The sequence below is a fragment of the Vicia villosa genome, unplaced genomic scaffold (assembly GCF_029867415.1).
Source record: "Vicia villosa cultivar HV-30 ecotype Madison, WI unplaced genomic scaffold, Vvil1.0 ctg.000364F_1_1, whole genome shotgun sequence".
Taxonomy (NCBI): Eukaryota; Viridiplantae; Streptophyta; class Magnoliopsida; order Fabales; family Fabaceae; genus Vicia; species Vicia villosa.
The window spans coordinates 368,892-440,980 of NW_026705165.1; the positions used below are offsets into that span (position 1 = coordinate 368,892).

At 36.0% G+C, this 72,089-nt stretch overlaps 4 protein-coding genes, 1 non-coding gene and 2 pseudogenes across 6 annotated transcripts in view; 1 reads left to right on the forward strand and 6 right to left on the reverse strand.

The window, feature by feature from the left end:
• The window catches only part of LOC131627465 (calmodulin-binding receptor-like cytoplasmic kinase 2), a 2,758-nt gene extending 1,733 nt beyond the window's left edge, over positions 1-1,025 (reverse strand). Inside the window, exons 1-2 of the mRNA XM_058898319.1 lie at positions 543-1,025; positions 1-214 (exon numbers count right to left, since the gene is read on the reverse strand). The exon at positions 1-214 is cut by the window's left edge and continues 22 nt beyond it. Coding sequence (XP_058754302.1) covers positions 1-214; positions 543-792 — 464 coding nt within the window. The 5' untranslated portion in view covers positions 793-1,025. The remainder of the gene's footprint in view (positions 215-542) is intronic.
• An 8,441-nt stretch (positions 1,026-9,466) lies between these two features.
• LOC131627466 (uncharacterized) lies at positions 9,467-15,055 on the reverse strand. Of its 2 annotated transcripts, XM_058898320.1 has the most exons (14): positions 14,812-15,055; positions 14,497-14,555; positions 14,110-14,227; positions 13,882-13,955; positions 13,403-13,471; positions 12,720-13,325; positions 12,120-12,649; positions 11,876-11,940; positions 11,710-11,789; positions 11,481-11,585; positions 11,236-11,375; positions 10,950-11,078; positions 10,695-10,847; positions 9,473-10,613 (listed from the first exon to the last, which is right to left on the reverse strand). In XM_058898320.1, exons 1-14 carry the CDS (start codon positions 14,972-14,974, stop codon positions 10,472-10,474), a joined length of 2,433 nt encoding a protein of 810 aa, XP_058754303.1. In that variant the 5' UTR covers positions 14,975-15,055; the 3' UTR covers positions 9,473-10,471. The 2 variants fall into 2 exon arrangements, with proteins under 2 accessions (XP_058754305.1, XP_058754303.1); XM_058898322.1 differs by lacking the exon at positions 14,497-14,555 and having other exon boundaries at positions 9,467-10,613; positions 14,812-15,038.
• A 6,658-nt stretch (positions 15,056-21,713) lies between these two features.
• On the reverse strand, positions 21,714-22,917 carry LOC131627443 (uncharacterized). Its single transcript, XM_058898302.1, has 3 exons — positions 22,746-22,917; positions 22,496-22,551; positions 21,714-22,353 (listed from the first exon to the last, which is right to left on the reverse strand). The coding sequence occupies exons 1-3, from the start codon at positions 22,908-22,910 to the stop codon at positions 21,861-21,863; spliced, it is 714 nt and encodes a 237-aa protein (XP_058754285.1). The 5' UTR covers positions 22,911-22,917; the 3' UTR covers positions 21,714-21,860.
• Positions 22,918-24,166: 1,249 nt separating this feature from the next.
• On the reverse strand, positions 24,167-25,467 carry LOC131627497 (uncharacterized; annotated as a pseudogene).
• A 301-nt stretch (positions 25,468-25,768) lies between these two features.
• Positions 25,769-27,012, reverse strand: LOC131627495 (uncharacterized; annotated as a pseudogene).
• A 19,311-nt stretch (positions 27,013-46,323) lies between these two features.
• LOC131627499 (small nucleolar RNA R71) lies at positions 46,324-46,430 on the forward strand. Its single transcript, XR_009291485.1, has one exon. It is a non-coding gene; the product is annotated as a small nucleolar RNA R71 (small nucleolar RNA).
• Positions 46,431-51,767: 5,337 nt separating this feature from the next.
• On the reverse strand, positions 51,768-52,852 carry LOC131627444 (brassinosteroid-responsive RING protein 1-like). Its single transcript, XM_058898303.1, has one exon. It carries the CDS (start codon positions 52,672-52,674, stop codon positions 52,156-52,158), a length of 519 nt encoding a protein of 172 aa, XP_058754286.1. The 5' UTR covers positions 52,675-52,852; the 3' UTR covers positions 51,768-52,155.
• Positions 52,853-72,089: the final 19,237 nt, after the last annotated feature.

Consider the following 72,089-nt stretch of genomic DNA (forward strand, 5'->3'; position numbering starts at 1 on the left):
ACAATAGTTCCATCCAGAAGTTTCGTCTTGTAGACTGCCCCAAAACCACCTTGACCAATCTTGAAAGAAGGCGAGAAGTTTTTGGTGACTTGGATGATTTCCTCCAATGTATACTTCACAATGCCAGACTCATTCCCCTGGATTGTGGTGTTGTATAAACTGTTGTTTGTACCTCGCCCTCTCTGACTACCTCCTCTTGAAGCATTTGATGCAACTAAAAAACAAAACAAAACAGCTCATTCCAATTCACTCCACACCATTCCAATTCAAAACCTATAAGCCACTATTTTCATGATTTAGATTCAAATTCCCAATTCATATTCAAATATTGACCTAATAATACTTGATCAAAAAATATTCACCACTACATCCTAAAAAGGAAACTTTTCTATATGAATCGGAAACACGACAGTGACACTGACACATCGATAATAATTTGAATAAATAAATAAATAAAACATAATCACAAGAGTCAGCATCGGCACGACACGTTTTTTCAGAGATGTCGGTGCTACAGTGCAAGCCGGTATTGTAAGAATTACCAGAACCAGAAGAAGATTTGAACTCCTCAGAATCCACCACAAGACTCTTGGAATTATTAGCCTCCGGCGGCGTGAAGCAAGCAGCGAACAATCCGGCAACCGACAAAGCGGCAGCAACAACTGGATTCCGTCCGGAAGAAGACGAGGTCGATTGATTCGAAGTGCTGAAGTCCGACGAACGGGACATGTTATCCGGCGTTGCGCGGTGGCTGGAGTGCTGGCTCCGGTTGTGGACGAATGTGGTGGTCATAATTTTAGAGAGAGAAAATGGCGGGTGGATGGATTTTAGAGAGAGAAAGAAAGGGTGTGTTGGTCAAGTGAGGTGTTTTGAAGAAGTCATTAATTAGTTTCAACGACTTTTTGGGTAATGATGAAGTGGGTGACGCTATAATGCGCCGTGGAAGCTAAGATTTGCAAGTTGCGGATTTAGTTTCGGGGTTGTTGCCGCAAAAGGTACGATTTGGGATTTGATTGACTAATCATTCTATTGCAAATTTTTTGGGTCAATATGTGTATCTAGAAGAAACACACATGTGTGAATGTACTTCTCTGTCCCACAAAAATATTACTGGTCCTTGAAAATATTTAGTCAAAATTAGACGGTAAGATTGATTTTTTTTAATTAATCAATCTCAAAATTAAATATCAATTTTTTTAAAAATAAAATAATATGAATTAAAAATAATATATTTATTTAATTTTTTTTTTGACAAAGGCAAACTTAACTTTCATTAATCAAATAAGAGGAGATACAAAGAGGAATTACATCAAACAACATGCGTCGAGTCCAGGAATTGGCCGCCTTAGCTAAGGAGTGGGCAACCAAATTCGCTTGACGCTTAACAAACTTAACCTCAAAGTTGGGAAAAGCTAACAGTAACAACTTAATAGAGTTAATAATAACATTAAACTCAGAATTACCACAAGAATTAGACTTAAGACCATGAACAAGCACCTGAGAATCACTCTCAAAGATAACATGAGAATAATGCAAATTTATCACCTCTCGAATAGCTTCCTTGAGGGCCAAGGCCTCTGCTTCAAGGACAGAAAAAGTTCCACCATCCCAAGCCGTGCCGGCAACTACAAATTCCCCATGATCATCACGGAGACACCAACCACGATTCGTTGTCCCTAAAGTCCGGTTAAAACCCGCATCCACATTACACTTGAAAGTTCCACTAGGTGGTAGGCTCCAATTTAACGAGTTCTCAGGAGTAACGGTAGTCTGACGAACTTGTTGGGCTGAGAACCAATCTTGCCATTTGTGATAGGCGAGCCAACCAAGCTTAGAAGCATCTTCTTTCTCCTTGTTCCATAACCAATCATTCCTGTTCTTCCACAATCCTTCTATCATAACCGCAACTCTACCTGCAGTATTTCTATCTTCCTTACAGCAAACATCAAAGATAATAGATTTAGCATCCAGAAAAGAGTGAAGACGGGGGGATATGACATTAAACAAACCTGCTGCCCGCCAAGAGAAAATCACATCCGGGCACCCAAAAAGAACATGCCAATCATCTTCGTAAGCACTATCACAAGTCGGACAATTAGGAACAAAGGAACACGATGCAACCGAAGACGCACTCTCGTCGGAAGACAATCCCTACAAATTCTCCAAAGAAGATGTTTAACTCTAGCCGGAGCCACAATCCCCCATAAGTTGTTCCAAATACCAGAATCGGTCCCCCTGTTATTACTATTCCTCGCCTTCATCCAGATACGATACCCCGATCTGACACTATAAACCCCGTGATGTTCTTCCTTCCAAACCAATCGATCCATCGTAACATCTTCCAATAGAGGGACTTGCAAAATATCTTTAATTACCAGAGGATCAAAAACCTCCCGAAGCACTCTCATGTTCCACTGTTTAACATTAGGCAACAATAAGTCTCTAACCGAAAAAGTATAGGCAGCATGCCTTTGAGGTCCATTCAAACAACCCTCTCGAGCACCACGGAGCCACGGTTCATTCATGACTTTTATGTTGTTACCATCACCAATACTCCACCTGCAACCTAAAGATAGGACCTCTCGAGCCTTCCAAACACTTCTCCAAACAAAGCTGGGATTGAAACCAAGGTTAGCATCAAAAAAAGACGATCTCGGGAAGTACCTTGCTTTGAAAATTTTGGACACAAGAGCTGCAGGGTTAGACATGAGAAACCAGCCCTGTTTGGCAACCATAGCCATATTAAAAGCTTTAAAGTCCCGGAACCCCAAACCACCTTCTGCCTTAGGACATGTCAACTTGTCCCACGCCATCCACCTGATCCCCTTACCATTCGAACCACCTCCCCACCAGAAGGAATTAATCATTCTCTCAATATCGTTGATCACACCATCTGGAATAAGAAAGATACTCATAATATAGGCTGGAATTGCCTGGAGAACTGACTTTATCATAGTCTCTTTACCAGCTCTAGACAAAGACCTACCTCTCCATGAATTAATACGTTTCCAGATGCGATCCTTAATGAAGGAGAACGTTGCCTTTTTGCTCCTACCTATCAAAGAAGGCAGCCCCAGATAGTTACCGGTACCTAACACGTGACGAACACCCATAACCTTAGCAAGATCCTCTTGCGCAGGAATGCTCAAGTTACGACTAAAGAACACTTCCGACTTTGTCAGATTAATCTCCTGACCAGCCGCTTTAGCATATAAATCAAGAATATTCATGATATGATGAACTTCAGATAGATTGGCCCTGCAAAATAAAAAACAATCGTCAGCAAAAAGCAGATGGGACACACTGGGTGCCCCTCTGCAAACTTGGATGCCATGGATATCTGGTTTTAAGTATATAATTCTCAAGTTTTTTATCTTTTTCTTTTTTATACTACTCTATTTAAAATGATATTTAATAATTAAATTCACATATGATAAGTGTCAAATATCAAATTCAAACTCAAATATTTATATATGTTGTTGCAATTATTAATTAAGTTGTACTTATAATTATTATGTTTCTATGTTTACAAGTCTTATTTATGATTTTTTTTAGTTTGATTAGCGTTCTAGATTGTTCGCAAGATCCACGATGATCAAATATTAAAGGAAATTTCTTTACTCACCTCCTAACCTTCTTGGTCACCTCTGGTGAATTTACAAAAGTATCTCTTGTTTCGGAAGTTCATTTCCGAAAACGTACTTTTATTGAAAAAAATGTGTTTTCGGAAATGCATCTCCGAAAAGGTGAATATTTTAATGAAAAATATTGATTTCGGAGATGCTTCTCCGAAATAAAGTTGTTTTTTAGAAAATTGGTGTATTCGGAAGTGCATCTCCGAATTCACCCCCTTGGAGGAATTCGGAAATGCACTTCTAAAATAAGGTCTGGACAGAAGAAAAATAACAAACAAGAACGATTCGCTTTATTTAATCGGATGAAGATTACATCGATCACATTACATAAGATTAAAGTTACATATTGTTAAACACGGGTAGGTGAGGATGAGTCAACATTTTGATAACGTCGGCCCCCGATCTTTGAACTCAACATCACTGAACCAAACCCAACCCTTGTTCACCTACCTCCTCCTTTTCATATTCCCGGTAATTACACTTTCTTTACTTTTACTGTTTTTTTTCTTACATTCCACTCACATTACTCTCATGATCATGAAATCCTATCATGAAACCCTCACATTACTCTCATGATCATGAAACCCCAATGGGAAAATACACCTAATTTAGGGTTTGTTTTGATTATTCATCCAATGTTTTTACCAAGAGGTGTAGAAATTGTTGCCCTTTTGTTAACACAGCTGTTATCATTTAAACATGTTGTAAAATATCTTGTAGGATACTGTATGAGTACAGTTAATGAGTACTAGTACATTCATATATATGAAGCGTACTTTAGTCAAGTTTAACCCGATTGACTCTCATATGAGTGGGAATTTGAAAAGTCCCGATCCTGATGATAAAAGAATGAGGTTAGAAAGACGATGGAGGAGACGCTGCAACAGGTTAGAAAGTCTGGATCCTCTAGAATTCCATACCACATTGTAACTTACCAACATAATAAACAACAACAAAAACTATACACTTAAAGTTCAAAAAACTTATGAGCAAACTATACTTACATCATAGTGGTGTAGATCCTTACCAGCCACTCGCAACTCATTATGATTAGCACAAACTTGAATTTTCCTTCCCAATTGACTGTAACCAGGTCGGTTAGGGAACCTAACCGCCTTCTGAGACGACGGAGCCGACTCTAGAGTAGCCTTCTGTTTAACTTCGGCAGTCAGGCTCTCAATGGAAATTGGAGCCAAACTCGAGGAAGCATCCGGCGCAGCAACAGATGGAGTAACAAATGGCGCTGCAATAGATGGAACAAATGGCGCTGCAACAGGTGGACGAAGAACCAGAGATGCAACATATGTAGGAGTAGGAGTAGGGGTGACCGATGGCGAAGCATATGACGGAGGAGGAGGATGTCCGGAGGAGGAAGAACCGGCGGTACGTCCACCGCGAGAGCCACAACCACCACTACCACGACCTGATCCTGCAGCATTGACGGATGATTGTTGAGAATGTGCAGGAGATGGTTGACTCCGGTAATTTTCGGGATGGTTTCCTCGACCGCGGCGAGACATTGTGATGAAAGCGGTTACAAGAGAGAGAAAATGTTTGAGTAGAGGAAAAGAGTAAAGATCGAAAATGATTTTGGATGTGATTGGAAGAAAAATGGTGAGAGAGCAGGCTTTTAAGTAGGAAAGTGTTACCACATTTCTTAGAAGATAACCGTTTGAGAGTGGTGGGGGAGAAAGAAAAGGCACTTCGAAATTTCAAATCAGGTTGATTACAACTCGTTCTACATTTACTATCATTTAAGAGACTTCCCAATTTACTATCAATGCGATTACAATTTTTGTCCTGTAATGGTGAATAATTAAGAGACTTCCCAATTTACTATCAATGCGATTACAATTTTTGTCCTGTAATGGTTTTCTTACCTAATTGTAAAAAATAACTGAATTTTCATGCATTTCGGAAATGCATCTCCGAAAACACCAATTTTTTGGTGTTTTCGGAAATTCATTTACGAAGTCTAAAAAAATCCAAAAAAAAAAAAATTACTTCGGAGATGAATCTCCGAAGCAGGGGTAAGTTGGGGATTTCGCTGGGGGTGACCCCCATAGGGAGGTGGGTAAAGAAAAAACCATATTAAATATCACATGAAAAGACGCAAAGAATAGGTGAGACCTCGCCCTGATTAAGGATACGGAATTTTGGCCTCCAACATATTTCTCATTGTTAGATTTGATAGGACGACATCTCACGAGGCGTGCCCATACTGTATAAAACCCAACACATGTTGTTTTAGGTAATATGTCATTTATACACTCATATTACTTTATCACTTATTCACTGATTTCAGTGTTAGAGTATTAATCTTGCATGTCAATCTCAATTTCAATGTATCAGAAACTCACTCCACCGCACCAAAACTCTATTTAATTCGATCTTTATCTATTTCTAGTTTCAGTTCAGAACAATGATGTCGTCTGTGAGAATACGACTTTTACTTCTTGCGAATTTATGTGAAGAACCACCATCTTTTCACCACTATTCCAATTCGTCGATATTTTCTCTTTCAAAGCGCAAATTCCTTCCTCCTATAAATTGTTGATCTTGTTCCCACCATCATGGCACCAGCAAAATCCACTTGTTCTGCCACCACACGCAACACTAATGATGCAACAATGACATAAATCATTCTAATTTGATAGGTACAAAGGATGGCTCTGAATAAGGAGGAAACCAGACATGATGTGCCACGACAACACACCCAAAGACCAATAAGTAGCGACATATATAGTGGCCTGGTGAAGTTTTTTTGTCATATACATAAAACATACTTATTTCACAATGCAATGTCTTTTTCAATAAAAGTGAATAAAATTTCAAAATTTTGCATAAAGTTATCCAAGCATAAATTACTTTACATTCAAATCACTTTTAACCAGAATCAATAATACAAAATCAATTCATTCAAAAGCAATCTTCACTACGGTAGAATCAAACATACGCTAGTCAATGTTTGAAACAAAAAGACATTAGTTTGGGAACTATGACAGTAAAATTCCCAGCATGAATAAACTTCCATTCCAAAGTGCAATAAATCAAATTAATAATCATTAGCCTCTATTTTCCATGATTTAGATTCAAATTCTTAATTCACATTCAAATATTGACCTAATAATTGATAAAAAAATGTTCACCACTACAATCGTAAAAAGGAAACTTTTTTATGTTTTGAAGATTTGTTGATATGTAACCAGAAAATGTTTTTTCTTAAGTTACAAGCCGAATAGGAAGGATGGACAACATAAACACGACACTGAAGCAACGAATCGTTAATATTTTTTTAAAAATGAATAAATGAAATGTAATCATAAGTGTCGACCTCGGTTTTGGATGCTGACACGTTTTTTAGAGATGTAGGTGCTACAGAGCAAGCCGGTTTTGTAAGAATTTCTAACCTAAATTTCAAAATAAATTTCTAATCAAAACAACTACCAAAAGAAGATTTAAACGCCTCAGAATCAACAACGAGACTCTTAGAATTGTTAACCTCGTGCGACGTGAAGCAAACTACAAATAATATGACAATCGAAATAGCAGTAACAACAACATAATTTTAACCGCTAGAAGAAGATGAGTTGGTTGAGTGATGAGAAATGGTGAAGTCTAATGATCAAGACATACCATCCAATCAATCAAATGCTCCATATTGTTCCACATGTATTTTCTTTTTCTTTTATAAAATTAATTAATTATGTTTTAGACTAAATAAAAAATCAATTTTTTCATGAATGAAAAATCCACCACCATTGCAACCCACACCAGCATGTTTCTTTGTCGCAGTAGTGCAGGTCGCCTCTAGTTTGAACCGTTGTAGTACAATTCGTCACCACCGGACCGTCACCACTCCTCCACCAAACTTCATCCTTCTAATAATGAAAATCTCACTCTCACATTTTCCACTAATTACTCTCAACCTCTTCAAACATAATTAAAACGTTTAACATATAATATGTGAGGAAGCTTTATCCAATAGAATATTTGAAGAAGCTTCGTCTAGTAGAACCTTTGGGAAAAGAAATGATGAAGAGGTTTCATTAAGAAGAATCTTTGAAAGGTCAACATTAGAAAGAACGTTTGAGGATTCATCATTACATGAATAAGATATAACCTCAAGAGACTCGTGCAAATATGTCTTCAATGACATACTTGATAGCACATCCGAAGATTCTCATGAAGTATCTTCTAAAAGAAAGGAATCTGACGAAGACAAACATGTTTACTTCAAAATCACGAAAGAATATGACAACATTGAGGTAAGAACTCTAACCTATAACCAAATGTTTAGGTTAAGTGTCAAGCAATTAAGAGAATGAGAAATTAGAAAGAAACATCGTATAGTTTAAAGACTATATTGATTTTCTTGAAAATAAAAATAAAATTGACAAAAATCCATATCTAAGATAACCTTTAAATTGATAGAAGATACAAATATATCAAAAATCATAATGGAGATTTGGAGGAAATCATGTATTATGTAAACGAAAGTAAACAAAGTCAAATCTACATAGATAAAATAACAACACGGGTGATCAATTTGATTTGTGGAACTTCAAATTTATTTGACTTTTGTTTCTTGATCAATTTGATTTGTATCTTTATTTTTTTTTCTTTTATTTTATCTGCGTTAGGTTTAGTCCCAATTTTTACAAAATTTAATCTATATAATAATTAATTAAAAAAAGAGGTATACAAAAGTTAAACTTTATACTAATTTAATTAAAAGAGAGGTATACAAAAGTTAAACTATGTATAATAATTTAATTAAAAAGAGAGGTATTTTGAAATACCTCATTTGATTTGTATACAAAAGTTAAACTTTATACTAATTTAATTAAAAGAGAGGTATACAAAAGTTAAACTATGTATAATAATTTAATTAAAAAGAGAGGTATTTTGAAATACCTCATTTGATTTGTATACTCCCTCCGTCACCTTAAGCCGGTTTCGATCAGAGAACAGAAGGATCAAAGGGCGTGGGTTCAAACCAACCATCCACTTGATGAAACTGGCACAAATAAGTTTCTTAAAGTGCTTATATTTAATTGGTATATTTCTTGTACACGTATACTTAGAAGCAAATGAATAAGGCCATGTGCCTATGTAAGGACCACGTTTATGACATGAAGTCATTACATCATTTTTAACTTAAAAATAATAACGTATATCATTTGATATATAATAAGAAAATAATTTAAATAAAGAATCGGCAAAGATTGAAAATAACAGACGATTAAACGGTCCAATAAAATTAGCCAAATTTGAAAGTAAAATCTAGAGGTTTGTCTGTCTAAATATCACAAAAGATAAACCCTCCTTAAGAATGTGCACATCAAAACTCAATGTTGTGATCGTCGCAGTTGTTAAAATTAATTCAATGGTCTACCGCACTTCACACCGTATTCATCGGGAGCAGTTTTAATTGTCGTTTGTGTATTAACACAGTCATACACCATAAATAGATATATATTTTTACTCATTCTTATAAGTTACATCTCCCTGACCTCATAGACTTGTGCGCTGGAATATTAACTTTGCAAGTACACACCTTTCTCGATTCGACAAAAATTCATTCCTTTGTACCAAAGAGCTTCTATCAGCACCTCACCAGAATATTCTTGGAAGAAGCTGTGTGATGAACTCACAATGCAATCCATAGCCCGCAAACAACAACTCATTAGAAGAAAAAGGAAACTCTTCGAAAGTATATCGAGCGGCTCAAGAGAGTGGCAGTGGAGGTAGGCGAATGTAATGACAAAATGATTTGTTGGAACTTCAAGAGAGGACTGAGAGACAAACTGTGTGTTACATGAAAAAACTCTTGCATGAAAAAACTAGAGTTGGATGGTGTCAGGAGCACGATCTACTCACAAGAGGTTAACCATATAATAATTGTGAAGAAAAGTTGTTGGGCTGAATAAATAGAAAGAAAGAAAGGGTTGATGAACCCAGCGAGTAGCCAAACTGAGAATAATCGACACCGAGATGACAAGGCAAAGGAGTAGAAGGCAAAGGTAAAAATGGAGGGTCTATTACTATAGTTTTATGTGTATATTACACGTATTTTTAAAACATGTGACATACATTTATTATTTATTTAACTTTATGCACCCAAAATTATAGTAATGAACCTCCATTTCTTTTTAGGAAATGGAGTGAATCTCTACTCAGGGCAAAAGACGCACACCATGTGCCACAAGCAGACCATTAACTTACCTAAATCTAAATCTATGTGCTTGTAGGTACAATATCTCTCTCAAACATATTCTTTATTAAATAAAACAGCATTTTTGATAGAGATGTATACTTGAGAGGGAGAGGGATATAATGTATAGAGGTCAACCAAACTAAATAACAAGACCATCATTCAAATGAATAAATAAATAAATAACAAGAATAATCAAGTTATGTTGATTTGCTTTGACTAATATATCTCTTCATATAATACAGTTCACGGGCTATTAATATTCTAAATTATAATTACATAATAAATATTCAAAGCAAACCTAATCAGCTCTTCATTTTATACTATGATGACTAAATTTATGCCTTCTTTTTTATTCATTCACTCTCCTACCTTATCCCATAGAGACTTAAGAAGAAAAAAAATGTAATATTATATCCTAAGGATTAAAAAATTTTACACCATTAACAAATCATAATCAAATCATATGTATGACTTCAGAAATAATTAGGTCTGAAGTCCAACATTCTTAATGATACGACAGTTATGATTACCTGACAGTATAAATAAACCTTTACACCAACGTCTGTCGGTCGGTGTGTATGAACTAAATCAGTCAAACTATATAATGTTGTACTAATTACTCTCTTGAAAATGAATCCTGACGAGCTAGTTCATAGTTTTCACTTCTAGGTGGCAGTGGCTGATTCTCAGCATCACCAATATTTGCTTTTGAACAGAGGAAAAAGAAAGAAGAGGTGTATATTGCAACATGCCAAAAGCTGTAACAATTTCAAAAGAGTCACAAAAATAGAAGAGAAACAAAAGAGATAGAAGAAGAGAAAGTAGTATTATTGTAATACCTATGCCAGATCCAATAGGTCTCACTTGTTTCAAGTATCCAGCCTATTCCTGCCATGATTAATGCGGCGAGTCCGGCCAATATAAAACCCCAACGGAACCGTCTAATAAGTGCCTTCACGAGATTATATAACCATAGCTTTATAGTTAACAAACTGCAAGAAAATTCACCATTATTACTATTTTTCGAGTATAGTTAAGCGCGCTGTTAAACTTGAGATCTTGCTTAAGGAAATTTACAAGATACAAGAATTTACCTTTGATGGAAATTTGAAGAGACTTCGAATGAAAAGGAAGAAGATCTATATTTTGATGACATTTCTATCAACCATCCAATAAGAAGACCAAGAACCCCGATCACAATCACATAGACAACATTAGAAGACCTGCGCGTGAACAAAACTTAAAGATCTTTAGACTGATATACAAATATCATAGACATGTCATAAGTTGCTTCCGTAAACTCTCAATCTATCACACAAGTGTTTATGCCAGTAAATAATCTCAAATAAGTCAATTCAAACGGATCCTAGTTCAACTTACCTGGTTGCGTTAGTTACGGCTATGAGAGCAGTAAAGATAGAAACCGCGGTGTGGATCGCCCGCTTATGTACGTCGTCGATGGTAGCTAGGTATACGAAAGTGCTAATCACCGCCATGAAAGAGAGCCAGAAGTCCATAAACTGAAATGCCGATATTGTAAAGTAAATATGAATGTTCAAAATATGTAAAAATCTGTATTTAAAGATAGAGTGAGAAAGAAAGACGGGGTTGTAAAGATGTGTAACCTGTAGAACGCCGAAGTTCAATGCACACCAGGTGCCTACGTCGCATGCATGATATATTCCACTTGCAATTCCGCTGGATGTGAATAAAATCCATTCTGCAAATGCCTGCATATCGGTTCCATTGGAAATTCAGATACAATGCTTTTTAAGTGGGCGTAGAAGTACTTCTAGGGAATCCGAGACAAAATTATTCAAGAGGAAAAATAGATAACTAAAAGAAAAGAGCTACCTTCTGACGAAGCGACCGATATGCAGGAAGTAGGGCTGCAGCATTTGATCCAATCAGAAAAATTGATTGAAGTATGTGCCCTACATAAAATTTTAATAACTAGATTAAACAATAACAAAAAACTGATCTAAATAAAGCTCATCAAATTCTAAAAATCAATAATCACCTTTATGTGATACAATTTCGATGCTACAGTCAAAGCCACCATGGTTTCGATCACATTCACAGAAGCTGAATCCAAAACGTAAATATTAAAAATGGTAAATATTCTGAGGATGTTGCAAAACAATCAAAAATTGTGCAGCTGAGAACGAAACTCTGAAACATACTTTGTGATTATTTTACGCAATTCTCTTAATTTGAAGAACACAAAAGAAATGTAAACAGAATCAAAAGGGCTCAACATAAACCTGTATGACGTCAATCCGGTAGCATCGAACGCAGGTTTACAGTCTCCATGAGAGGAGCATTGGTTTGGACATCCTTCAAGTGAAATAGACATGACAGTTTTCTGCTTCAAAGAATCACCGCTAGTAGTAACATGTCTTAGACCAAAACTCCAAGTTCCTTCTCTAGCATAAATTAAGTAAAAATCAATATTTTTGTCGCTTGAATCATATAGCATGAAAAACACGGATTGATCGCTTTTCGTTGTTTTGTTAACATAATAATAGTCCCGGATATCAACAGATGGCAATCCGCCTAGTCTTGCATAAACTTCGTAACTGATCTTTGTATTTGAGGATAGATGTACGTGAATATTTCGGCCAGCTGCACCATGAGGAATGTCGAGAGTAAAGTAAATCCAAGTTTCGTCAGTTTCTCCGAATTTTGATGAGTTGTTTAAAAGTGGCTCAAGAGGAAATTTTGCAGAAGACGCTCCTTCACCAATAGGCAAATAATATGATTCAAACGGGGTTGGACCTCTTGTTAGAACTGTCTGCAGAAAAACATTCTCGTCAATAAATTATTCCAACGAATACCGAGAGATGTCTAACAATCAATACTACCTGAAGTGTGTAGCTACTCATTGTACAATTCGGTCCAGCTTTTCCAAATGGGCACTGAAGCATTTGTGATTCAAGGGAATAACAAACTTTTACATCACCGTCATGATGAGTATCTCCAACTTTTTTTGTAAGATTTACCGGTAAAAGACTAATGTACCAACGACCGATCAGTGGAGAATGAATAACCAGAGCGGATTTATTTAAATCACTGGAATAATCGTACAAACTATTTGTAGGCACTGCGCCGTGGCGAGCAAAACACAATAACTTAACATCACTCACACCAGAAGCGTTACTTGAAGATGTAATATTGAGTTTGATATTTCCGGCCATAATGGTCAATTCTTCTACCGCGCTTGTTATATCCAAGTAGTATAAGTTTGGTACACCTTCCTCGGCACACAAAGTTTCGAAGTTACTTTTGCAGGTCATCGCATTTTCAATCGATGGTTTCTTTACTGTAGATTTCAAAGAATTATAGACGTCGGATGCTGTGCATGAAAGTGGATTGACAGTAATGTTACAGAACTCCCCACTCATCAACGAATTTGTGCAAGCTTCCACACTTATATTGGCACTAAAGGAGTACGACGGACCTCGAATAATCTGCAGAAGTAGAGAAATTTACTAAGAGATTGAATAAGCAAAATCGTAATAAGTGATACTTAGATAATTAACCATACCATCCTTGATTGTGTTCTCGCATCTCCAAAGCCATTAAAAACACCAATGTACCAAGCACCTGGAGATACCTGAACAGAAATTCTTATGCTTATTGGTTAGGATATTGTGAAAGAACTCTAAGAAAAAAAATAATCGGACACATTACTAATGAAAAACTTTGATTTTATACAAAGGCATTTCATACACAACATTGATGTATGTCTATGCAATACCGTAAATCACTGTTAAACGTTGTTGCTGCTCAATAATTATACACATAAATTGTAAATTATTAGCAACATAAGTTCTTTCGACGATTTTCTCTCGCGTGTTGCATGGTTTCTCAATACTAGTTTTGATACAATGTCAGGTATAACGCCTATAACTATTTCATTATGAACATCGAAGGAAAAGAGACATTGAACTTAAGGTACAATAACATCGCAAACAAATAAAGATACTACGAAAAGTAAAAAGGACTTATAAGTTATAACATTACCAACTCATTAGTTAACTTCATAGTGATATTTTTCTCCATAGGAAAACACTGTTCCATATCAATACCATTGATTCCTAAAGCAAAACAGGAACAAAAGAGTATTTATAAATTGGCATTACATAAGGCAGTTCGAAAATAAGTAATTTTTCTGAATCAAAAGAAGAAGCTATTCTAGAAATCGCGACAGAAATTTAATAAAGAAAAAGAATTCTCAGGTCTGGCTTCTACCTGAGACAGTTGATAATTTCAGAGATGTGTTTAAAGCATCAGGTAGAGGAGGACTTCCATCTCTAAAGCAAATTATCGGCAGCGAACGTTTTGGAACCCTTTCAATTCTTGCAACATCCTGAAAACATTACATCAATGTCTCAATGCGAGAGGCAAACATGTTGATACATCAAAGCCAATTAAACAAAAGAATTACGGACTTGTTTGGATTTTACTTATTTGAGCTTATCGTTAGCATAATCACTAGTGAGACTATTTGACAGAGCTTATGAAACCCCATAAGATATTTTCAGCTTATTTCCATAAGCTCGTCTGAATAGCTTATGAAAACAACTTAAGGCTTATATAAAAAAACATGTTAAGAATTACAGAAACTAACATACTTACAAGGTCTACATCAGAAGTCAATATTATGGAGACTGCAGAAAACCATGGCGGTATATCAACTGGTTCACAACAAAACATCAAGAGAACAAAGTAAGATCAAAATCTAAAACACCTGATTATTACTATCCATTTGAATGAAACTCTTCAAACCAAAAAAAAAAAAGTACTATTACACACAAGTAAAAATTCAGCTAAAAACTATCGAAATTGAACCTCGACCCATTAAAATTCACGCTACAAAAACCTTGATGAACACTAAAAAGAGAAAATTTGAAACATATAAAGAAAAGGGTGAGTGAGAATTCGATAACTCACCTCTGATATAGCTGGAACCGTAGGGTCCAAGAGTGGTTTGAGGGTAGGAGAAGGTGGAAACAGTGAAGGAGGAAGAATCAGAAGCATATGAAGAAGTGAAAAGTAAGAAAACAGTGACAAGAATCAGCGTGAAATGAGACAAGAGAATCGAATAGAAAAGCATGTTTGTGTTTTTTGGTTGTTGTTGTTGTTGTTGTTGTGAGAATATGAATATACTGTAGAATACAAAAAGGGTGGTGGGAAATGGGAAGTTGGGAATGAATAAATGTTTGTTACTCAATCTGTCTAAAATAAATTAAAGTAAAAATCTATTCAAAATATAAGAAAATTCAACCAGGACTTATATTTTTCTTAAAATGATTTTTTTTTTAAATCAGGTACTCTCTGCGCGAACTAAAAATGTCAATTTATATTTGTTAATGAAGATCTTTGAAAAGATTATCAGTTAGGGGCTCTGAAGTTGAAGAATTTTTTCTTCACAAAAAACGGAGATGGAGGAAAAAGTTTTTTCAATTATACTTTGAGATGGTGGATCAGGAAAGTATCTTCTACTCTGAGAATTCTCTGATATCGACCATATTATTTATAATTATAATTTTACATGTTTTTTTAAAAAATAAATATATTATAAAAAGACTAGTCATCATTTTATTTTTAAAAATTAATATATCAAAAAATAAAAAATTATAAGTTAATCATTTTATTTTTTAAAAATTAATATATTAGAAAATGAAAAGTCATTAGTGAATCATATATTTTATTTTATTATAATATATTATTTCATTACTCAAGTGCTCAATCTTAAAAAAAAAAGTAAAATATGTATTTTCTTTTTAAAAAATAACAAAATACTAATGTCATAGTTTTGATCGAATAATATAGAAATTTTTTTAAGATTCAATTTTTGTGGATTTATGTGAGGATATGTAGGGATAAAGATGGGAGAAATTATTCTTCCATGACAGGGATAGGGGACGGGGTGTTAGAATAATAATGCAAGTGTGAGTAAATGTAGAAATAGTTCCACATTTGATAGCAATGTAGTGACTTGAATATTTATAAGCGGAAAAACTCACTCACCTATCATCTTAAGATTTTAGGTGAATAAGTGGTGTGTCTCTTACAATTATGTCTAGTCCTATACTGTATGTCAATATTCCCTAGTTAAAAAACTCCCCTCAACAAAGAAAACGGTATGCAACTGCATACACTAATTCCTCAAAACAAATATCCAAGATTGAATTCAAACTCCTATTATCTCATCCAAGTAGTCTCGCGTAAAATGAATTTTTTTTAAAAATAATTACATAGTTTTATATATATTTTAAAAAATAAGAGCCAATAGTAAGATTATTTCATTTTTGTTTTATTGTATAATATATTATTTGAGTACCAGAGTATTCAATCTTAAAAAAAAAACAAAAATATGTGTTTTTTAAAAGAAAAAATAACAAACACTAGTGTTATAGTTTTGATGAAATAATATAAAAAATTTCTTAAGATATTGAGATAGGGATGGGAGAATTATTCCCCTCTCGCCGAGATAGAAAATGAGAGAATGGGGAAAATTGTGAGGCGGGAAGAGATGTGTGGAAGCATCCTCCGAACATTCTTTGTCTCATTGACATTCTTACAAGCAATTAAATAGACTAATTCCTCAAAACGAAAAAGAATGTATTTAAGATTGAATTCATACTCAAAATCTCTATGTAAGAGTGAAAAAACTCTTATCATCTCATCTAAGTACTCTTGGATAAAATGAATTTTTTAAAAGGTGACTTTTTAAACTATTTAGAATTAAAAAAGTTATTTTATTTTATGTTTAATAAAGAAAATTATTTGGGGTTGAAAGAGTTGGTTTTTTTTGGCAAAAAAGGAGATACAAATATTTTTTTATTTATATATAATTTTTTTAAAGGGAGAAGATATTTGATACTGGTGTCAAATATTAACTTTGACACTAAATTCTACCCTTTTATTATTATTAATCTAATGACTAAGATAAATTTTTACTAAAAACTCAAGTTAATTTTTAAGTGAATATATCTTAATTTAATTATATCAATTAAAAATATATAAGTTCCAATTTCCGTTATCTTATTTATTTGTTTACTTTTAATTAATAAATTTTAATCATTAAATTATTTGACCAAAAAGAAAATTTTATATAACTTTGTAAGAATTAGACTTATATATGAAGGTTTATTAAAATCAATTTATTTATAAAATAAATAACTTTAGTTGTCAAGAGAAACTTACTAGTAGTATATTATTATTTTTTACCAAAAAAAGATAACTGAATTTTTTTTATTTTTGACAGTAAAAAGAAAATACTTTCAGTTGTTTTATTTTATCTTAATAATTTAGTGACTAAAAAATACAATGTTCTACATTGGAATTGACTATGACTTGTGTCTTCTAGTCAAATTTAAAAACAACCAATTAAGAACAACCCTTATGAAGTTGCGTATAAAGACCGTAGCTTTATGTGATCTTTTTTATTAAGATAAATTTTGTCGGAAAAATAAAATAAAGCAAGACAATAGTATATATTAGTTTTTTAAAATTGTTAAAATTTTAATATTTTAATATAAAGCTCTTAATCTGGTTTTCTTTAGTGTGTTTTTAAAAGACTATGATGTTATCTATGACTAGCAAAAGAAATTATAAAAGGAAGTATGAAAAATAGTTTTAAACAATTGTGAAATTATCAATCTATATTTTTAAAATAATTTTGTAAGTTACATTAATTCAATTAATTATTAGTTTTCAATGTAAATTATTTTTCGTTTTCTTAAAAGTAAAAGAAAAATTAATTATTTTGTATTTGTTTTTTATTTTGATTTTTCATTACAAAAACAATATAATATCCTTTTTTTTATATGGAATATGATCAAATGACACCAAGGTGTCAAAGTTTAATTTGACACCAAATCTCAATCGTTAAAATAATTGATCAAACGGTGATACTAAATAGCCTATTTTTTAGGAGAAAAATATGCTAAATACTTGTTTATTATTATTTTATTACATTTAGTATCACCGTTTGATCAATTATTTTAACGGTTGAGATTTGGTGTCAAATTAAACTTTGACACCTTTGTGTCATTTGATCTTTTATTTATATATATATATATATATATATATATATATATATATATATATATATATATATATATATATATATATATATATATATATATATATATATATATATATATATATATATATATATATATATATATATATATATATATTAATTCTTTGCACGAAAACTATTTTATTAAATAAAATAGTATTTATAATAATTGAATAAATGATATATTTTATAATAATTGTTAAACTTCTTTTTTAAATTTCTAATCTTATTTTAAAAGCATTTTACTAACATTATTTGAGTTTTTTATATAATTATATTATATATTAAAATAGCTAATCAATTTAAACCTTCTTTTTATACTAACCTAATTACTAATTCAAAAAAAATTGTGAATTTATTTTCGAATTTAACTATTTTCAATTCAGACAAGATTCAAAGTAGATTTCTAAAGTATGTACACAATCCATAAAAAAAACTAACCAAACAATTTATGAATTACAATTGGTAGGGGTTTTCGCGGTTCGGTTTGGATCGGTTTTAAGACAAAAACTCATCCGATCCAAAAATAAATTTATTTGCGGTTTGATTCGGTTTTTGGATATCCAAAGTACAAATTATATTTTTATTAATATTATAAAAATACTAATGAATCATAGATTTGATATAATATATATCATGTAGTATATTAAAAGTTAATATTATAAAATGAAAATGATCGATTATAGTTGAAATAAATGAAATAGTAAAAATAAATAGATTAAATTAAGCTAATAGATAAGATAAAAAAATTAATTATCATATAATAATAAATTTATTTAACATATCATATTAATAAAAAATAAATAAGTATAAAATACATATACATGCGGTTCGATTTGGTTTGGATCGATTTTGAAATATCAATTCGAAATCCGACCCGAACTGTGCAGTTCTCACAAAAATGGCATCCAAACACATCCAATAAACTTCGGTTTTTTTAGGTTTTTGTTTTTTTGGATCGGTTTGCGGTTTTTATTTGGATTAGTTTGGATTTGAACACCCCTAACGATTGGACTCTGATTCTTTATAAGGAGATGCGTAGGCACACGACTTAAAAACCAAGGCGAGTTCCAAAAGTAAAATATTAATAAACCAATACTTTTCTACAAAAAAATCAAGATATAGGTGAATTTAAATTTACAGTATCTTCAAATAATTAAAACTTATAATAAAACCTAAACTTAAAGGGGGGTCCCCTTGAATACAAGGAAGACGAAGGGTGCCTAACACCTTCTCTCCGTCTAACAGACTTACGAACTTAGAATATTTGAACTTAGGGTTATCCATTAAATTCCCTTCCCTTAGGATAAAAAATTAGTGGTGGCGACTCCTTTCTAAATTTAAAGTCGGTTGCTACACGAAGGAGAAACTAGCTCGACCAGGAAAAGATATGCACGGCCAGTAATGCATGTTTATCAAAAGTTAATCTCGGGTTCAGAAACAAAGCTCGCCGCTATCAATTTTTCTAGGAGGGATGTGGAAGGAGTTATGGCTCATGAAAATGATCTTATGGTCATCACATTACAAATCCACAATTGGAATGTGAAATGTGTACTCAATGGCTATCGTTACATTTTTCTGTAAGATATCTTCCAAAGCTACCCCTGCTTGGGGATAAACTTATTTTTGAAGGACTGGACTTTGTGTCCATCACCTAGCATAATATATTTATCTTTTAGTAATACATAACATTTTTTAGGGTTAATTCCACTTTACCCTCATGTAATGTAAGCGTTTACTCTCCTGTAATGTAGGCGATTTTTTCGTTTTACCCCTTACATTTTTTTTTAGATTACCCCCTTGTAATATCTTTTTTGGATTTCCTCCTAAGCGTAAAAAATAAACACTGAATATAGGGGGTAAATATTATAGGGAATGACTTTTGCACTTACGGGACAAAAGACATAGATTTTAACATTTCAAGGCGGTGAATGTCTATTTAGCCCAAAAATTTAATATGTCTTGTTTATATCAAAATCATATATCTTTCAATTAGCAATTGAAAAAGGATACAATTCAAAAATTAAAATATATTATGGTGGCTTTGGTTTTAGATGATATTTACAAATTTGTAACTTAATCCATTTGAGTCTTCTTTAGACTCTCTTAACTGACTAACACTACATAATTGTTTTTCTCTATTCAGAGAAATACCTCTCATTTCTGGTCTTTCTTTCTCAAGGTTTAGTCCTTCTGTCTACCTAGCATTGTCTGTAAGTTCAGACATGTCTCTCCACTATTAGCTTACCATTTTTTATCCGCATAATTTGGACTTGCATCAGTTATTTGGACTAATTCATATTCATGAATGCTAGTGAGGCAACTTACTTTTATTTGTTTGAGTATACTATTTAATTCATCAAGATAATCATTAGTTTTTCTTTGAATGCTTGTTAAGTCTAATTGAGGTACTTGATATATATTATGAGGCATGTTAACCTCTTAATCATATATTATCATTCAAATAATTTGTTTGACTGTTATTTCGACTAGTAGAGCTATTAATTTTTCTTTGAGATGAATTAACCATTTTACCATTATAAGAGCATACAAATGTTAAGATTTGAAATAAATTATTTATAACTCAGTCTCATCGGACATATCAATTTGTTGACCGAAAAATATAATTTTATCAATAAACGGACTCAATGGTCAATCTAGGATTCTAGTCAATTCTTAGAGGTTCTAATATATTAGGTTTACTATTCCAGTCTTATGAACCGACATATTAATTAAGAATTAAGAATTTTGTTCTAAGACAACAAGACTACTATTAACAATTTTTAACTAAAACACGGTCTATATGCATTCACTGAGATTTTTTTTTTTTTTACGATTTCATTCGTAATAGTCGTCATTAGAGAGATTTACAAAATAAAACACTTAATTATGGATTCATGGAATAAATCAGTTAATCACTAAAGTATTTTACATTCTTGAGTTAAGGGATAATCTCTTGTATTGGCCAAGTACATCAACAGAAGAATTTGAGTGTAGCATTTCAGCAAGATTGGTACAATCAACTCTCCAAGATACTATGTATTTTATCAAATTATCATTAATAGTGCTAAAAAAACCATACAAAGGGTACTTGGTTATTTAAACTATATGTAATTTTTTTTTGAAGTATTGTATTAAACTATTGTTAAATTTCACAACTAACACTTCACAATCATTTGATTCTTATTTGAAACAATCTTCTATTTTTTATGTTTTATTAAAACGTTAATTTTTATTAAATAGATCGACAAGTAATTAAATAACTACCCTTGTAACTTATTGTTAAATTAGTTTCAAATACACAAATAAGATAGATCAAGCTTCATAAAAGATGTAATAATTTTCAACATATGTTGTCATGATGGTCCACAGTATATATTGATGATGAATGAATATAACTGCAAATTTAAAAATTTCAATCTTCAGTTTTCGAAAAAAAAGTTTGATATTGAAGCAAATGAAAAAAAAAAGATCCACATCCTAAATGGGTTACAATAGTTATAGTAATAAAGAACGAGAGAGGAATCCACAAAATATAAAAACAAAAATAAATAGTCTCGATTCCATCAATAAAAAAGTGATAAAGACTAATAATTTACCAAATTGCCCTAATTCACACATTAGTTAAGTTCCGCCTCATTCACACATGATAAAAACCCAACATTATTTCATTTGGACAAAAAGATTAGTATTATTATTTCATCCTACATAACCCTAAATATCCGAAAGAGTGAAAGATTTTATTTCATAAAACATTATCTGATACAACATTATAACATAACCCTAATGGTTAAAAAATGGACAAAGATTCATAATCCAACCTAAAACATTATCCAAAATTATTACAACAACAATAATCATTTATCTGCAATTCCTACCTACACACTATCACAAGCATGTTCCTCAAAATTCACATTAATGATTTCAATGACCTTTCTTTCACTGGTTTCCTCATCCTTCTCTTCCCATTATCATTATCATCATAATCATCATAATCATCAACATAATCCAACTCCTCAATATCATTCTCGGAATAACAAGGAACAACATTAACATCAACACCAACATTAACCTTAACCTTATCCTCACCAGAACCTAATGGTATACCACCATTTTTATTATCACTATCACCTCTTCTCTTTCCCCACAATGGACCGAATCCAGAATAATAATAGAAATCATTATTATTATTCGAACTCAAACCTAATGCCTTCTTCGGTCGGCCTCTTCCGCGTCGCGGCGGCCCCACAGCAATGTTGTCGCTCTTCAAATCTTTGCCAGCACCATTGTTATTAATATTAACCACCTTCTTAGTATTATCCTCCTCAAGCACAGTTGTATTAAAAATTTCTATCGCATGTTTATTAGTATCAGCATCTTCAGTATCCATCATTGACACAACACTGTTTATTTATAAGAAAATTCATGCTTATTGCTATTGAAAAATTTCATGAAATCAAAGAGAAAATAATGTAGAAAAAACCCTAATAGTAATAAGTTTTACGAGTAAAATCAATAAGTTAACGAATTGGGATTAATGTTTACCTTTCATCGAAAGCTCTATGAAAATCCCCAGTTTTGATGGTATCTTCATCTTCGAACTAAGTGAGGCAAAAAAACAAAGATATTTCAAACATATTGAGAAATGAGAGAGAAAATAGATACCCATAAACATGATTTGAAGTAAAAAGAGGAGAAGAAAATGAAAAAATGAAAAAAATTTAATGAGCGTAATATATATGAAGAAGAACCCTAATGGGAGGAAAAACCCTAATAGATCTGAGAAGAGAAGAACCTGGATTGAGTTGGTGGAGTGAAAGGGGATCACATCCCATGGAGACTGGTTAAGCTGACAAACATGCGCTTGAAAATTTTCCACTGTAAATGAACCATTTTTTAGCAATGAAGAAGAACAAGTGTGTAGAAGAGGGGAAAACTTCGCGTTTTTTCGAATCCTCATTCAAAGAGTGAATCTATAATATTATCATTTTCGTGAATGAAAAATGGGTTTTATATTGTGTCGCTGTCGTGAATGAAAAATGGGTTTTATATAATGTTATACTTTTTATTATTATTATCTTTTATTTATTTATTTTTTCAGATCTCACTAACTCAGTCTCTTTCTTTTCTTTTATTTTCTCTTACACACATCTCGATAATAATAAATAAATAATATAAATAAAATCAAAGTCATTCATGCATTTAATTTTAATAAGATAATTTTACCCTTATGTATAGTCTTTATTTACGCAATGAATGTGATGTGTGCTAAAGAAAATAAACCCTACCCTAGTAATTTTACAACACGTCACACCCTATATCGTTTTGCTTGGTTGTCCAAAAGTGATTTTTTTATTTTATTTTAATATTTGGAAAAAAAGAAATTATCACGTCAAGACAAATCATCAATGCTAGATTTCGTTCAACTTGAATTGAACCATTGTTTTTTATTTTATTCTTGTTTACCGCTAAAAATATCAAAGGAGGATAATTTTGTACAAATACATAATCTTGCCAGAATTTTTTGTTTATGTAATAATTCAAGTATATCTAAATTTAAATTATAAATTGCGTTAAACCTATTCAATCAAATGTTGTGCAAAAACAAGATATACAAGGATATGAGTTTGAACCGAAGACATCTCACTTATTCATCTAAATCAAATTTCAACGATTAGAGTATTTGACGGAGAAAGAAATTATATTTCTTAATTTTATTCTCTTTAAATTTATTTTTGAATAATTTAAATTTTTTTAATAAATGAAGGCGCGTGATTTGTGACGCGCGGAAAATCCTATCCTTGTGTGCAGTAAGAGTGGCCAACAAGGATGGCCCATGTTAAAAATTAGATGGACCAGTTGTACTCTGATTGGGTCCCATCATTTAGAGCATCCACATCCATGCCACTCAATTTGGTAGTATAAATGGGGCCATTTAATATAATATATTATTTCACACTTCCCAATTATTTAAGCAACTCAACTATAATTTCTAAATATCCATACCACTCATCTAAAATTCTACAATGGGTCCTACTAATCTCAATATATTTCAAATTTTAATGAATATATAAATATTTATATTAAACAAATAAATTCGATTAAATAAAAACATATTCAATAAACACCAATAAATTATATGAAAATACATTAAAAAATTCATAAACGCCAAAATAAACTACTAGTAGAAAACATAGTAAACATTTAAAATAATTTTTAGTTTTCATTATTCTCATGCCCAAAACGCTCCCATATATGTTCTATCAAGTCTTGTTGAAGATGTCGATGAATTTCTTTGTCGCGAACATGGTGTCTTCTACGTAGGAACTCCTGAAAATCATTATTAAAATCATTTAGTGGTGCAGTCGGGTCATTGCCTAAATGCTCATAAGAATAATCAAAATTGCCACCATATGTGTCGTGTTCATCTTCAACAATCATGTTGTGCAATATGATGCATGTATCCATTATACGCTTTAGTGCATCCAAGTGCCAAGATCGAGTTGGGTTACGTATGATCGCAAATCGGGATTGGAGAACTCCAAATGCTCGTTTGATGTCCTTTCTTGCGCCTTCTTGATATTGGGCAAACAATTTTCTCTTATCCCCTTGTGGCATTGGGATGCTTTTCACAAATGTGGCCTATTCAGGATAAATTCCATCTGATAGATAATAACCAATGTTGTATTCAGTGCAATTGATTGTATAATATACCTCAGGAGCTCGCCCTTGCATAACATCATTGAAGACATCAGATTGGTTCAACACATTGATATCGTTGTTTGAACCCGCTACTCCGAAGAATGCATGCCAAATCCATAAGTCTTGTGAAGCAACTGCTCAAGCATAATAGTGGGTTTACCATGATCACCTCGAACATATTGCCCTTTCAATGCAACGGGGCAATTTTTCCATTCCCAATGCATACAATCAATGCTCCCTAACATACCTGGAAAACCACGAGACTCTCCCATCTGTAGCAGGCGTTCGATGTCCTCGGCGGCTGGCTTTCGCAGATATTGTGGCCCAAATACACTGATCACACCCCTTGTAAACTTATCAACACATTTTAGTGTTGTTGTTTCACCAATTCTCAAATAGTCATCCACACTATCAGCAGATGCTCCATATACTAACATACGAATAACTGCAGTACACTTTTGTAGCGGTGAAAGACTTGATCTTCCTGTTGCATCAACTCTAAGCCAAAAATACTCATCATGTTGACTAAGAGCTTCAACGATACGAAGGAATAAATTTTTATGCATTTGGTATCTTCGACGAAACTGTTCATCTGTGTATACTGGTGCTTCTGAAAAATAATCATTGAATAAACGTGCATGTCCTTCTTCACGTTTCCTTTCTATATTCCTTCTTTGGCGTCTAGGCCTACTAGAGCTTGCAGTTTCTTCTTGCTCTTTATTTTCAAAATAAAGTCTCACAAGTTCTTCATCCATGTCATCATTCATATAATCCATAAACATTTTTGCAATGTGAGAAGGGTTGGAAGGATCCATGTTAAGTGAAGTTTGATAATGAATGAAAAAAATAAAGAAGTTATGAGTGATTGTGAAATTTAGTTTGCATCTTATTATATTCAGTTTGAATAACAGCTAGTTTGAATAACGGCTAGTTTGAATAACGACTAGTTTGAATAACGACTAGTTTGAATAATATCTAGTTTGAATAACGGCTAGTTTCAATAATATGCCAACATACATAATAATCTCAATTAAGTCCAACATAAATAATAGCTAAGTTAAAAATACATAAAACGATAATCTAAAGTAATATAAAAATGATCTAACATACATGTTATCAATTAAGTCCATATTTTTTGCTAATCAATTCGCACAATAATTCATGAGCTTGCAGTTGTCTTGGATTCATATTTGATGTATCCTTTGAGAGTATTTGCAAATCATTAATATTCAATCTATCCTTTTCATTCTCGGCCCTTTGCATTTCTCCTTCGACCTTTTTTTCTCTATCTCAATCTTTTCACTCTCTATACGTGCATAATCACGTGCAAACCCTGACATTAATTCTAATTTTTTATTGAAACCAATTTTCAATGTGTTAAATTCGACTTTGGGGTTAGAACTTTCTACAAACTTTTCTTTCTCCTTCCTTTTGGCTGCTTTTTGGCCAATTGGACGACGTAAAAAAGTAGGTGATGGTGGATTATACTCGCTGCTTGTTGGTGTAGGTGGATTAGAAGAAGATGAATATGCCCCTGAAATTGAATTCTTTGTTCTTTTTGCAGAAGGTTCCGATGAACGTGCGAGCCATTTGGGTTCATCCTTCAATAATCTCCATGCCTCCTCTAATGTAAATTTTTCATGTTCATCTTGGTAATAGATATTATGTGCTGCTGAAATGATGTTTATCTCAGAGCTCCCACTTTTCTTTGCAGCCAAAGCTTGTTTGTAGCACCCAACAAATTTTTGAACAGATGGATTAATCTTTTTGTGCCAACGACCTTTTAGTGCCAACAAATTCCTCTCTTGATAATTCTTGTCGCGGTGCTTGTTGTAAGCTTCACAAATCCTTTTCCAAAAACAATCTCCTTTTTGATAAACTCCAACAATTGAATCCTTTGAAATATTGAGCCAAGATTGAATAAGAACTTCATCCTCCTTTGGTTGGAATCTTGTTTTTGGTGTATTCGTAATAGGAACAGAGCCAATTTCTTCACCAAGGTTAATAGTTTCTAACCCACCTTGAGTGAGAACTTGTGGTGATTCAAGCTCTTTATCATTAGATTGCATGTCACTACCAACTATTTGAACTCGATGAGATATGGTGGGATTGGTTGAGTGAGATGAAAATTGTTGATATTGATATGGGTAAGGTGGTGTATGATATGGATAATTTCCAAAATGTGGGTTATTTTGTAGATTTGGAATAAAAATAGAATTTTGGAAATTTTGATTATGAAGTTGATTTGGGTTACGGGATGCATTTTCAAAATATGAGTTGTTTTGTGGAATTGGAATAGAAGGAGGATTGCTATTATTTTGCATAAAATTAGACCAAAAATTATTGTAGTCGGGGTTCATTGAAAACTAAAATGGATAGAAATATAATCAAAGAGAGTTACAATGAATTGCTCTAATTTAGAGTAAATATGAACTAAAATTTTGATTAATGAATGAGTTGATTCAGTCATATTTATACTAAAAATAAATAAATAAATTTTTAAAAAAAATGAGACGTTGAACGGTAATATTTATTACGTTGAAGTGAGAAATGCATTTCAAATAAACATGAATAGTTAATAAAAATTGAACAAATTAAATATGCATTGTTTGACACCCCACCAACACATAAATATTAATATTTTATTATTAAACCACAGTGGTAAAACAATGCAATACCATTTAAATTTAAAAATATCCATGCTACTCTGGCATTGTTGCATTGATAAATGTGTTAGTACCCTCAAAAAGCACCGATGTGGGTGCTCTTAGAAGGGTGAATGGTTGGGATGATGATGATGAAAATGAAAAGTTTTAAGAAAAAAACATTGAGCCTTTTGTTTGAGGTTATGTATACGTGGCAACAAAGGATAGATTCAATTTTTCAACTACACAAGAGTTGTTTGTAAGATTTCCAATTGTTTGAGATAGAAATTTATTAAATTTGGAAAAAACAAACTTCAATAATTTGAGATTCCCTTTATTACCCTTTTTGTAAGACATAATATATTATTTTAGAATTTCTATATATGTATGGTTTTTTTTATGGTATGACTAGTTTTTAACTATCAAGTGATGTAAGACTTAAAAAAATTATAATTTTGTCCGTTTTAATAAATAGTTTTTTATTAAATAGATATATTTTTTATTTTTCAATAAAATTTCAATTACTTTTTTATAATTAATTTTTTAATTAATATTATTTCATCAAAATATATATTATTCTATCAAAGACTTTTTAACAATATCTTAAGTCTTTACCACTAGGCCAATATGCATTCATGACAAATAATTCCCAAGATTTTTTATAATATTAAATAATTATGAATTTAAAACAAAAATTACAAAATTTATAGCAATGGGGTCTCGAACCGAAGTCCAATAAATGATAATAATTTTACAACTATACAAATCAATTTCTATCATTAATATTCTTAATAATAAATATTTAACTTAATAATTTAGAATAAACATTTACTTATTTCAAATAACACACTAATAAATATTTACTAATTTCAAATAATACACTAATTTAAAAATAAAATTTATAAAATGTAAATCCTCAATATATATAATCAATTAGAAATAAATTAAATTATATATAATTGAAATTAAATAACACGAAAATAAATATTTACTTATTTCAAACTATTCAAATTAAATAAGAATTAATTAATTTAATAGTAACTCAATGTTAAAATATTTAATCAATTTAAACTATTTAGTCAATTCAATTAGTTTAGTCAATTCAAACTAAACAGTGATCAATTAGTTTCATAGTAATTCAATTAAATATTAATTTATTTGATTTGATTTGATTAATTATATGTATGATTTATATTTTATTAATTTTATTTTTAAATTTTTTTGTATTATTTAAAATTAGTAAATATTTATTTGTTTATTATTTAAAATAAGTAAATGTTTGTTCTGAATTATTAACTTAAATATTCATTATTAAGAATATTAACAATAAAAATTGATTTGTCTAGTTGTAAAATGACTATCATTTAACTTTAACGGACTTAGATTTGAAACCCCATTGGTATAAATTCTAACTTTTTTGTCTTAAATTCAGAATGATTTAATATTACTTGAAATTATAGGAATTATTTGCCATGAATGTACATTGGACTAGTGTTAAAGACTGAAAATACTGATTAAAGGTCTTGGGTTCAATTCCATATAAAAAACAATTTTGAATTTTTTGATATTATTAATTCATAATTGTTTAAAAATAAAATTATACACACATGTGTGTGTGTGTGTGTGTATATATATATATATATATATATATATATATATATATATATATATATATATATATATATATATATATATATATATATATATATATATATATATATATATATATATATATATATATATATATATATATATATATATATATATATATATATATATATATATATATTGTTCTGGACTGGGCCAAGGTTAGGCCCAATATGATTTTCGGCCCAATTAACCTCAGAGGCCCACGTTCCTCTACGACCCTCCTACACACCTAGGATGCCCACCTTAGGCATGCTCGGCTGCCCTATATCCCCGGAGCATATGGCACCCGACATGCTCGGCACTGACGACCCCGCAAACACCTTCGTTGCCGAGGACTCTGCTCCGCGCAGGGTTCCTTCATATTCAACCCTCCGAACAACTCGGATTCCACGTGGCTCCTGAAAGACCGCGTCTCCCTGGAACTTCGGAGCGGTTAACCAGGACAGAGGGCATGCACGCACCTCCGATATTTCCGCTCAGGAAACCTGGCAGTCTCCTAGTTGGGCTTGGGAATCCAACCCAATAGCGAGATCATGGCCCAGCGCTGGGGGCTATAAATACCCTCTTTAACTAGAGGGTCAGGTATTCAATTCTTACTCACTCTTAGCTAGTACTTGCGCTCCTTTGCTCGTCAACTTACTTTGGCATTGGAGTACCTTGCAGGTACACCCCCCCTTTTCCTTCCTAGAAGATCCAGTCCGAGCAGCCTACGACGATTCTTCTGATCAGGTACGATCAGCGGCGCCGTCTGTGGGAACTCGCTTCCCCATCTTTAACGAACAAAGATCAAAGCTAATCATCTACAATCGTCATGGCTGACAACAACAACAACATCCCAAACGCTGACCCTTTCCTCCTTCACGAGCTGATCGAGGAATCCTCCCGCGATCTAGCTAATCATCGTCGGGGGGATCGTCGGCGACAAAGGTCCGGGCATGAAACCCAGGACACTCAGCTGTTGCAGGTCCTACAACAGGTCCAGAATGTTGACCATGTTCCTCCAGAAGGGCACGTTCAGAACGGCGAGCAGATCCGAACGACCAACGGGCCGGAACATGCCCAGAATGTGAATGAGACCGACCTCCGAGACGGGCAACATGCTTCCTCATTCACCCACACCTCCGAGAGGCGGAGAGCCCGTCATGGAGAGGAAGAGGAACCACTCAACATTCCCGAGGACGCTGACCCCATCACCGTCCGCTTGCTCAAAGAAATACAATTGACGAACAGCCTCCTCAGAATTCAGGACGACCGAATTCACGAACTGGAAAGACAGCGACGACGTCGCCCCTCTCCGCGGAAGCACTACAGGTCACGCTCCTATTCCTCCTCGCGCTCACCGCCGAGAAGATACCGTCGGCGTTCTCCATCCTCTTCAAGGTCTCCCCCGAGAAGACATCGCCGCCGGAGGACCCGTTCCCGTTCTCCACCCAGAAAGAACAGGAAGAACCAGAAACCTGAAGCCGCTGAACAAAGAAGCCCCTCCCCCGAACAGGGCCGCCGGGGCCCCTCCAAAGCTGCGTTGGGTGACGACCAAGAGGATTCCCGACGAAACAGGCACTACCATTCACCAGGACCAAGCGACGAGGAGGACTTCCGCAGCCCCTTGTCCGCCAATATCCGGAGAGCCCACCTCCCTCGGGGGATGGAAAAACCGCCAGTATTGGACAAATACGACGGAACCACTGACCCCGACGACCATATTCGGAGCATCGAAGCGGTCATGGACTATCACGTCGTCAGAGGCTCGATCAAGTGCCGCATTTTCCCGACCACCCTCAGGAAGGGAGCGATGAATTGGTACAGGAACCTCCCTCCGAACTCCATCCATTCCTGGACCGAGCTCAAAGAACTCTTCTTGAGCCACTTCACAGCCTCCCGACGACAACCGAAATCGGAAGCCAATCTCGAGGCCGTGGTACAAGGACCCAACGAACCTCTTCGGGATTACCTTGAAAGATTCAACAAGGAGGCCGTCCAAGTGCAGACGGCCGACTACATGAAGAGGTACATCTTGGAGCGAGGACTTCTCCCCGGCAGTGACTTCAAGAAGGCCATTAAGATTGAGAAGGTGCACTCGATGAATGCCCTCCTCCGCAAAGCAAAGGCATTCATCGACTTTGAGGAAGGCGAGGCAGCCGCGATCAAAGCCTCGAGGGGCAGTGATGCCGCTCGCAGCTCAAACCTCGAGGATCCAGGGTCACGCCGAGGACAAGACAAAAGAAGGGACGACAGGTCCCGAGATGTCAAAGAACGGCGAGGACCGGCAGGGCGTTTCAACGACTACACTCCTTTGAACACCTCCCGGGAGAAAATCCTGGCCGACTGCCAGAACGCCGAGTTCAAGAAATCCAACATCAGGCCCCCGAAGTCAAATCCTACAAGACCGGGGACGGACAAGTCCAAGTACTGCAAGTACCACAAGAGTCACGGGCATATGACCGACGAATGCATACATCTCAAAGATGCCATAGAGACCCTGATCAAAGAGGGCCACCTGGCAAAATACACCAAGAAGGGAGAACCCTCCAGAAGAGACATCCCTCGAAACTCTGACGAGGGGAACTCACCAGACAGCAGACCGCTTCAAGTCGCGCTGTCCGTAACCCGACCGGAAGACTTCATCCCTTCAGTCGGCGTGACGACCGCCCTCAGCACATGGGAACATTTCCCCACCGCAATGGTCATCTCCAACGGCGGCGACCCCAGCTCTCTCACCGTCAGTTCGGTCAAGAGAAAGTTCGACGAGCTACTCAGCACCAATGCCGATCTCGGCCCTACTCTGCGGAAATTCCGAGGAAAGTCAGAGCCAATCACTTTCTACCTCGAGGAACTGCCCGGCGGAGCTCCAAACGCCACCATTCCCCTCCTCGTCCGAGCCAGAATGGCAAACTTCGATGTTCGACGGGTCCTGGTGGATGAAGGTAGTTCGGTCGACATCATGTACTCTCAGCTTTTCCGAACACTTCAGCTGGACGACTCGCACCTCACTCCCTATGTGGGTTCCGACCTCCAGGGTTTTAACGGAGCCACCACCAAACCATGGGGCTACGTCGAGCTGATTGTCACCTTCGGGGAAGGGGAAGCGTCCAGACAAGTCAAAACCAGGTTTTTGGTGATCGACTGCAAAACATTGTACAACTGCATCATCGGACGCCCAACACTGGCCGAGCTAACCGCCGTGCCCTCCACGGTCCATCTGAAGATGAAGTTCTACACGAGGACAGGGAAAGTGGCCACCATCAACGCCGACATTGAAGCTGCGAGGAGGATCTTCGATGCCTCCGTCAAAGGACTAGAGCTGATCGCCCCTCCGACCAACTCCAACAAAAAACCAAGAGCCGAAGACAAGCATCCTCGGGAAGATCAGGTTCCAACGGCCAACGTCAGCTCGGTCGACCTCGATGCAAGGTTTACACAAGAAGAACTGAAGACCGGGGAAGAGACACAATCAAAGGCCCCTCATCCCGTCCGGCCTGTCCCCGACGGAGATTTCGAGCTGATCCCCCTGGGAGACAACCCCGACAGAGCAGTGAAGATCGGCAAAGGCATCCCTGACCTGCCGAGGAAGCAACTAGTAGCCTGCCTTCGAGCCAATGCCGACCTGTTCGCCTGGAGCGCCGCAGAGATGCCCGGACTCGACCCCGAGGTCGCCTGCCACCACCTCTCCATCAATCCAACCGCCAAGGCCGTAGTACAACGTAGGCGTCGGCAGTCTCCCGAGAAAGCGGAGGCTGCCGAGAAAGCTGTAAAAGACCTCCTAGAGGCAAATTTTATTTCCGAGGCCAAGTATTCAACTTGGATCTCAAACGTTGTACTTGTTAAAAAATCTAATGGAAAATGGAGAATGTGTGTTGATTATACTGATGTTAACCGGGCATGTCCAAAAGACGCCTACCCTTTACCTAATATTGATAGACTGGTCGACAACTCGGCCGGCTATAAACTGTTGTCTTTCATGGACGCTTATTCTGGTTACAACCAGATTCCCATGGCGAAATGCGACAAGCAATGCACGGCTTTCATGACCGAATCGGGCAATTATTACTACAACGTAATGCCCTTCGGACTCAAAAACGCCGGGGCAACTTATCAGCGGATGATGAACAAGGTCTTCCGAGGAGAAATCGGCGACACGCTCGAGGTGTATATGGATGACATGATCGTCAAATCTCGAGAAGACTCCGACCACACGCTACATCTCGAGCGGGTCTTCGAGCAGGCCAGGTCCTGCAGGATGCGCTTCAATCCGGAGAAGTGTACCTTCGGAGTACGGGCAGGCAAATTCCTCGGCTTCTACTTAACAGAACGAGGAATAGAAGCCAACCCTGATAAGTGCCGAGCATTCTCAGACCTCCCTACCCCCACCAATAAAAAATCCATCCAAGTACTAAACGGAATGCTCACGGCATTATCCCGCTTCGTCGCGAAATCCGCCCAGCATGCACTCCCATTCTTTAAGCTTCTTCGGAAAGAAGCAGCTTTCGAGTGGTCCGAGGAATGCGAACAAGCGTTATCCCACCTCAAACAAGTGCTCTCCAAACCCCCGGTGCTATCCCGACCAGACAGCAACGAGGTTCTCTATCTCTACTTGGCCGTTTCAGGCGAGGCGGCCAGCGCGGCCCTGATCCGAGAAACGGAACACGGGCAGAAGCCAGTGTACTTCACTAGCAAAGCCCTACAAGGGCCCGAGGTCCGCTATCAACAGATAGAAAAAATCGCGCTGGCCCTAATAACGGTCGCCAGAAGACTGAGGTACTACTTCCTCGCCCACACTATCATCGTCCGGACAGACCAACCGATCAAGCAACTTCTCAGCCGACCAGACATGGCCGGGAGAATGCTGAGATGGTCCCTCGAACTGTCCGAGTTCGACATACAATACGAGGGCAGGAAAGCGTTAAAAGCCCAAGCACTCGCCGACTTCGTGGCCGAGATGACGACGATCTCCAACTCCCCAACACCCACCGAGAATAAGTGGACCATCTATGTTGATGGCGCCTCAAGCCACGCGGGCAGCGGAGCCGGTATCATCTTGGAGAACGACGAGGGGCTCGTCATCGAAGTATCCTTAGTCCTATCCTTCACCACATCAAACAACCAGGCCAAGTACGAAGCCCTCCTAGCGGGCCTACGCCTCGCCGAGGACGTGGGCGCTCGGGAAGTCATGATCTATACCGACTCTCAACTGGTCGCGTCCCAAGTTAGCGGCGATTACCAGGCCAAAAACGACACACTAGCCGAATATCTATCGCTCGTCAAAGAAAAAATGAAAGGATTCACAAAGGCAGACGTCGCACACATCCCTCGGGAACACAACTCGCGGGCCGACCTCTTATCCAAGCTTGCGAGCACGAGAAAGAAGGGAGGGAACAAGTCGGTGATACAAGAAATCTTGTCCGATTCAAGCGTAGGCAGAAACTCGCAAGCCATACAAGTGTTTGCCATCGGAGACGACCATTGTTGGATGACCCCGATGTACAAATACCTCATGAACGGCGAGCTCCCCGATGACGCGAAGGAAGCCTCAACCATCAAAAGGAGAGCCTGCTCGTACACAGTCATCGAAAATAAACTCTATCGACGGGGCTTCTCCGTTCCCCTCCTTAAATGCATCGACGGCTCACAGGCACTGGAAGTACTGCAAGAGCTTCACGAAAGGATCAACGGCCAGCATCTCGGCGGCCGGTCGCTGGCGAGGAAAGCCCTCAGAGCCGGCTATTATTGGCCGACTATGCAGCAGGACGCCAAAGAGCATGTTCAGAAATGCGACAGATGTCAGCGGCATGCCGACATGCACCTAGCTCCCCCCAACGAGCTTAAATCCCTTTCCTCTCCTTGGCCTTTCTCCACCAGGGGAATGGACCTCCTCGGCCCTTTCCCGGTCGGATCGTACCAGAATAAGTACCTGGTGGTCGCCGTGGATTACTTCACGAAATGGATAGAGGCCGAACCTCTCGCCAAGATCACGTCTCAAAACGTGCTACGCTTCTACAAACGAAACATACTCGCTCGGTTCGGGGTACCACAGGCTATAATCACCGACAACGGCACCCAATTCACTGACAGGAAGTTCCAAGAATTCGTGGGCAAACTCGGCACAAAACAGCACTTCACCTCACGAACGGGCAGGCGGAGGCAGCCAACCGAGTCATCCTCCGAGGACTGAAAAGGAGGCTCGGCGAAGCTAAAAAAGCCTGGGTCGAAGAACTACATAGTGTACTTTGGGCGTATAGAACGACGCCCCATTCGAGCACAGGCGAGACTCCTTTCAGATTAACCTACGACACCGAAGCCGTAATCCCCGTGGAAATCCGAGAACCTTCTCGGCGCACCGAATCCCCCCTCGAGGAAGAACTTAACGACGAGGCCATGAGGGAAGAGCTCGATATGGTAGAGGAGATCCGAGCAGGATCCTCCCTCCGAGAAGCTAAACTAAAACAGCAAATAGCTCTTCGCCATAACGCCAAAGTTATAAAGCGCGAATTTGAAATCGGCGCCCTAGTGCTCCGCAGAAACATGAAAGACTCGCGCGAGGGCAAACTAGCCCCAAACTGGGAAGGCCCATACCGAGTTTATGACAAAACCGAGAATGGCGCCTACTACCTCGAGAATCTTCTCGGCGAAAAACTTGCTCGACCCTGGAACGCTGAAAAACTCAGACGTTATTACAGTTAAACATAAACTAAAACGCCCGGCCCCTGGCCCAAACTCAGGTAACGGACGGGCACTGATCCATGTCGTCGGTACGGACGTGAGTATTCCACGACAGCAACTGTCGATCCCCCTCGTCAGATGGACGGACCGACCCCTCAGCGGACTCTACACCTAGACCCTCCGTGGAAGTACCTGCATGGCAGAACCCCAGCTCGCGATGGGATCGTTCACGCCGCGAACGCTTGGCCACAACCGCGGTCTCGCGCTCGCTTAAAGCGCACACCTGCTCTGCGCACCCGGGCCGTACTCAACACGCCCATGCCGGAGAAGGAGGACCCAGTCCTGAAGATGGCTCTGGATGCAAGGAGGAAAGACGCCCGTTAGCCGGGGACTCGCAAAAATGACGTGACACGACAACGAAAAATCGTATCCGAACAGGCACGACGATCCAACGCCACATCATCTGGTCCTCCGACCCACGCTAACCCCCGGGCATCGCCTGGATAACCCGAGGAGGAAACAACAACCACTCGTTGGACCCGGCCTACGTTTACGACGACGACCGCGAAAATAAAGCGCACAAACCCTAAGGAAAAGAATAAAGCAACGAAGAGGGAAGCGGACTTACGTGAAGACATGATGATGATAACCGGATGAGCTTCTCGGTAGACGAACGGTATGTTGAACAATCTGGAAGAGTATCTTCCGAGGAACGCCTGTCTGATGCCGAGCAGGTAAACAGAGAGAGGGAAACTTCCAAATGAGAGGATTCGCCCCCTTTTATAGGGAAAGGGCTCGGAAGGCGAAGCGTCGCCTCTCCTGACAAGCGCCGCCTCCTAGACCCTAGGCCATTATTACCTATGCCACGTCAGCGCGTGTCGCCCACGCGCGACGTTTCGCCCCTCCACCGGCTGTTCCTCCGAGCACATCTGCTTGACGAGGAAATATATCTCATCGAGCATCTCCCGAGGGTCCCCGGACGCCGCACATAAGGTAAAGTCACAGCTTCTTGACCAGAAAACTCCGACTTGGGGGGCTCCTGTTCTGGACTGGGCCAAGGTTAGGCCCAATATGATTTTCGGCCCAATTAACCTCAGAGGCCCACGTTCCTCTACGACCCTCCTACACACCTAGGATGCCCACCTTAGGCATGCTCGGCTGCCCTATATCCCCGGAGCATATGGCACCCGACATGCTCGGCACTGACGACCCCGCAAACACCTTCGTTGCCGAGGACTCTGCTCCGCGCAGGGTTCCTTCATATTCAACCCTCCGAACAACTCGGATTCCACGTGGCTCCTGAAAGACCGCGTCTCCCTGGAACTTCGGAGCGGTTAACCAGGACAGAGGGCATGCACGCACCTCCGATATTTCCGCTCAGGAAACCTGGCAGTCTCCTAGTTGGGCTTGGGAATCCAACCCAATAGCGAGATCATGGCCCAGCGCTGGGGGCTATAAATACCCTCTTTAACTAGAGGGTCAGGTATTCAATTCTTACTCACTCTTAGCTAGTACTTGCGCTCCTTTGCTCGTCAACTTACTTTGGCATTGGAGTACCTTGCAGGTACACCCCCCCTTTTCCTTCCTAGAAGATCCAGTCCGAGCAGCCTACGACGATTCTTCTGATCAGGTACGATCATATATATATATATATATATATATATATATATATATATTGTGGCAAGATGATAATCCCAAGAAAAGATATTAATATATTAATGAAGGTAAATGTAAAAATGAGAAGGCGTAGACCAAAACCTTAAGGATTGACAATATTTGAAATTGGTATATTATAATCAGTGGCGGAGTCAGAAAAATTATGTAGTCTGGGTACTTCATAATATTTTTTGTTTGAACTAATTTTAAATGCGATTTCTCTTGAAACAAATTATATCATAGTCATATTTTCTTTACATGATTTGTTTTTCCGTAAAATTCATTCTATTTTCAATGTATATCCAAGTTCTAGCTAGATATTTCAACAAGTATATTCAACTTCTACTAATGAGCATATCTATATATCTCTAACACAAATTCTATCTCGTGACAATTAAAGTTGTTCATCAATGCTTGACAATTAAATGATTTACATAGCATCAGATAGTAGTAGTTGAATAAACAATCACATGAAACTCTCATAGCTTTTTGAAGGTATGGAATCTCTCACCTTATATAATACTGAGAAAAAAAGACAACAAATGAGATTCAAAAATTAAAATAAATAAATAAATGATATATAAAATAAAGAGTATTGTAACTTGACAATTGATATGTTCATATTGAGTGTGGCATCATAATTTCTATAACAGAATGAATAGGAGAAAATGATGAATCAGAAATTTTTTCTCTGCGTCACTGCAAATAGTATTGTCATCACTTTGGCAAGGGAATCTGGATTACTGCGAAGGGAATTTGTATCATATTGGAAAGGACCTGCTAACATATCAACAAAAAATTCATTCGCACTACCACTTATTACATCACAGCTTCCAACTAAACTCACAAAAAGAGGAAAGAAACCGGTTGAAACATTTTGTCGAATATGTGACGTGCGAGTTGTAAAACGGTAGCAACAGCGAGTCGACTACAATTCTTTGCCAATTCACACACCACAAATGATCATCACAACAATACCAGCAGCACAACAATGAAGTAAAAGAATTGAAGAAAAAGAATCAAGAAATACCGTTGAAGCGTTTTATCAAAGATGGTTACGAAAAGAAACAGAGAAAATTTGAGAAAGAGATAGGGAAGAGCCTGGGCAGCTGCCCGACCTAGCCGGGTGTTGGCTCCGCCCCTGATTATAATGAATGTGATTCTCCAATTATAATTCTTAGATGTTAGGACTAAACAAGCTAACATATTTGCACATTAATTATCTTACCTATAATCTGAGTAGCCAAAAAAGAAATTGAGTTGATAAGACAATTGTTCCACCTACTCTTATATTTCAAGGAACCAAAGAAAATATAAAAAAAGAGTGTATTACAAGCATAGAATTTGTTTCCAACCAAAAACAAGGCCAATAAAAGATAATAACATGCTCCATGACAAAAATGACCCCCACAATATCAACAAAGGAAAATTTACCAAGACCAATGTAAACAATCAAAGCTACCAATGTGTATACCATTGTTGTTTTGAAACAAGCCACCATAAGCTTCCAAGCTAGAAGTAGGGGTGTGCAAAATATCCGGTTTTGATGTCCAAATCCATAACCAAACCTAAACCACTTTTAAATATCCGGATATAATTGAATGGTTATTAACCGGTTTAGTTATTAATGGTTTGGTTATCCATTCATATAATCCGGATATAATTAAATGGTTATTAACCGGTTAAATTATTTTAGATTCGGTTATAATCCGGTTATTATCCAAATCCAAATATTTTAATTCTCAAAATATCAATTTTTTTTTGAAAAAAAAAATTCGGAAAAAATCATTTTTAAAACTGGATTTTTTTAAAAAACCGGTTATATAATTATAACCAAATTTATAACCGGTTTTATAACCAGTTTTGATTAAAATGTGGTTATGATTATAAATCCAAACCATTTAAATGGTTTTAAAATGGTTATGGTTTGGTTTTTGAAAATAACCAACCATGCACACCCCTAGCTAGAAGATCCAACAAAAAAATACCATTGAATCTAACTTCATTTCTGACCCTCAAAATACCACATATAACATTAGAACTCCCTGCATGCATAATTAAGTTGGAGCGGTTTGAAGGTTGAGCATGCAACATAGACCAACAGTCAACTAGAGGTTCAATCATAGGAGTGCTTATGAGATTGATAAGCCAAGTATAAAGATATTTGGCATAGTTATAATCAATGAAAAGGTGACTTAAGCATTCAATATTATTTTTACAAAGACTGCACATGGAGAGCATATGCATACCAAAGATGTTCATTCGTTGGTAATTTACCATGAATGAGCCTTTAAAACATAAGAAAGATCAAGGGGGGATAACTGAAATATCCCGTATACTCTTAAGTGTTATAAATGTTGTTTATTGGAAAAAATAGAATAATCAGGGGACTCATAAGAGATCAATTCTTATTAAAAGAGACTGTTCTTTATTAATTAGTACAAGAAGGAACATTTTGATAACATTAATAATTGGTCAACTGCTCCTAGTAGTAAGAAATAATCTTAAAGAAAATATCATTAGAGATATTTTCTTACCAACTTTGTCTTTCAACCACTCATTTATTTCTCTTTTTTCTACCCTCCACCATATATATTCCAACCATTTCCATCCTTTATCATTTCTATCTACCAGTAAAGGAAAAATAAAGGAAGAAAGAAACAAGACAATAGAAAAAGAAGAAATAAGAGAAATAAAGGAAAAGAGAAAGAAGAGAGGGAAGAAGAAAGAGACATAAACGTATAAATACATAGACTAATATTTGACAAAAATTGATTATATCAAAATGTTATGGAGTGCATACATTACACTTTGAAACTAGAAAATACATCAAAAGAGCTGTCGCCACCTAAATCTATTGGTGGTTCCAATTTTGACTTTTCCTTATTCGCTTCCTTCTCGATGTTGTTCAATCTTTCGAATTCGTGCATTCTATCAACAAAAAGATCCGTCCACATCTCGACATCTTCGATATGATGAAGCGCCCATTCCAGTGACATAGGTGGTATGGGGCATCTCGGTTTCAAGTAAACTTGCACAAAGTGATTCGCTTTTGAAAGTCATAAAAAACATATGATGTGAGCATTTGAATTTGTAAGAGGTGCGGTGCGGAGTGGGAAAAAGGTTTCTGAAAAACCATAACGCGTCAATTCAATGCACATCATATCATAGGCGCATGCAATAAGATGTTTCATTTTTTGGGAATTTCATCCATTTTGACATCGGTGCGTAAGGGCCTATCCAAGGCACAAGAACTTCGTTAACCGCTTCAAATTTATCTTTCTCTCCATACCACTGCATGTATGCTTCTTTATGCATCTTCAACTCTTGGATGAGTTGATGACAGAAAACCGTATGACTACCCTCTCCATTACTAAGCAACGCCGAGATGGCTCAGTAACCGCAAATACCGTCCCTCGCAACATCTACAATCCGCTCGATGTAAGGGTGCATAAAAACCAACTTCTCTTTGATGAATGGAATTTTCGATGGAATATGCACCTCATCGATGATTGGAATTTTTAGTGGAATAAATGTCAGAGGTGCTTTGCTTATGCAGCTCCTTTGTTTGAACTTTTTAGAGATTTTTGAGATTTAGGAGTCGGTGAGTCGGGAAAAATTTTATTGACATGATCACAATAAGAAGGAGACCGTGTAGTCGAGTTGTCATTCAGTGTAGGCTTCAATTTCTTAGGAGCACCCTTTGTCTTAACCGGTTGAGATGGAGGTTTCATGTCGGTTGTTTTGGGTTATCGTATTTTCCTCAATTAATGTTCTTTGATGTGGACTTTCATGTTGTCGTCGGCCTTCGAAAGCCTCTCTTGTATCGCTTCCAATTCGGAAGTAATAGAGATATTCGATTTTTCTCCTTCGACGCAATCATCATCATCATCATCAAAATTAAGTATTTTCCAATGAGGGATAACTTCGTTCATTCTTATTGGCTCACCTAGTCACGCTTTTTCAGCAATAACACATGCACACAGGAGACCATACATTCTAGTAATAGTGCAACCATATTTTACACTATCGGAACTGACAGTTTCACCTCGTTTAGTCTCGTGAAAAATATAGTTTAACCTGGTCCGAGACACATTGCCGATCAATTGATAATAAAGAATGTTCTAAATCGATGTTCCAACACTGTAATGCTCCAACCAAATATGGTTTGTATCTTATTATGTTGGTTTTTGATCATGAGATTTACGGTGTCCCAATCTCGACACAAGTCACCCTTGCTATTAGCCAACAAATCTTTCAAACTAGCATGTGCCGATTCAACTCTATTGGTGGTTGTATTCTCAAGGTGTCGGACATTATGAGTCCACACACACACAAACTTATCCTTCACCTTATCAAGAATGGTGCTTTCAACATATTTTAATAAATCCGGATACTTTTCACACACTTTCCGAAATTGAAAGACAGAATCGGCGTATAATTCATTTTTCGAAGAATTTGCAATACGAGTCCATGCATCCATTATTTGTTCAACAATCACACCGGGCTTCACCAATTTTCCACCTTCGGTCTCTACTTGTTTCGTCTCCACCGCAGGTTTAACCTTACTTCTCACATTACATGTTATGTGATATCGACAAAGTAATGCATTAGAAGAAGGAAATACCTTTTCCATCGCATTCATCAAAGCAGTATCGTGGTCCGTAACAATCGCCTTGGGCATCTTGACTTGTTCCTTCAAAAGTGACTGACACACCTCTAATGCCCACCTAAAATTATCCTCTTTTTCACACTCCAAAAAAGCAAAACCAACGGCGTATGTCTTCTCGATGGATGTAACACCTACAATATCAAATAACGGAAGTTGATACTTGTTGGTCTTGTAGGTAGAATAAAGAAGGAGCAATGTTGGGAAAGTGTTGAACAACTTTATCGAATCCGGATGAGTCCAAAAAATATCTCAGACCGTAACTCCATCATCGCAAGTTCTGTACCGCGACACGTATTTGTTATCATCCAACATCTTCCATAGTTGTTGCATCTCACTTCTATCTCTCCTAATCGCCTTATTATTACGGTACTGGATGTTATACAGTTGCCTTATATTTGATACGTTGTCGGGTTCCTTCCATTTCGATGTGGCAAGTATATTTTTCAGTTGGACAAGATTCAAGGACATGTCACTAATACATGTCTTCTCTTTCGGATTGAGCCGACATACACTAGGATGACCTTGTAATTTTGCGTACAAGTCATGGTTATGCAAGCCACAAATAACACTAAATTTCTACTTCTTCCCTGAGAAAAAAAGTCCCTATTAAATCCCTTACAAAATTTAATCGTGCCATGTTAGTCCCCCTACTAATATTTTTTCAAAACGGTTTTTTGCTTACTTTTAAGCCGTGACTGGACTGCTAATGAAGACCCATTTTAGTCCCTCACAAAAAGAGAGAGTCCAAATTAGTCCCTAAGAAAAAAATCCATATTTAATCCCTTACAAAATTTAACTGAGCCATGTTAGTCCCTCTTTAATATTTTTTGCAAACGTTTTTTTTTCCTATTTTTAAACCATGACTGAACTTGACAAGATAGACCTGCTTTCAGGAATTGAGTACGAGTCAGAGGTTAAGTTTCATTGCACATGGTTTTTAGAGTCTGAGTTTCTACCAAAAGTTGGGTTACCTAGTATACCTAATTGTTCATTAAATATTTTGTTATCATCAAAATCTAAGGAATATGGTATAAACCAATTTTCTTCCAACATATCATGTGTATTATTTTTGCCACAGGTATTATTTACAAAAGTATGACCAGTAGCAGAACTAAACCTTCCTAAAATATCATTAATAACTGAAACAAGAACAACACCTAATACACAAGAATACATAACAAGAAAAACCGTAGTCACCCACCCATAAGCCTGATAATAAACCCAACAAAAAAAAAGAACATCGTGTATCGATGATTTATCTACAATCCCTTCACAAATAATTTCAAATCAACAGTCGTAAAATAGGAGTCCAGTCACGGTTTAAAAATAGGAAAAAATTGAAAAAAATATTAAAAGAGGGACTAACATGACACAGTTAAATTTTGTAAGGAATTAAATAGGGACTTTTTTCTTAGGGACTAATTTGGATTCTCTTTTTTGTGAGGGATTAAAATGAGTCTTCATTGGCGGTTCAGACACAGTTCAAAAGTAAGAAAAAACAGATTTGAAAAAAATTTTAGTAGAGGGACTAACATGACTCAGTTAAATTTTGTAAGGGATTTATAATAGGGACTTTTTTTTCTCAGGGACTAATCTGACCTATGCAGTTTTTGTGAGAGACTAAAATAGACTTTCACTCATTTTTCTAAGAGAGAATTAAATTAAATTAAATTAAGGAGCAACAAATTTAATTTAAACAATTCAAGTTCATTTTAAAATCGGTTCAAAACCAGTTTCCTTTTATAAAATGGTTTAATCATATAAATTAATTTTTCATTTTTTAAATAAATGTTTTGTATAGAATTTTTTTTTACGTTTTCAGAAATGTAATCAATATTTCATATTTTTCATAAAACACTAGATTTTACTGTAGTTTTGGAAAAACTCAATTTTACTGTATTTTTAAAAAACAAGATTTTACTGTATTTTCCAAAAAACTCGATTTTACTATATTTTCATAAAACTTGATTTTAAAAAAAAAGTTGATTTTACCGTATTTTCAAAAAACCCGAATTTACTATATTTTCAAAAAAAAAACCCAATTTTACTGTATTTTTAAAAATTTCGATCTTACTGTATTTTCAAAAAAATCTGACTTACTTTCTTTTAAGAAAACTCGATTTTACTTTTTTTTTTTGAAAAAATCAGATTTTACTATATTTAAAAAAACTGATTTAACTGTTTTTTTTTTAAAAAACCAGATTTTACTATATTTTTAAAAAACCTGATTTTACTGTAATTTTCGAAAAAGTCGATTTTACTTTATTTTTAATAAAAACCCGATTTTATTGTATCGTCAAAAAACTCGATCTTACTGTATTTTTAAAAAAAATCAATTTTACTGTGTTTTACAAAAAGCTTATTTTATTATATTTTGAAAAGGTTCTATTATACTAGTTTTTTTAAAAACCCGATTTAACTGAATTTTCAAAAAACTCGATTTTATTGTTTTTTTTTGAAAAACCTGATTTTACTGTATTTTCAAAAATCTCGATTTAACTATATTTTTATAAAGCTTGATTTTATTGACATTTTGCAAAAATTCGATTTTGATTTTTTTTGTGTGGAAATTACAGTAAAATAAGGTTTTTTTTTAAAATACAGTAAAATCAATTTTTTCCCATATTACAGTAAAATCAAGTTTTTCAAAATACAGTAAAATAGGGTTTTTCTAAAATAATGCAAAATTAAGTTTTTTTTAAAAGTCCATTAAAATCAAGTATTCCCAAAATACAATAAAATTGAGATTTTTTAAAATATAGTAAAATTCGGTTGTTATGAAAATACAGTAAAATCACTTTTCTAAACACTCTAAAATCGAGTTTTTCCAAAATAATGCGAAATTAAGTTTTTTAAAAATCCAGTAAATTCAAGTCTTCCAAAAATACAGTAAAATATGGTTTTTATGAAAATATAGTAAAATCACTTTGCTTAATACAGTAAAATCGAGTATTTCCAAAAAATACATCAAAATCGGGTTTTTCTGAAAATACAGTCAAATCATTTCTCTTAATACATTAAAGTCAAGTATTTTGAAAATATAGTAAATCCGATATTTAAAACAAAACACAGTAAAATCAAGTTTTTCCAAAAATACTGTAAAATTAGAATTTTAGAAAATATAGTAAAATCGTTTTTTTATGCATTAAAATTTAGTTTTTTAAAATACAGTAAAATCAGGTTTTTTCAAATTACAGTAAAATGGGATTTTTTTTAGAAAATACAGCAAGATCGAGTTTTTTGACAATACAATAAAATCGGGTTTTTTTTTAAAATACAATAAAATCGGGTTTTTGAAAATACACTAAAATCGAATTTTCTTAAGAAAACAACAAAATTAATTTTTTTGAAAATACAATAAAATCAGTTTTTCAAATCTTTAAAATAATTTGATTTTGAGACAATCTTTATGTAAAACTAGTTTATAATTACAAATTGGTTTTAAACCGGTTTAAACCAATTTATAACTGAATTAGAATTGCTTTACTAGTTAATTGAATTATTATTAATGTGGTTATTAAAAAACTGAATTGAACCATTTTTGTGGTTTGGTTCAATGCAGTTCATGAACCATGAACACCCTTAGTTTCAGTTGGACCATACTCAGGATGTGTTGCCTCGTTGTCATCATATGGTTGAGATAGGGCGGTCAGGCATTGAGGTGGCACATGGGGCATTGGTGTGCCGCAGACATCGCGCTAGGACATGTTGGATAGTAGACGGTAGAGGCAGAGGAGCCGGCAGAGGAGGTGATAGACGTAGAGGAGACGGTAGAGGCAGAGGAGAGGATGTCGACGTTGTCTGGCACACACACCAGCATCCGTGCTGATTATTTTGATGTTTGTATTTTTATTACATTGATGTACTTTCTTTTGATTATATATATGACATATGACTATTTGGATGATGTATATTATGTATTATTTTGATGTACTGTATAACATTGAGTATACATACTACTATTTTGATGTACTATATTTTGATGTAATATTTTGTTACACAAAAAAAATTGGAGTTTTATAGTCAAATATAATTGGTTTAAAATATAGCAGAAGGTTCTGTAGGTACATCTATGGAAAATTCTATTTTGAGTTACACCTAAGAAAGTTTCCCTGAATTGAATTAATTTGAATTTTTTAAACTACTTCCGTAGATGTAGCTCCAAAAAAAAGCAAATTCTGAACAAAAAAAGGTGCTTCTTGATATGTAACTCAGGAAGCAGTGGGCGTTAATGTAATTGCGATAGGTTCCTAAGAGTATCAAGGGGTGGATTGAGATATTCTCTATAATTATCAACTAAACAATTTGGTAGGCCAACTACAACATCTATGGCCAGTCTTGTATTGTACATGAGACTATTGTAAAAGGTGTGGATAATCTACCACTGCTCTAGACCGTGATGTGGGCAGAGCCTCATCATATCCTTATATCTCTCCTAAGCTCCAAAAAGAGACTCACCATATTTCTGTCTGAAACTATTTATTTGGCTCCATAGCATATTGGTTTTACTTGGTGGGAAATAGTGGGCTAAGTATGCCTTCTTCAATTCATTCCATGTAGTGATGGACTTTGATGGCAGGGACTGCAGCTAAGCTTTGGCTCTGTTGATCAGTGGTTTTCACACATATATTTACCTTTGTTTTTTAAGTATTTTTAAGTTATGTTATTAAGTGTTTTACTTTATTCTTCTACATTTTATGCTTTGGTTGTGTATTTTACTGTTTGTAGGCTCAAAGGAATAAATCGAGACAAATCAATGCGAAAAAGTACAAAAAGAGTAGTTTCGAAGGAAGTGAAAAATCATGCTACATGAGGTCTGACACGACCACCTGTGTCACCTGAAACTGGCCGTGTTAGGATGAAGCGTGGCTAAGAAAATGCAACAGAGATGAAAGTCAGAAGGCTGACACAGCCCGTGTAAGCAAGCGTGAGATATGGAAATTTTCAGCATGTTTCTCATCGTGACATGTGTGTAGTATTTTGATCATAACGAGAGCTTCGTAACTCCGATTGACGCGGTTCTGGTGGCAAAATTTCTCTAACGAAAAGGGCTACAACTTTGATGAAGAACTCAAAGCCAAAATATGAAGTTATGGGCTGACACGGGCCATGTTACCTGACACGGGCACCCGTGTCAGGAGGCCTGGGAGAAAAAAAATAAGTTTTAAGATGACAGAAGTCTGACACGGGTGCCCGTGTCAGGTAACACGGCCCGTGTCAGCATGTGACGCCGATTTTATGATTTTTTCATATTTTTTCCATGGGTTAAGCTGTGGGGGCATTTTGGGTACTTCTAACCAACCTAAGTGAGTATGCACTATATAGAAGAGTTTTAATGATGAAAAAGGGGACTTTTTGGGCGAAGAGAAGACACGATTGAAGATTGGAGAAAACAAGGGTTTGGGAGAGAAGAAGGTCTTCATGAACGGAAGCGATTGAAGATCAACTTTCATCTTAATTCTTGTAATGTATCTATTTTATAATTTGTTTTCTTTGAACAATATGAGTAATTAAACCCTAATGCTAGGGGGTGTCCCTGATTTGACTCTTTAATGATTTTGAATTCCTGAGTTCATCAATAGATTTGTTTTCTTATTTAATTTAGTTGTACAAGGTTTTTATGCTTTCTTTGTCGGACCAACAAGATTGATTTACGGTTAACAACCAGCTGGACAGCGGTTGTTAAGGTTTTTGTACGATTAGACTATAGTAGATATCACCTAGGACTAGGGATACCCTATAGTTACCGGTTAACTCTTGATAACATAAAGGCTTGATTTCATCATAATTCTCTAAGGACTTAGGATTTAGGATTAATGTTCAAAGGTTTTCCCGCTAAGGAATTAGGGGAAAATATCCTAAAGGGATGGTAATTGAATACTATGAACTTGTTGAGGAGATCTAAATCCAAGGTTATTACAGGAACAATCACACACTTTACCCTAGCATAATACTCATATTTGTCAAAAAGCCAATTTACTTTTCTGCTTATTTTAATTATTATTTAGTCACAATTTGCAAGCACAACCCCAACATTAGTTTTTGTTTAATTGAACCACTATTGAAACTCGATATTAACGTGCAGTCCTTGAGATCGACATTCGGGGAATTTCCCTATTATTACTACAGAGGCAAAATAGTACACTTGCTATTTTACCAATCAAGCTCTGTCCCTCAGGAAAAATGGGAAGAGTCGTAGTCGAATGGATTTTGGATTTATGTCATCGCTTTTCAACATGTATGCGTACTGCAAAAACACATACATGTGCAGGTTGGGGTCCTTTATAGGGTTACCAGAGAACTGGTTCTGCTGCACGATTTGCAACAAAGAAGGTTTCAACTCAAAATTGTTTACCTCAATGGCAGGGGGATAATGCTCGAGTGTGGCTTGTCTTGAGATAGGATGGCGTAGTCCTTAAGAGGACGATTATCAATTGCAACCATATGAGTAAGTTGGGTGCGATATTGTTCGATTCGGCATCTCAAACAATGAAAATGCTCGATTTTTTCTATAGGTTGTTCTAGCTCGTCCTCGGAAGTGCAAGTACTTGGCATACAATGGAAGAAAAGGGTGGAAATAGCGAAAAGGTGCCTTAGTATATACAGCTTAGATTAAGAAGCACTTAAGATCACTTGTTAGAAATTCTGTCTGTAATTGTTTCTTGAGTAACCAAGTTGTGGTTAGGATTCTCAAGAAGTCAAAGTTTGTATTCCTTGAGTAACCAAGTTGTGGTTAGGATTCTCAAGAAGTCAAAGTTTGTATTCCTTGAGTAACCAAGTTGTGGTTAAGATTCTCAAGAAGACGTTGGTTGTTGCCTTCGTGGATTGTTGTAATCAGTTTTTGATTAGTGGATTAAGTCCTCGACTGAGAGAGGCGAAATCACCTTGGCGGGTGGACTCGAGTAGTTGAGTTATAAAGAACCAGGATAAAAATACTGTGTCATTTTTATATTGCAAAAAGAAACCACTTATTCAACCCCCCCCCCCCTTTCTAAGTGTTTTCATAACCTTCAATTGGCATCAGAGCGTTCTGGGTGCAAACACTTAACCGTGTCAGAAAAAGATCAAGAAGGAACATACTATGGCAAATGAATTAAACAACAATGGTTATTTAAGACCTCCTGTGTTTGATGGAGAAAATTTTCAATATTGAAAAGATAGACTGTAAAGTTTCTTTCTAGGATACGATCTTGACCTATGAGATGTCATATTATATTTTATTTTATATATTTTAAAATAAAATAAATTTAAAAGAATTTGCGTTAAAGTCTCGATATCCAACTTAAAGTTACAAGAACTTAAATTCATCATTTTCATGGTGAACAAATAGAGTTCGTAAGTTCAAATTAGTGTTCTTTCATCTGATATATCTATATAACTATCAACTGAACTGCTTTAACGAAATCAGAATTTTTATAATATTTTTAGATGCAAGATTTCGTGCTCTAGTGTGCATAGTTATTATTAAAAATTAGTTTATTAAATTAGAGACATAAAAAAACTAACATTATTAAAATCTAAAATAAATTAATTTATAAACGAATTTAAATTAATAGCATAAAATAAAAAATATATAAAAATATCAGAATCAAAATGTTTTAATATTTTTTATTTTTAAATGCAACATTGACGGCCAATTCATTGATTGAATACTTCGTGCTCGAAAAGCTCTTAATTAATAAATGATGATGAATGAAGAGATAGTTAAATAATAAAGGGTTAATACCATTTTATCCCCTGCCATATAGGTCTTTTCTGGTTTTGCCCCCTGTAAAATTTATTTTTTGAAAAACAACCTTGTCATTTCAAAAAGCTAACTTTTTAGCCCCTAAGGTCAAAATCCGCAGGAAAATCCGAAAGAAAATCCGCAGGAAACCTGCAGATTTTCCTGCGAATTTTGACTTTAGGGGCTAAAAAGTTAGCTTTTTGAAATGACAAGGTTGTTTTTCAAAAAAAAAAATTTACAGGGGCAAAACCAGAAAAGACCTATATGGCAGGGGGGTAAAATGGTAATAACTCAATAATAAAATAGAGGCGGCTAGGTTCTATAACTCGTGCTTAAAAACATTTGTCTTGTAAATTAAACAAAAATATAATTCATTGAAAGAAAACTATAATAACTAATTCGATCAACTTGTTCAAATAGCTTCTAAGACTTAACTTCCATCCTACTGAATATTCTAACATTTTCCTATTATATAATATAGGAATGAATGGATATTGTTTGGCTGCTAAAGTAGCTCCCAATTTTCTAAGGGAAATTCTCGACCATCCTTTTGAATTTGGAACTAATTTATCCCGAATGACGTGTTTATGTTGATATGTTTTGATTTGATGAATTTGATGATGAATTTATTGTTTAATTGATTAAATAAATAATTAATATGTGTAGTATGATGTGTTAAATGTTATGTGTGATGTTAAATTTACGGTGTGAAATATTTGGGCATGTTAAAATATAATTGAATATGGTTTGAGATGGTTAAAGGTTGAAGAAGATGATTTTAGAAGTGAGATTTTTGGGAAAATTCCATGTCGCAGCCGACTGGTCCCCTACTACAATCGATTGGTTTTCTGTTTCGAGTGAAAAATGTTAGACAGAATGTTCAAAACAATCGATTGGTCCCCCGAGACAATTTAGTGGTTCATCTGTTTTTGCCATAACTTGAGTCCCTGCAATTCTGATTGAAGCGCGGTTTGAAACTTTGAAAAGCTGACACGTAGGAGTACTTCATGGTAACGTCCTAAGAGGTTAAATGTGTACTTGAGAATATAAATGTAACATTTTACATATTGTGTAATGTTATGTGATAGTTAATGATGACGAAAGAACTTTTAATTGTTGTGATTGATTGAATTGACGAATACCTTATGAGAAGAGATGTTGATGTTGATGATGAGATGAGTATTGATGAGTAATTATATATTTTTTAACTATTATGTTGAGTTTGTGATGATTGCCTCATGAAGAAGAAAAATATAGAGTTTTATGCTGGGATATTTCGGTTCAGTGGAACCATTGATGTGGCCTTTTATGGCATTGAGTATTAATGCTGAGTCTTAGGTTTGAGAGAAATCGGTGACGAGTGTTGGAGTTAGAGGTTAAGACGAATATTGCATTTATTTGTGTAGCATTCATGCATCATATATATTTTGGAAGCATTCAGATGATTATTGTTCTCACTCGTGAGCTTTTAAGGAAATACTTGAGTATTGTTCATTGTTCTCACTCACGAGCTTTTAAGCAGAGTTGAGTATTGTTCTTAGTTAAAACTTTTAAGCAAAACTAAGTATTGTTTATTGGAAGTGTCATCTTCTGTTATTGTCACTGATTTGTGAGTGTTTTTATTATTGAGGTGATTGGTAGGAAGTGAGAGGGGAATCTCATATTTAGAGGTAGTGATTAGGCAAAAAGTTGTAAATTGAGATTGTTTAGGCTTTGAATTATTATCGTCATAGTGGATTTCCTTCATGACTTGGTAGCCCCTAGAGTAGGTGACGTTGCACCGAATTTGATTAATAATTAATTGTATTTTTTTTACCTTCTGCAATTTAATTCTGTATAGTTTCTATTTTGATAATAATGTTTTTTGTCAGCAGATAATGTCATAACATTTGTCTTGATATTGTGTTGATGTTGGAACATCATTCTTAACCGTGTATTGCACGTGACAGAATTTCAATTTTTATTTTAAACTATTTTTTTAATAGAAATTAGCATATAAATATATTAAACATGAATAATAAATAAATAATGATAACACTCTATTGACAATTTTAAACTTCAGCAAAAAAAAATTCCTGAAATGGGAGTTTAAGAAGACAAAAAAAAGAATGAATCAAGTGACCAAAATCCGATTTTTTTTATAAGGAATCCAAATTTAATATATAAAAGATAAAGAAGAGAAGGATCAAAGTTATATATTTAAGTACAAAACTAAAATCTAAACCAACCATGGATTAGCTATTGTTGCCATTAACAAATGATCTGCAAATTATTATAACCTGCACAAATAATTTAGTAATAGACAAGACACTACTGGTGGGGATGGATGAACATCATCCAACAGCAACATCATTATCAAAAAAAAAAAAAAAAGTAACACTGTACTATGAGGTCGTGCAAAATTTGCTTTTTCTTTCTTTTCTTTTCTTTTTTTTATTACTTATATACATTTCATATTTTCATCTTCATAATTCAATAAACCTAACAAAAAAAAAAGTTAAAAAGAAGAAGTGTAGTCTGCATAACTATAAAGTTCAGTAACACCAGAAGCCTCCCAAAGCCGTTGATTATAATCCTCCATCATCTCATCAGGCACAAAAGCTCTTCTACAAAGAGGACAACTTTTCTGATCAAGATCAATCCAACGGTCCACACAGTTTCGATGAAATATATGTATACAGTTTCTCAAACACCGGATCTCTTCTTCCGTAGAGAATTCCAACAGACAAACCGCGCAGGAACAGCCTTCTTCGATGCCGGCGAGGTCGCCGTACTTTGTCTCCGGTAAGAGGTCTCTGATTAGGGATGCTGAGACGGAGGGGGGTTTGGTAGGTTCATGCGTGAGAGAGGTTTCTGCGTTGGTGTGGGGCCAGATGGCGTCGGTTTCGAGGAATTCGAAGAGGCCGAGGAAGTGAAAGAGGTGGAAGACGAGGTTGCGGAGGAGGCCGAGGAGGGTTAGAGTGTGGAGTAATAGGTTTGGGAAGAGTACTTCGGCGTAACCTACTGGGAAGCCCATCGGAAAGTATGGAGTTGCAATGATAAGTGAAAGGGAAATGAGTGTTTAGAGAGAGAAGGTGGTGGAGAGAGAAAGTGTTTGTGTTTGAGAAGTGAGGGAAATGAAAGAGAAGGTTCGGTTTGGAGTATATAAATGCTTTCTTTTGGATTTTGTCGGAAATAATTTTAACTACTCTTTCCGTCTTGTTATGGGTGTTGGTATTGAAAAATATTGTTACACTAGTTGGGAAGAAAATATATAACAATACCATACATGAATAACATGATACATCTATTCTTAAACAAGGTAGAGTTTTTTCTTTATATAAATGAAAGAGTAGAATATCGATTTAGACTAAAGGATTAAAGAGCATGTGTTTGATGCGGGTGTTTTCGCTTTCTTGATTTGTTGTTATTTGTTGGTTTTTTTTTAAATATGTTATTCATCCTCATAAATATTTAGTCATTTTTAATTATAATTTCTCTAAAATTTGGTCTTTTAAAAATTTTGCATCCATATTTTTAAACGCTCTTGTTAATATTTTTTAATAGAGTTGATATGACACTGATACGTAGCAATATCAGTGTGACAAAGATGTTGACATAGGTGTTATGTGGTATTTTGTGTCTCATTTTATATTATTTATGTAAATTTAATTTCGCTAACATGAGCATCATACAAAAACTCAAAAATCATAGTTAATTTGTAGTTAATTCAAACACGTTGTTCTTGTGATCTAAACTTTATTTTTTTTCATGATATTTTACAAGAAAATTTATCACATTATATGGATCCCTCTTAAAAAAATTAATTTTTAACTAGAGATAAATTAAATATGATTTTTTTTACAAGCCAGTTTTCTATAAAATGTAAACAAGGAAAACTTTGACATATGATTGAGTTTTAAGTTATTATTTTGCAGTGACTTATATCATAACATATATATAAAGTATCTGCAAATTTTTATTATATTCTAAGTAAGTCTCGATTTATTTTAATTTTTTTGATCAAAACACATGTTTTGATCGAAAAATCAAAATAAATTGAGGTTTATTTGAAAAGCTATGAAACTTTGCATATTATTTCTATGTGTTATTATCTAATTCCTTAAAAAAGATTAGCTCAAAATTCAATCATATTTCAATGTTGCATTGTTTCCGTTTCATGGAAAAGCGGGCACTTAAAAAAATTCTTACTTAATTCACCTCATGCCAAAAAAAAATCAATTTTTGTGGGAGAGATCCTTATCATTTGATACATTAATGTGAAAAAATTAAAGTATGTCAGCCTTTTAACAATCAACTGGGTTAAATTTCCCATTTTGTCACTTGAAAAAAAACACATTTATTTGTTTCGATAAAAAAATCAAAATAAATTGAGACTTATTGAAATTGTCATGAAAATTTGTAGATCCTTTTTAAGTGTTATGATATAAGTCCCTGCAAAATATTAGCTTAAAATTCAATCATAGGACCCAACATGCCAACTTTGAGGTTAACCGCCAATTTTTTGGATGTACACAGTTACCCAAGCATAAGGCCTAGAGGGGGCGAAGTCATCCAGACTAATAATTAGACCTTGTTACTCGACCATGCTCTAATTTCAATCATTACAATTTTCTGGAATGTACACAGACTCTCAAGCATGAGATCTGGAGGGGCAAAGCGCTTAAGAATGAAGTCATCCAGACTAATCAAACATTGTTGCTAATCAAATTGTGGATCTGAACCTTGCGACTCCCCGGGGTGTTATATGCGTGCAAATAGCGAGACCACTAAGGAGTTTATAACAAAGTCCTCAGCTATGGGCCTCGACACAAAGTCCTATATTGTTAATCTTTTAACATAAAATTCCACAATATTCTCAAGAAACATAAACCTCTTTGGTGCCACTGAGGTACATACTCTAATCCTCATTCCCTCCAAAAATAGCTTGGCACGAGATCGAAGTCGTTGTACCTCATTGTTCTCTCCCTCAGAACTTTCCTCTTGAATATCTCGACTATGCTCGGAGTGCTTTGTTCAGTCAGTGATGTCCTTCGCGAAGGCTCCAAGATCATATCTTCACCCATGAGGCTCTTAGGGGTGAAATGCTTAAAACCCAGGTCGGCTAATTCAAGGGAAATACGTGTCCCCATTAGACTCTTGTTTTTATGTGTTTCGAAAAATGACTTAACATCTCATGATTACTTTTTATTGGGACTTCTAACGCCCCTATTGTCATCATTGCACTCTACTACTAGGGTTTTTAGCCTTTTATCTAAAAGACCTTTCGTCGTGTACCCAAGGTCTTGCTTAAATAGTAGTTTTTCTCATTCCAGAATCCACTAATTTTTTCAGAAGCATAATTGACTCTCTCTTTCTCCATGCTTACAAGTTCTAAAATCCTTTTTCCTTAAGGCTTCCCTTCTTTCTTCTCCACCCAGTTTAAATGTTTTCTTTCCTGTCCTTTTTATACTTCACCTAATCGTTTTTTATGGTTTTGATTCGCGAGTGTGACGAAAGTGGGAGGGTGATTTCTCCTAAAAATGTCTTTAAGAGGCATGCACTATAGTAACAATGAGGGGAATTGTTTAAGAACGCTACATAAAAATGGATTTGGCATTTGAGAAAAATGAGTTGAGGTTTCACAATCTGAGTGTTTCTTTTAAAAGAGATTTACACTTAGTAATCTCATCATTATCTGAAACCTTTCAAAAGAAACTAGGTTTAAATGCATTGTTGACTTTTCTATTTTTAATATTCTTGTTGGGACAAGTCATTTTTTTCAAAAGAAACTATGTTTAAATGCATTGTTGACTTTCCTATATGTAATAGTTTTGTTGAGACAAGTCAATTTAGAAATTACCCCGTAATTAAGGAGATAGTATGGAGTAAACCTCATTGTGGTTGGATCAAATCAATCTTGGATGGGCCCGCTTGGGGTTGTAACACCCTGGATTTCCGCTTACCCCGCAGGGATTCCGGCCTACCAAGCATGTCACCAGCTTAATCAATAATCCCCCTAGGTCCGCTTACCGGCTGCCCAGGAAATATTGTTTTTGCCTCCCGCAGGAATCGAACCATGTACCTAGGGGTTAAGTACATATTCATAGCAATTCCTGCTATGAATATATTTGTTTTGTCTCTTTCTTGATTACTACCTTTTCTTCTAACAATGAGTTATTAAGGACCATACTAGTATTGAGATTTATTCCCTAAGAGGTTGGAATATTCTTTGGTTGGAGTATGATTCTAAACTTATTTTGAATGCCTTGTTCAATATTGAACTTGCTCCTTGAAATATTAAAACAAGATGAAAAAGTTGTATTCAATTTTTGAGAATATCTCAATCCACCCATTGATACTCTTAGGCACCTGGCGTAATTACATTTATGTCCCATGATTCCGGAGATACATATTAGGAAGCACTTTTTTTTGCCAAAATTTGTTTTTTTTTTTGCGGAGCTATATCTACGGAACGTCTTAGCGTCAGAACGTTTCTTTGATATATCTACGAAACATTCTGCTATACTTTGAACCAACTTGATCACTCCTTATTGTTTCTTTTCTTCTTCAACACACACCTTCATCAACCTAAAAAACTCTATGTCATCAATGAATCCTACACTGAATGACAACTCGACTACACAGTCTCCTTCTTATTATGAGCACGTTGATAAACTTTTTTTCCGAATCACCGACTCCTAAATTTCAAAAAAGTTTCATGATAGGAGCTCGCATAAGAAAACCACCTCCGACACCAACTCCACTAAAAATTCCATTCATGGACAAGATGTCGGTTTTTATGCACAAATACATTGAGTGAATCGTCAATGTTGAGGGGGACGGTAATTGCGGTTACCAGACCGCTTCAGATTTTCTCTGTAAGGGAGAGGATAGTCATGTGCTTGTCTGTCATTAACTTATACAAGAGTTGAAGACACATAAAGGCTCTTACGCGTGGTTATATGGAGAGAAAGATAAATATGAAGCGGTTTGCGAATCTCTTGTTCCTTGGTTGAGTGGTCACGCACCAGTGTCAAAATAGATGAGATTCCCGAAAATAGAGCATCTTATTGCTTGTGCAAATGATAGGGTGTGCATTGACTTGACGCGCTATGGGTTTTAGGAAACCTTTTTCCCGCTCCGCACCGCACCACCTAGGAATCCAAATGATCGCATCATGTGTATTGGATGGCTTTTAAAATCAAGTCATTTTGTACAAGTTTACTTGAAACCATGATGCCCCATTACCACCTACGTCGGCAGAATGGGTGACTCATTCTATCACAAATACCGAGACGTGGCCAAAATTTTTTGTTGATAGGATGCACAGATTCAAAAGATTGAACAATATCGAAAAGGAATCGAATGCGGAAAAGTCAAAGATGTAACCACCAATAGATTTAGCCGACGACACTTGCTTTGAATTTTGGAAGTGTAATATAGTCACTATTTAACATTGCAATATAATCAATTTTTAACATTTCAATATGCTAAGGTTCCTTATTATTCTGTTTTGTTGTAAAAGTGTAACAGTAAAAGTTCCATAGATGTAACTATGGAAGGTTTTTAATTTGCAGACTCTTGGTATTTTCCGTAGATATACCGACGGAACCAAAATATCTAGGTTCTTTCCGTGGATATAGCTACAGAAAGTTCTGTGATAGAAAATAGGTGATCCATATTCACCTAGGTATTCTATAAACTTGGGGTTTCTTATGTTGTCTTTCACACAAACACAAAAATGTCTCAATATGATATCAACATCCGTTGGTATGTCGCAAGTGTCTTCTACAACAACGGCAAGACACCCACGCGAATATTCAAACTCAACGATTACACCTTGCTCAGCGATATCAATGACAAAATCCACTAACGCCTACCTTACAGAGACAAACAAAAGGTTGTGAAGCTTGAGTATCGTTCATCTTAAGTTGACAACGAAGGGAATGTCATTAACAGCAACTTTGAGCTCAAGAACCGAGAGGATGTTTTGGCGATGTGGCGAATGTATTTCGATTTTGAAGAGAAAATCCCGTTTGAGTTGGGTAGCGACAATATGAAGAACAGCCGAGCAAATCTTAGAGATGTGCAAGCGTCCACCGGGCTATTGAAATGTAATATTTAATTTTCTATTGATGTAGTACCAATTTTAATTTATAAATGTTGTTTTTATCGTTGCAATGTTGATTTTCTGGTTTTCTGTTAGTGTGTTTCTTCCATAAATATACATATGGACATATTTTGTAGATGCATTTACGGAATATTTTGGCGCTGAATAAAAAAATGGTGCGTCCGGAGATACATCTCCAAAAGCAGAGGGATAATTTTGGAAGCACACATGGTGCCTAAGAATCCTAAAGGGTGGGATAAGAGATTCTCCAATTTTCCATTATGAGAAAGTAGACAATGGTTGGGCTGATAGTCTCACCTCTTTAGGTATTATCTCTCGTTGGTATACTTGATATGATAATATTCTCTCTTTTATTAAGTTGAATTTTGAGTGTAATAGATGTGATATGTCTAATTTTAAGATTTAAGTCATTTTATTTTTATGAGTTTTGATTTTTGTTTCACCATTTTTCATTTTTTCTTTTGTTTTTAAATATATTTTTCTAGATCGTAGTTGTTGTCTTTTAGATTGGTGATGATAAGATACCTGAGGCCCAGTCATAGCCTTGTCACAGCTCCATCACATCCCCCATCCCCGACCTCCATTGTTAGAACAAGATTTGTTCTTATCAATTATCTTAGTTTTGATGATAACAATAATATGAATTTTGCTTAAGATAATATGGTACTCTAATCCAATGCAATTTCCCTTTCAGGAAATATATAAAGAGTACGCATAATTCAGCGCTCAGAAGTTGTGTCTCAAATGGTTCAGCATGCAACATCAGAACATGGTCTGGCAAGACATCAGAAGATGGTCGAAGCAGAATCAGAACATGGGTCTATGGAAGCATCAGAAGAACATAAGATCAGAAGCACTGAAGATCAGAAGATGGTATCACGCTCAGAAGCACTTCAAGGTCAGAAGATCAGAAGATGCTATGCACCAAGCTGTTTGACTCTGATGATATTCAAACGTCATATTCACAAACATCAGATCAGAAGGAAGTACACGTGGCAGACTACGCTGACTGACAAAAGGAACGTTAAAGCTACTAAAGGCTACGTCAGTAGACACAGCGTGAACAAGGCTCGAGGTAGTTGACAAAAGCGTATAACATTAAATGCAAAGCTGTACGGAACACGCAAAGCATTAAATGCATTCAACGGTCATCTTCTCAACGCCTATAAATATGAAGTTCTGATGAGAAGCAAGGTTAACGATTCTGCACCAAAACAACTCATATCAAACTTGCTGAAACTCTGTTCAAATCTAAACTCAGAATCTTCATCTTCATCAAAGCTCACTACATTGCTGTTGTAATATTTTAGTGAGATTAAGCTTAAACTGTAAGAGAAATATCACAGTTGTGATTATCGCTTTTAAGAAGCATTTGTAAACTCTTGAATAAATTACATTAAGTTGTAAGGAACTAGAGTGATCAGTTGATCAGTATACTCTAGGAAGTCTTAGCAGTTGGCTGAGCAGGAAGTCTTGGCAGTTGGCTGAGCAGAAAGTCTTAGGAGTGAACTAAGCCTAGAGTGATCGTGTTGATCAGTAGACTCTAGAAAAAGTCTTAGGAGTGAACTAAGCAGTTGTTCCTGGAGTGATCAGGTTGTGATCAGAAGACTCTGGAAGACTTAGTTGCGGCTAAGTGGAAAACCATTGTAATCCGTGCGATTAGTGGATTAAATCCTCAGTTGAGGTAAATCATCTCTGCGGGGGTGGACTGGAGTAGCTTCGTTAACAGCGAACCAGGATAAAAATAATTGTGCAATTTATTTTTATCGCCCAAGATTTTAAAGTCACACTTATTCAATCCCCCCCCTTTCTAAGTGTTTTTCTATCCTTCAATTGGCATCAGAGCGCCGGTTCTAAGGTGCAAGCACTTAACCGTGTTTAGAAAAGATTCAGGAAGAGAAAAACGCTTCATTTAAAAGATGGTTGATGAAAGTGAAAGGACTACACCTACACCTGCATCTACATCTGGCTCTGCTGAGCAATACAACGGTAACAATGGTTATACTAGACCGCCGGTATTTGATGGTGAAAACTTTGAATACTGGAAAGATAAACTGGAAAGTTACTTTCTGGGTCTAGATGGTGATCTATGGGATCTTCTGATGGATGGTTACAAACATCCAGTAAATGCCAGAGGCGTGAAGCTGTCAAGGCAAGAAATGAATGATGATCAAAAGAAGCTTTTCAGGAATCATCATAAATGTAGAACTGTTTTGCTGAATGCTATCTCTCATGCTGAGTATGAGAAGATATCTAACAGGGAAACGGCCTATGACATATATGAGTCCTTGAAAATGACTCATGAAGGAAATGCTCAAGTCAAGGAGACCAAAGCTCTAGCCTTAATCCAAAAGTATGAAGCCTTCAAGATGGAGGATGATGAAGACATTGAAAAGATGTTTTCGAGATTTCAAACTCTTACTGCTGGATTGAGAGTTCTTGACAAAGGATACACCAAGGCTGATCATGTGAAGAAGATCATCAGAAGCTTACCCAGAAGATGGGGTCCTATGGTGACTGCATTCAAGATTGCAAAGAATCTGAATGAAGTTTCTCTGGAAGAGCTTATCAGCGCCTTGAGAAGTCATGAAATAGAGCTGGACGCAAATGAGCCTCAAAAGAAAGGTAAGTCTATTGCATTAAAATCAAATATCAAGAAATGCACTAACGCTTTTCAGGCCAGAGAAGAAGATCCTGAAGAATCAGAATCTGAAGAAGAAGATGAACTGTCCATGATTTCCAGAAGGCTAAATCAACTCTGGAAGACCAAGCAAAGGAAGTTCAGAGGCTTCAGAAGTTCAAGGAAATTTGAACGTGGAGAATCTTCTGATGAAAGGAGATTTGACAAGAAGAAGGTCATGTGCTATGAATGCAATGAGCCTGGACACTACAAGAATGAATGTCCAAATCTTCAGAAGGAAAGTCCCAAGAAAAAGTTTCATAAGAAGAAAGGTCTTATGGCAACATGGGATGAGTCAGAAGATGATTCAGAAGATGAGCAGGCCAACTGTGCGCTGATGGCGACAGAAGATGACGGATCAGAATCTACATCAGAATCAGATTCTGAAGAGGTATTTTCTGAACTTACTAGAGATGAGTTAGTTTCCGGTCTAACTGAACTTCTGGAACTCAAGTCTTAGATTAGTCTCAAATACAAAAAGCTGAAAAAGCAATTTGAATTTGAAACAAAAAAGCTTGAGTTGGAGAATTCTGAATTAAAAGAAAAACTTTTAAAATTATCCAATGATGTTGGATCTCCTTCTGATTCAGAAAACTCCACTCCCAGTCTAAACCATATTCTGAAAGAATATGATTTAAGTTTCAGGAAGTTTTTATCTAGAAGTATTGGCAGAAGTCAGCTAGCTTCTATGATATATGCTGTGTCTGGAAACAAAAGAGTCGGCATTGGTTTTGAGGGTGAAACCCCATACAAACTTGAACCTGTTGATGAAATGAAAATTGCATACAAGCCATTGTATGATCAGTTCAAGTATGGCCACTCACATGATATTAGGCACACTTCACATGCACAAAGTTTTCACATTACACACACTAAGAAGCATGTGACACAACCTAGGAAATATCATGAAACTCATATTAAAAATTATCATGCTGTTCCTCCTATTGCTTATAATGTTAAATCCAAGTTCAATCAGAACTTGAGAAAATCTAACAAGAAAGGACCCAAAAAGATGTGGGTACCTAAGGATAAGATTATTCCTATTGCAGATATCCTTGGCTGCAAGAAGGACAAAGCACAACATGTCATGGTACCTGGACTCTGGATGCTCGCGGCACATGACAGGAAGAAGGTCTATGTTCCAAGACCTGGTGCTTAAGTCTGGAGGAGAAGTCAAGTTCGGAGGAGATCAGAAGGGCAAGATAATTGGCTCTGGATCTATAAAGTCTGGTAACTCTCCTTCCATTTCTAATGTACTTCTTGTAGAAGGATTAACTCATAACCTCTTATCTATCAGTCAATTAAGTGACAATGGTTATGATATAATCTTCAATCAAAAGTCTTGCAAGGCTGTAAATCAGAAGGATGGCTCAATCCTATTTACAGGCAAGAGGAAGAACAACATTTATAAGACAGATCTGCAAGATCTTATGAGTCAGAAGGTGACTTGTCTTATGTCTGTTTCTGAAGAGCAGTGGGTCTGGCACAGGAGATTAGGTCATGCTAGTTTGAGAAAGATCTCTCAGATTAACAAACTGAATCTTGTCAGAGGACTCCCTAATCTGAAATTCAAATCAGATGCTCTTTGTGAAGCATGTCAGAAGGGCAAGTTCTCCAAACCTGCATTCAAGTCTAAGAATGTTGTTTCTACCTCAAGGCCATTAGAACTCTTGCACATTGATCTGTTTGGACCAGTCAAAACAGCATCTGTCAGAGGAAAGAAATATGGATTAGTCATCGTAGATGATTATAGCCGCTGGACTTGGGTAAAATTCTTAAAACACAAGGATGAGACTCATTCAGTGTTCTTTGATTTCTGCATTCAGATTCAATCTGAAAAAGAGTGTAAAATCATAAAGGTCAGAAGTGATCATGGTGGTGAATTTGAGAACAGATCCTTTGAAGAATTCTTCAAAGAAAATGGTATTGCCCATGATTTCTCTTGTCCTAGAACTCCACAGCAAAATGGGGTTGTAGAACGAAAGAATAGGACTCTGCAAGAAATGGCCAGAACCATGATCAATGAAACCAATATGGCTAAGCATTTCTGGGCAGAAGCAATAAACACTGCATGCTATATTCAGAATAGAATCTCTATCAGACCTATTCTTAATAAGACTCCCTATGAATTGTGGAAGAATAGAAAGCCCAACATTTCGTATTTCCATCCTTTTGGATGTGTATGCTTTATTCTGAACACTAAAGATCATCTTGGTAAGTTTGATTCTAAAGCACAAAAATGTTTCCTTCTTGGATATTCTGAACGCTCAAAAGGCTACAGAGTATACAATACTGAAACATTGGTTGTAGAAGAATCAATCAATATCAGGTTTGATGATAAGCTTGGTTCTGAAAAACCAAAGCAGTCTGATAATTTTGCAGGTTATGATATTGACATATCAGAAGTTGCTGAGCCAAGAAGCAACGCATCAGAAGCAGAGCTTCTCAGAAGCAAAGAATCTGAAGACCAAGTATCAGCTTCTCTGGAAGATCTAAGCATATCTGAAGAACCATCTGTCAGAAGATCATCCAGACTCATCTCTGGTCATTCAGAAGATGTCATTCTTGGAAAGAAGGATGATCCAATCAGAACAAGAGCATTCCTTAAGAACAATGCAGACTGTCAATTAGGTCTTGTATCTTTAATCGAGCCAACTTCTGTTGATCATGCTCTAGAAGATCCAGACTGGATAATTGCTATGCAAGAAGAACTAAATCAGTTTACAAGGAATGATGTTTGGGATCTTGTTCCTAGACCAGATGGATTCAACATAATCGGTACAAAATGGGTCTTCAGAAACAAGCTCAGTGAGAAAGGTGAAGTGGTAAGAAACAAAGCCAGACTGGTGGCTCAGGGTTATAGTCAGCAAGAAGGGATTGACTACACAGAAACCTTTGCACCAGTGGCCAGGTTAGAGTCTATTCGTCTATTAATTTCTTTTGCCACTCAACATAACATAACTCTCTATCAGATGGATGTTAAGAGTGCCTTCTTAAATGGTTATATAGATGAAGAAGTTTATGTCCATCAACCTCCTGGTTTTGAAGACTCTATGTCTCCTAATCATGTTTTTAAACTAAAGAAATCATTGTATGGATTGAAACAGGCTCCCAGAGCTTGGTATGAACGCTTAAGTTCTTTCCTTCTGGATAATGGTTTCACTAGAGGAAAAGTGGACACTACTCTCTTCTGTAAAACCTTTGAAAAGGATATTTTAATTTGTCAAATATATGTGGATGATATTATTTTTGGAACATCTAATGCTACACTTGGAAAGGAGTTTGCTAAGTCTATGCAGGCTGAGTTTGAAATGAGCATGATGGGAGAACTCAAGTACTTCCTTGGAATACAAATAAATCAAACATCAGAAGGAACGTACGTTCACCAAACCAAGTATGTGAAGGAACTTCTGAAGAAGTTTAATCTTCTAGACTGCAAAGAAGCCAAAACTCCTATGCATCCAACATGCATCCTAGGTAAGGATGAGGTAAGTAAGAAGGTAGATCAGAAGTTATACAGAGGTATGATTGGATCTCTTCTATATTTGACTGCTTCTAGACCTGACATTCTGTTCAGTGTTTGTTTGTGTGCTAGATTCCAATCAGATCCTAGAGAATCTCATTTAACTGCTGTTAAGAGAATTCTAAGGTATCTGAAAGGTACTACTAATGTTGGCTTAGTTTACAGAAAATCTAAAGAATACAACTTAGTAGGATTCTGCGATGCTGATTATGCTGGAGACAGAATTGAAAGAAAAAGTACTTCAGGAAGTTGCCAATTTCTTGGAAGTCACTTAATCTCCTGGTACAGCAAGAAGCAAGCAACCATTGCTCTATCAACAACAGAAGCAGAATATGTTGCTGCTGCTGGTTGTAGTACACAGATGCTCTGGATGAAAAGTCAGTTGGAAGACTATCAGATATATGAGAGTAACATTCCTATATTCTGTGATAATACTTCTGCTATATGTTTATCTAAGAATCCCATTCTTCATTCAAAAGCTAAACATATTGAGATAAAACATCATTTCATAAGGGACTATGTTCAGAAGGGTGTTATTTCTTTAAACTTTGTGGATACAGACCATCAATGGGCTGATATCTTTACAAAACCCCTGGCTGAAGATAGGTTTAAGTTCATTCTGAAGAACATCAGTATGGATTTATGCCCAGAATGAGAAGATGAGAAGTTCTCATGTATGAGTATCTTCTTAAATGAATGTGGAACATTTTTTTTAATCAGAAGTTCTGATTGAATTCTTTTAGAAATTATGATTCGGTTATTACTAACGTTTCATTGTCTAAGTTGATTCAGAACCTCTTTTAAAGCAAAACAGCTGTTACGTTTTATCTCGGGATGGTAAACCTGTCGTTACTATTCATAGATAAGCGCGCGTGCAGTTGAAGGGACGCCGACCATAGGTAACTGTGCTAGTCACCTCATTCGTCTTTATTATCTCTCCTCACGTCACGTAACATTAAATGCTTTTCATCATTCGTTTCACTTTATTTTCTTTTAAATACTCTTCAAAATGGTTTTTGGTTTCCTATCTCTTTGTTTTTCATCTTAAAAATTTTTTTTTTCTCTCTCTCTCTCTCTCTCTCTCTCGGTTTTCATTTCTTCTCTCAAAACCTAGCGTTCATCTTAAGCCTGTTGAAGCTCCATGACTCAAAGGCGACAAATCTCTGTGCATCTCGGGATGGCTCTTCTAATACCTCTCAAGTCAGACTCTTCTTTGATGTTGTTATCAACTTTCATCCAAAGACAGAAGACTTTCTTGAGTTGTGGGAAGATATACTCAACTTCTATGTTGAGTTTCTTGACCGAATGTTGTATTTTTTAATTTTTGTAGTCATTTCCTCTTTGGAAATTCTACTTTGTAGTTTTCTTTTCCTTGCTGCTTCTGCTTGTTTTGTATTTGCTAGGAATGTTTCTCATCTTGATAAACATAGGAACCTTTTGTAATATCTTTTGATTATCAATAAAAAAAGTTTCTTTGTTTTACATTCCAGTAAATGTTTTCTTTTGTCGTTTTATACATCTGAATCGTTTTTTTTATATTCTTTTTGATGTTATGACAAAAAGGGGGAGAAAGATAAATGATAAATGATTTGATTAAATCTATCAGTTGCTGGGTAAAGGCTCCCACACATTCACTAACAAGAACTGCAAGTTCTATATGGTTTAAGTGTTTTGCAGGTACAGAGAAGTGAAGAAAATCTTCAAAGCAAACACTAGAAGCAAAACCATGGAAACTGAAGCAAGCTGAGTGCTATCAAGCTTCAGAGATCAGAAGCAAGAAAGAAGAATGAATCAGAAGCACTGATAATAGAATTTGAATATCATTGTCTATCCTGTTCTGACAAAATTCTATTTGATCTGATACACATAATGTTATGGCTCTGATACATTATTTGCTCTGATACATGTTTTTAGCCTAAATGCTCTGATACATTTGGCTCTGATACATATCATGTATTTGAATATACATTTTATGTTCTAACTCGTTCATGCTGACTTTTGTCGTTTAGTTTTTGTTCTGTAACATTTCAGGATGTAGAGATGCTCTGATGAAGCTCTGGTACATTCAACAATGTTCTGATACAAATCTAGCATGAAGTGATGTTGGTAGACATTCAAAGTTCTGAAGCTATCCGAGGGAAGCAGAAATCAGAAGATGTGAATGCTCTAAAAGATCCAGAAATTCAAGTTCTGAAGCTGTCCAATGGAAGCAGAAGTCAGAAGCTATGAATTCTCTGAAGACAGAAGCTTATATGATCGTCTCTACCGAAATAATCAGGGAAGTCTTTTATCAAAGTTCTTCGAGTATTTATTTCAGGGGGAGATTATTTATCTCAGGGGGAGACATATTCATATGCTTATGCTATAGCTGTGTAATTTGTCTTTTGCCGTCTACTCTTTCTGATCGCAAATTCATATCATTTATATATGTTTTTGTCATCATCAAAAAGGGGGAGATTGTTAGAACAAGATTTGTTCTTATCAATTATCTTAGTTTTGATGATAACAATAATATGAATTTTGCTTAAGATAATATGGTACTCTAATCCAATGCAATTTCCCTTTCAGGAAATATATAAAGAGTACGCATAATTCAGCGCTCAGAAGTTGTGTCTCAAATGGTTCAGCATGCAACATCAGAACATGGTCTGGCAAGACATCAGAAGATGGTCGAAGCAGAATCAGAACATGGGTCTATGGAAGCATCAGAAGAACATAAGATCAGAAGCACTGAAGATCAGAAGATGGTATCACGCTCAGAAGCACTTCAAGGTCAGAAGATCAGAAGATGCTATGCACCAAGCTGTTTGACTCTGATGATATTCAAACGTCATATTCACAAACATCAGATCAGAAGGAAGTACACGTGGCAGACTACGCTGACTGACAAAAGGAACGTTAAAGCTACTAAAGGCTACGTCAGTAGACACAGCGTGAACAAGGCTCGAGGTAGTTGACAAAAGCGTATAACATTAAATGCAAAGCTGTACGGAACACGCAAAGCATTAAATGCATTCAACGGTCATCTTCTCAACGCCTATAAATATGAAGTTCTGATGAGAAGCAAGGTTAACGATTCTGCACCAAAACAACTCATATCAAACTTGCTGAAACTCTGTTCAAATCTAAACTCAGAATCTTCATCTTCATCAAAGCTCACTACATTGCTGTTGTAATATTTTAGTGAGATTAAGCTTAAACTGTAAGAGAAATATCACAGTTGTGATTATCGCTTTTAAGAAGCATTTGTAAACTCTTGAATAGATTACATTAAGTTGTAAGGAACTAGAGTGATCAGTTGATCAGTATACTCTAGGAAGTCTTAGCAGTTGGCTGAGCAGGAAGTCTTGGCAGTTGGCTGAGCAGAAAGTCTTAGGAGTGAACTAAGCCTAGAGTGATCGTGTTGATCAGTAGACTCTAGAAAAAGTCTTAGGAGTGAACTAAGCAGTTGTTCCTGGAGTGATCAGGTTGTGATCAGAAGACTCTGGAAGACTTAGTTGCGGCTAAGTGGAAAACCATTGTAATCCGTGCGATTAGTGGATTAAATCCTCAGTTGAGGTAAATCATCTCTGCGGGGGTGGACTGGAGTAGCTTCGTTAACAGCGAACCAGGATAAAAATAATTGTGCAATTTATTTTTATCGCCCAAGATTTTAAAGTCACACTTATTCAATCCCCCCCCTTTCTAAGTGTTTTTCTATCCTTCATCCATCACATCCCCCATCCCAGCCTCCACCAGAGCGTGCTCATAAGGCTGCACCTGAGCGTGCACAGTATACGCCTGCGGCGCCTCAGTCTTTTAGAGGTGCACCGTCTGATTTACCCCTTCTTTCTCTTTACCTTGACATGTTGCTAGACGTATCTTAGAGGGACAAATATGAATTTTAAATTTTGATTTCTATTACGTTTTAAATTATGAATTTTTTTATTAATTTTGAAATTTGGTTTGTTGATTAAATTCGTCTACATATTTATGCAGGAACGTGATACGCTCAAGGTCATTAACCATGAGCGGAAGATCAGTAGACTGATACCACCTGTTAAGCCATGGTTTGATGAGCTTTTACTGCTTACAGGGTTGAAAGATTTGGCAAAGTGTGGATACAGTGTGGTCAACTAGGGTATGATTAACGCTTTCGTTGAGAGGTGGCACCATGGACGTCGCCGTTTCACATACCACATGATGAAATGACGATCACACTCGACGACATCGCGTGTCTGCTGCATCTTTCGATCAGAGGGATATTCTTGGATCATGAGAGGATCGGTAAAGAAGAGGCATTGGATCTGTTGGTTGAGATGTTGGGAGTTACCTCTGAGAGTGCACTAGGAGAGATTGATAAAACCCGAGGTAGTCACGTCAGGTACAATTATTTGGCTCAAGTTTTCGAGGATGAGATATATCGTGCACGAGAGGCTGGTGGTGATGCCGAGCAGGTTACCATTCACAGGAGGTTTTCTATGAGAGCATATTTTTTGTATCTTGTTGGCACACAGATTTTTGTGGACACTAGTGCCACTTACACTAATATCATGTACCTATGTTTTTTTTGCTGATTTTGAGATGACCAACCAGTGAAACTGGAGGGATTGCCTGCTTGCGTATACTTGTACACGAAGTTGGATGAAGGGATTAAGTGGGATACAAAGTAGATAACCGGCAACATGCCACTCATGACGGTATAACTTCTTTTTCTTTGTGGCCTTTGTTAATTATTTTGATTCGGGAAACTAACTATTTAATTTTCTTATTTCAAGGATGGATCCTACAACACTTCCTCCGCATCTCGGGTTGGTCACTGGCAGCGAGTTATACTGAAGATGAGTCGCATGCCTGCGCATATGACCTGCTCCGAGGGAACCAGGCGATAAAGTTGTTCTGGGTGTACATTGACCGGTTGGTGCATGAATACATACACTTCTCTTCATACGTCGACCACCGTGAGATGATACCATTTGACGAGGTGTCGCTATTTACAAGTTGGTTGGCTTGCGGGATTCACAAGACGGTTACCTATATGCCAGAGCGGGTGATGCGTCAGTTCGGGTTCACCCAGACTATTTCACGGGATCCTATTGTATCTGCTCCACTCACGGTGATAAGGAGGGATATGGATGATTTGTTTGATGTTTTAAGAATCATCTTGTTCCTGAATAGGCCAGGAGTACCGTAGCACCAGACGACTCGAGCTACGAGTACGGTTACATGATTTGATTCTTTCGGGTGTCACATCCATACATGATACAGGATGCTCCAGGGAACCCACCGAAGCCAGCTCATCAGAAGATCCTAGAGGAGGAGCAGGCTAGGGCTGATCATGCGCCTGACTTGTTGCCCAGGTGTCATCGTATCATGGAGCTTGCGTGGGATGATATTGACAGAGGTTTGTTTCTTGATGGATCCAATGCTAGAGATGTTATGGATGCCATCATGACAAAGGCTCGTGAGGCTCTGTTACAGGAGGCATCGGCAAGACGCCTTAAGGGTGACATGCCGACTCATCGTCCGCCATACCTAGTAGTTTTTGTTGAATTTTTTGTTATTTGGTTGTAGTTTTTTGTTACTGTATATGAATTACATTTTTGTATTTGGTACTACATTTTTGCACTATATATTTATGTCTTTCTTCCGATTGTATAGTTATTTGTATTTATTGCGAAACAACCGTAAATATATTAAAGCTAAAAATGATATATTTGTCTGTCTAAAATGTTTCTGTTACTGGTAACATTAAAACCGGAAATATATTGTCGGTTTAAAATCGCAAATATACTTTCGGTTTTCAATCAATTTTAATAAAGATGGCGCGTATTGAAAATATAATTCCGATTTTCAATCAATTTTAATAAAAAATAATGCGAACCGGAAATATATTTTCAGTTTTAAAGAGACATTTTAGGAATTGTAAAGGGTCTTTCTTTTGTGCATTAGATAGAATAAAAAAATCCCATGTAATAATAGTAATGGACCCAAATGAAACAAGGTGGGACATTTCCACTAAAAAGCCCAAAACGAGTTTGGTAAAGAGGACAGAGTGAATCAAAAAGTCCTCAAGGGTTAGTAGAAGAGACACAGGACAAATATGGTGCGTCGGTGATGAAAACCCTTACCAACCAGCATGCATCATGACTTGGTTAAGAGACCATCAAGGTGATGAAATTTGAAGTGGGTGAAAAGGATGCACCAATAAAATAAACATGTAGATGAATCTATAAGGGGAATTTTCCATTATAATCGCATAGAGATATTATGAATTATTTAAAGGGACTAATGGTGAAGAGACACAAACGAAATTGAATGGACCCAATGCAAGAACAAGATGTTTTATTCTTGTCTGTCTTTGGATCTTATCGATTCCTATCATGCATTGCATGCTCATTCACATGCTAAGGTAAGTGAATTTCCACTTCTTTTGACTCTTGATTTGGATCTTCTAAATCTCATTTCTTCTTTTGCTTCTCACATATATATGTCTAGTCCCCTTCTAAAATTGTTCCTTTTGTGTCATCTTTCTTTTCAACGTGCTTTTTGATGCTGATATGTCTTTGTTTCATATCCATTCATTTTTAAAGATAAAAAAAATATACATTAGTTATGCATGGCTTAATCAAAGATTATATAAATGAATAAATTTATAAGTGAAGATATGGTGTGAAAAATTTTAGTTACTTTATGTTTACATCTTGGGTTTAGCTTGATTTTCGGTTGGGTTATATTATGAAACTGAAATAAAAGAAAGAGCGCAACTATTAGTAGTGTTCAAAACTTAACCAATCTTAAACTTTAAAATATTTGACTGATAAGGCTTGAGATATCTTCTTAATTATATGCCATTATCGGGAATTACTGGATAGTTGATATCAAATCAAAAAATCGTATGACTTATGGAATTATCATCTTTAAAAGTTGCTTGATAGTTTTCATCGATTTTCTTGTCGAAACCAATTGATGGTTATATCTGCATAACACCTACCTAAATCCACTTTCTCTCCCCTTTTGATGATGCCAATACATTTCTCTATGTTAACCCACATTTTGTGAGTTAATACATACATTAATCTCTTTTTCTTATAATAATTAATTTGATTTTTAAGGTGTTATTTTATTTCATTTTAGTTGTTTTTATAGTAATTTACTTGGAGCAGAATAGGTGTGCTCCCTTTTGTTGTTTTAATGTGTTTGTGCTTAATTCAAGGTTAACTTTATCGAGCTGAAGAAAGATTGTTGTGGTTAGTAACTGGGAGCACAAACTAAAGCAAGGAGCTTGACTTAGCTAAGGAAGAATAATTGAGAAGTTAGTTGGTTTCTAGGGCAAACATGGAAGGATAGCCGCATTGGAGAGAATATTTGTTGTGTTTAGAAGAAATTTTGTTTGAATCAAATGGATAAGGCTTAGAGGTACTTGAAGACAAAATATAGTACAATAGTACTTTGCGCAGACTGCAGCGCCATTTGCACCCTGCTCTGACAATCTACCACAAGACACCTTGTCCCCTACCAATGTTCTCTCGTACTTGATTCCTTGTTGGCTAAGCAGAAGAAATGAGGTGATGGCATTGATTATTACATGAGCTTGATGTGATTTCCTCATATTGGACCCTTGATCCAAGACATCACAAGAAACCCTAGCTCAAAAGGGGATGGGCAATTCAAAGAGAAAATACAAAAGATACTAGTGTTAGGATAGTGGAGAGTATATAGATTTTTCTTTTTCTCACCCAATCCTGTAGCACATGTTGAGCTCTAACATTATTGGAGTCATCCCTTGTTGATTATCCATTTCAAGGAGTCTTCAAGTTTCTCTGGGTTTATATTTTTTTTTCATTAATTGTTTAAGGATGTTCCTTTTGAGAGCATGCTTGTAGTTTGCACTCAGTTCATTATGAGCTAAACCTTTTGTAGTTGAGCAATCTGAAGTTAATATTAAGTCATTTTTATGTTGAATGATGTGTTGTTGAATGCCTTGTTTTATTATATGGTAACTTGTTTATAAATCTGTTTCTTTGACTGATCAACTTAGAAAAAGATAAAAGCTTGTTGTTGTGAGAGATCTAACAACAAGTGGATTTCATAATAAAAATGGTTGAAATGAGTAGGATAAAGATATTCACTCAC

Bases quoted from the DNA above. Each gene is read 5' to 3' on its own strand.
- LOC131627443 (XM_058898302.1), bottom strand. From the start codon at position 22,910: ATGAGGATTCGAAAAAACGCGAAGTTTTCCCCTCTTCTACACACTTGT. The intron at 22,552-22,745 runs GTTCTTCTCTTC...TGCCTCACTTAG, and splicing joins ACTCCACCAACTCAATCCAG to TTCGAAGATGAAGATACCAT. The intron at 22,354-22,495 runs GTAAACATTAAT...ATAAATAAACAG, and splicing joins CATAGAGCTTTCGATGAAAG to TGTTGTGTCAATGATGGATA.
- LOC131627444 (XM_058898303.1), bottom strand. From the start codon at position 52,674: ATGGGCTTCCCAGTAGGTTACGCCGAAGTACTCTTCCCAAACCTATTA.
- LOC131627466 (XM_058898320.1), bottom strand. From the start codon at position 14,974: ATGCTTTTCTATTCGATTCTCTTGTCTCATTTCACGCTGATTCTTGTC. The intron at 13,956-14,109 runs GTAGAAGCCAGA...GTTTTGCTTTAG, and splicing joins GAAATTATCAACTGTCTCAG to GAATCAATGGTATTGATATG. The intron at 11,586-11,709 runs GTAGCTCTTTTC...ACCGATATGCAG, and splicing joins ATCGGTCGCTTCGTCAGAAG to GCATTTGCAGAATGGATTTT.